At 52.2% G+C, this 69255-nt stretch overlaps 2 protein-coding genes and 1 long non-coding RNA gene across 6 annotated transcripts; 2 read left to right on the top strand and 1 right to left on the bottom strand.

Moving 5' to 3' along the window:
* The first annotated feature begins 20694 nt into the window (after positions 1–20694).
* Positions 20695–52663, top strand: LTF (lactotransferrin). Its single transcript, XM_045492646.1, has 17 exons — positions 20695–20802; positions 26665–26828; positions 28438–28546; positions 28857–29039; positions 29387–29534; positions 30439–30494; positions 33944–34122; positions 34588–34762; positions 35573–35727; positions 37225–37315; positions 38349–38396; positions 39531–39686; positions 41375–41516; positions 47188–47255; positions 49520–49704; positions 50871–51060; positions 52472–52663. The coding sequence occupies exons 1-17, from the start codon at positions 20760–20762 to the stop codon at positions 52504–52506; spliced, it is 2127 nt and encodes a 708-aa protein (XP_045348602.1). The 5' UTR covers positions 20695–20759; the 3' UTR covers positions 52507–52663.
* Positions 52664–54848: 2185 nt separating this feature from the next.
* CCRL2 (C-C motif chemokine receptor like 2) lies at positions 54849–56546 on the bottom strand. Of its 3 annotated transcripts, none has more exons than XM_045492642.1 (2): positions 56434–56546; positions 54849–56003 (listed from the first exon to the last, which is right to left on the bottom strand). In XM_045492642.1, the coding sequence occupies exon 2, from the start codon at positions 55942–55944 to the stop codon at positions 54895–54897; it is 1050 nt and encodes a 349-aa protein (XP_045348598.1). In that variant the 5' UTR covers positions 55945–56003; positions 56434–56546; the 3' UTR covers positions 54849–54894. The 3 variants fall into 3 exon arrangements, with proteins under 3 accessions (XP_045348598.1, XP_045348599.1, XP_045348600.1); XM_045492643.1 differs by lacking the exon at positions 56434–56546 and adding an exon at positions 56308–56425; XM_045492644.1 differs by lacking the exon at positions 56434–56546 and adding an exon at positions 56192–56297.
* A 4-nt stretch (positions 56547–56550) lies between these two features.
* Positions 56551–61409, top strand: LOC123605578. Of its 2 annotated transcripts, none has more exons than XR_006715816.1 (4): positions 56551–57618; positions 58856–59016; positions 59218–59348; positions 61066–61409. It is a non-coding gene; the product is annotated as an uncharacterized LOC123605578 (long non-coding RNA). The 2 variants fall into 2 exon arrangements; XR_006715817.1 differs by having other exon boundaries at positions 56551–56991; positions 61066–61408.
* The last annotated feature ends 7846 nt before the right edge of the window (positions 61410–69255 follow it).

Below are 69255 nucleotides of genomic sequence, written 5' to 3'. Positions count from 1 at the left end.
TGCCGTGTCCCTCCAGCGCCCTCTACCGAGAAAGCTTACTCGAAAGTGATCGTGCTCCCTCCAAAGGACGCTGAAGGGTGTGTTCAGAGGTGGGAGACCTTCCTTTAGGACTGACCCAAACTTTCTACACATGCGTGACAGAACCTCCCCGAAGCCCCTGGAGGAAAAGGTGCCCATCCAACTGAGTTTGGAAAGTAGGGTTTTGCCCGGGCATGGTCGGGCTCAAGCTGAAAGGGTCTGCAGGTATCGCATCGAATTGCTGAGTGTGGTTCCCCGAGGGGAGCATTCTGAAGTTGCTTCATAGGCGTGCGGGGTGGGGGTGGGGGTGGGGGCAACACACAAGTAAGTACACGGACGACAGAGGTGGGGGCCAGGTTGTTCGCACTGTAGGAGAGGGAGGCTGGAAGAAGGCTGGGATGAATCCTGACGGCTGGATTGGAACTGGAGACGGTCCCAGGGAGCTCAGTGTGTGCACAGATGGGTAGATGCAGAAACAGGGGACGTATGTCTGTGTCCAGACTTGCGTTTGTTACCCATGCACGCAACCACCCAGCCCGGTCTGCGGAAGGTTCTGGAAGCAGCAAGCACACCCAGTGCTCACAACTTGGTTTTTAATACCATTGTCTAGTAAAAGAATGGCGGCTCCTTGGTGAGATGGTGGGAAATGCATAATACAAGATGAGCCCGGAGGATCGTGTAGTGCCCGAAAGTAAGGAAGGGCTTAAAAACCAGAAAGATGATGCACGGTGGGGACCAACCTGACTGAGCTCCCGAAGGCCAAAGCTGGGACGATCTGAGCCACAAAGTAGCATAGTATTGGATGATAACCCAAAGTATAACATAAACATACATGAATTCACACTGATAGAAATAGATGATTGGGCGGATTAAAAATACGAGCCAAAGACCAATCTTTACAGAAGAATTCCCAGGAACATATGTGAGAGATTCCCACCCCCCTCCAGGAGGTGAGATTTGGTTTGGTCCCTCCACCCCTCTTCTCGGTTGGCTGGATTTACTTCCAGGGAATAGAGCCTCAGCCCTTCTAGGGACAGAGCCCCAAGTTGTGAGTGAGGACAACGGGCATCCCCCCTGCTGCAACGCCTCGGGCTGTGTGCCCCAGGATGTGCCACACCCCGCTGGTGGAGAGAGATGCTGAGTGAGCATGCTACGGCCCCCTGCAGGAAACCCCGTGGCAGCATTGAGACCGTGGGGGCCACTAGCCTGAGGTGACTCCAGTGCTAGGGCATCCCTTATACCAGCAATCCAAAGTCTGAGCCTGTGAAGTCCTCAAGGTTTTGAAGTCAAAATGATAAGGAACGGGCGCCTGGGGGGCTCAGTCAGTTGAGTGTCTGACTCTTGAGTTTGGCTCAGGTCGTGATCCTGGGTCATGGGATCGAGCCCCGCGTCAGGCTCTGCGCTGCTGGCCGAGCCTGCTTGGGATTCTCTCTCTCTCTCTCTCTCTCTCTCTCTCTCTCTCTCTCTCTCTCTCTCCTTCTGCTCCTCCTCTGCTTGCACGCGCTCTCTCTAAAATAAAACAAACAAACAAACAACGAAATGATAAGGACCACCCATTGCAAACAGCCAACCAGACTTTCAACTACAACCACTCAAGAATTTCCTTTCTTTGCTTGCTGCTCCTGTCGCTGGAGCATTCCTAACCCCTTCTGGCTTGGCTCTGCCCGCTTGGTGAGGATTTGTGCTCGGATAAACTCTTAAATTTTTTAGTATGCCTCAGTTTATCTTTTTTTTTTAATGTTTACTTATTTTTGAGAGAGAGAGAAAGAGAGAGAGGGAGGGAGATTATGTGAGCTGGGGCGGGGCAGAGACAGAGGGAGACAGAGGATCCCAAGCAGGCTCTGCGCTGTGAGTGCAGAGCCCCGGGCAGGGCTCGAACTCACCAACTGGGAGATCAGGACCTGAGCTGAAATCAAGAGTCAGATGCTTCACCGACTGAGCCCCCCCCCCCCCCCCCCGCAGGCACCCCAGCCTTAGTTTATCTTTCAAGAGTTCCGGTCATGTTTCTGCCCTAGGATGTTGATGTCATCTGCCTTTCCCCACTTCACTGGGCCCGGAATGTCTGATAGAGGGAAGGGACTTTGGTTGTGTTCGAACTGGTAGGTCCTCCGCCTAGCCCAGTACTTGCTAAATGCCACTTGAGTGAGTGGATGGCAGGAGTCCCCCCCACTGTGTCCTAGCCCCAGGGAAGGAGAGCAGGTGGCCAGCTGCCCTGCTCCTCCCCTCTACCTTCAGGGAACTAGCTGAGCTGGAGAGGCCTTTCAGATTTCCATTTTTTGCTGTTAAAACCTTCCTGAATCCTGGCTGCCTGAGCCTCCAGCCCCTCTGCTGAGGGCATCGGGAATAGGACTTCGGCTTGTCCTTCTAGACACAAGTTGTGGCCGCCCTTCCTGCGGGGGTCCAGGCTTCTGGGGCCTACAGCTCTCTGCCTTCTGGGAGGGGTGTCTGATCTATTTGAGAGAGAAGGGGAGAGTGGGAGGACAAGGGAGGAGGGGGAGGCCGGGGAGGAGGAGAGGGAGAAAGAGAGACGTAGCACAGTTACAGAACACTTCCGCAAAGCCGACCAGACCCCGTCCAGACCTAGTCCCTCGAGTCCTCGTCCCTCTGGGGTACCAGTGGGGCCACAACAGAGGCGAAGAAACATTTATTGAGGCTTTGAGAACTTTAAGCACTTTTGTGCTTATGGGTGATGCAGCCTGGCTCTTGCTGGGAACCTCCCCCACCCCCTGGAAAGTTCAGCAAAGTTTGCAGGCCTTTGACAGGCCCTCCGGCTGAGGTGTGACAGGGGGAGGGCTCAGGGTGGGGAACAGCCCTGGCCCTGGAGCCCTGGCTCAGCCTGGAACTCCCAGGGAGGCTCTGAGGAATTTGGAAGTGGAATCTGTATTGTTGGCATTCCTAGTGTCTACCCTCCTCCCTTTCTTCCTTGTTCCCTTTCCTTCCTGCCTCCTTTCACTCATTCATTCACTCATTCGCTCATCCATCCATCCATTCATTCACTCACTCATTCATGGATTCATTGATTCATTCATTCATTCATCACTTACTGACTGGTTGATTCATTCATTCACTGACGCATTCATCACTCGTTCATTCATTCGTTCATTGATTGATTGATTCATTCTTATACCCAGTGGTTGTGAAACCCTAGCAGCATATAGCTTGGGTGCCCGGCAGACGGGACAAAAAGGAAGACTGGAACCAACATTTCCTCAGTGCACCAGACACCATGTTAAGCTTCTTGTAAGTTGTCCAATCCTCACCACCACCATGGAGATTACTGTTCCCATTTTAGAGGTGAGAAAACTGAGGTCCCAACTGGCAAACTGGAAATGCCACTCCTGTAGGACCGGATGCACCAATGGAAGCTGAAGGCAGCTATTCACCTTGTGGCTGGTTTACATCAATCAGGCTCTGGGTGGCTGCCCCGCCTGAGATCATCCCTCCCCACCCTTGGCAACATTTCTGCCTTGGGCCTTCCTCCCGCGTAGCCCACGAGGGCACTGCTGCGGGCCAGGAGGCAGGAATCCCTGGAGCTTCCTTGTTCCTGCCAGGGGACCGGGGTCTGTAGTGTGGCCTGCGGGAGAGAGGGTTTCTGAGCACAGATGTGCTGTTCCTTCTTGAAACCGCAGCCTCCTTTCACTGAAGGAACGAACACACATGTGCTCTGTCCCGTCACTCCTGTCCTTTCTGTCTTTCCTCTCCCAGGGCTGCAGGTGCCCTCCGAAGCTTCCCGACGGTTCTCTGGGACACCTGCTCTACTGAGCTCCTTCCTGACCCTTTGCATAGAGGGTGGCGGTCCCGGTGTGCGTCACGCCCAGGGCCTCCCAGCTTCCTCCTCCTCCGAGAAGTGAGCCCGCAGTGTAGACCTGACACGCAGTCCCAAGGGAAGTCTTCACCGGTGGCCACAGCACGCACCCTGACCCCGGCCCCGGCAACGGCGGGTCGACAGCCACCTGACCGGGCCTTTGTTTCTACTCCTAGCCAATAGTGGCCACAGTTAATGCACCATAAATTCCCAACGTTACTGCAACGAACTCTGACCTTTTGAGGAAGATGTTTAAATAACCGCTTTACGGGTGTGACTGCCAACACCCTTGGGCATAAAGGAGGCAGCCAGCAGGAGTGGGTTCTGTAAAATCAGAGGAAGGGAGAGGCCGGAGGGCCTTCTAGGCGGTGGATACCTCCTCTGCCCTCTTCTCTAGAAGGCCCCATGACTCTCCCTAGGAGCTGTGTTGGGTCCTCGGAAGCCTCCCCCACCCCCGCCAGCCTTGTCTGTGACCTCAGTGTCTCTGTGATTGACAGGAAGCGGGCAACGGTCCTCCACAGCCACCGGCGGCTGTCACGGGAACTGTGGGTGGACATCTTGCGCCGGAGAAGCCCCTCTTTCCCACCAGGCCTCCCTCCTTGCCCCAGCACCCCATTCCTGCTCATGCCTCCTCCCCAGCAGGGAGCCCAGTGGACGGTGGGTCTGTCGGGGGCCCAGAGCACAGCTGGAACCTGGAACCTGGGAGAAAAAAGCCTGCAGTCCAGCCAGCCCGACTTGTCATCACTTTCTGGGCCATCTGCCTCGGGCTCAACCCGCCTGTACCCCTGACCTTCCTCCTTTCCTGCTCCCTGAAACTCCAACTGGGGCCTGGACTGAGATCCGACCCGACTCAGAATCGAATCAACAAAGAAAGGAAGAAGGCACGCTCCTCCCGGAGTTGGTTGGGCTCCTCCCGGAGTTGGCTGGGCTCGGGAGAGCTGGAGGCTGGCCTGGGAGGAAGCATGGCCCCAGGGGACAGACCCATAGGTCATGGTGACTCTTTCCAGTCTGGAGCCCACTCAGCAGCCCCCAAGTGTGTGGAAGTCTTGTCCTCTCTGCCCTAAGGCGCAGGCTCTCGCCCTGCCCCAGGAGGTGGGCCGGGGTGGGGGTGTGGGGGTGTGAGATGGGACAGCGCCTTTGCCTTCGGGGATCAGCCCTGGCTGGGAGCAGGTGTCAGCACCTGCTGGGAACATTTGACTCTGATTTTTCTTTCGTTTGTTTCCTTATTCCTCCTGGGTGCTCCTTTGAAGTCCCTGCTTCATCGACCACAGTTAATCTTGATCAACAATATCCTGGGGGCCCCAGATTTTCAGGGCTCAGTGCGAGTGTGGGAGGAGTGTGGACATTGGCAGAACATTCTGGGGCAGAACATTTCGGGCCCTTCTTGGCACTGACTTCCCAGCAGGGATGTGCAGTTTTCTAGGGGAGTAGGGGGAGGGTATGGGACCTGCGGTTGTCTGGGGGGACGTTTCAGCCTTCCCTCATTCCCAAGCCTCAACCTCCTCGTCTGTGAGATGGGCAGAATGATGGCAGTATCTACCGCACAGGGGTGGCCGAGGACCCAACGAGTAGTGGAACCAGTGTCCAAAACAGTGCCTGGTCCTGTGCTCAGGGGCTCGCCAGGGTCTGCCAAACATCTTTGTTCTTCTCCCTCTCCCTCCCTCCCTCCCTTCCTTCCTTCCTTCCTTCCTTCCTTCCTTCCTTCCCTCTTTCCCTCCCTCCCTCCCTTCCTGCCTCCTTCCCTCCTTCCCTCCCCACCTTCCTTCCTCCTTCCCTCCCTCCCTCTCTTCCTTCCTTCCTTCTTCCTTCCCTCCCTTCCTTCTTTCCTCCCTTCCCCAGAGCCCATGCCCCAGCTCAAGCACCCATCCCACTGTGACTTGGGCAACCGTAACTTGTGTCCATCTACAAATATTCATCCCCACTCTCTCCCACCCATCCCTTCTCTCTTCAGGAACGGGCAAGGGTTGACATTTGAGGGAGGAGGTGGTTTTTCAGGAAAAGCTTTGCTTGCAATTCCCAGAGGGCTCCTGGAGGAGCATTTCTGACACATCCTGAACATGGGCAGCACCTGTGGGGGACCAAGGAGGCCGAGGCCAGGCTTGCAGCCATGCGTATGCCTTCACGCTGGTGGCTTTTAAAAATAAGCTTTTATTGATGTATAACAAATGTCTAGAAAAGCGCATTGTTAATATTTGTACGGCTGGATGAGTTATCACGACATGAATCCCTTCATGTGATCACCACCCAAGTACCTCATGTTACCAGTACCCCAAAGCCCCACTCCTGCCCCCGTCAATCACTTTCCTGCTCTCCTACTCCCCAAAGTTACCACTCTTCTTTTTTTTAATGTTGGTTTATTTTTGAGAGAGAGAAACAGAGTGCAAGCAGGGGAGGGGCAGAGAGAGAGGGGGAGATACAGAATCCGAAGCAGGCTCCAGGCTGTGAACTGTCAGCACAGAGCCTGACGTGGGGCTCGAACCCATGAACCACGAGATCGTGTCCTGAGCTGAAGTGGGACGCTTACCCAACTGAGCCACCCAGGCTCCCCAAAACCTTCTTCTAAAACAAAGCTAAATGAGGGGCGCCTGGGTGGCTCAGTTGGTTAAGCATCTATCTGACTGCAGCTCAGGTCATGATCTCACGGTTCGTGGAGCCTGCTTCGGATTCTGTGTCTCCCCCTCTCTCTGCCCCTTCCTCACTCACCCTCTTTCTGTCTCTCAAAAATAAACATGAAAAAAATTAAAAAATAAAATAAACTAAAGCTGAATGAAAAGATGATCCAGAGAGATTTCAAATGTTTGATATACTATAATCAAGGGCTATGAAAATCAGCACTCACACTTGAAATATTCCCTGGAAAGCTACCTGACATGTGAAGGTCAATTTGTTTAGAGAAATCCAACTTGTTTAGTTTTTCTAGTAACTGCTACCAAATGTGTGTAATGTGCTGACCCATACCCCCCATATCCAGCACATATGTCTTCTGAATAACAGAATATCTTAGTCTCATGTCTCCGACAGAGTCTAAAGATCATCTTCGGTTGTTTGATGGTCGATACAACAGACAGGTCTTACTCTAAGTTTTTTTTTTTTTTTTACATTTATTTTATTTTTGAGAGACAGAGAGAGACAGAGCACAAGCGGAGGAGGGGCAGAGAGAGAGGGAGACACAGAATCCGAAGCAGGCTCCAGGCTCCGAGCCGTCGGCACAGAGCCTGACGCGGGGCTCGAACCCACAAACTGCGAGATCATGACCTGAGCCGAAGCCAGACGCTTAACCGACGGAGCCCCCCAGGCTCCCCTCCCACTCTTGTATCTTGTGACATCACAGGCTGATTTGACCTGCCCTTGAGCTTTGTAGACGCAGGAAGGTGACAGTGCTCCTTTCTGTCCCCTCTCTCTTGCTCAGCTCTGTATTTGTGAGATTCAGCCATACCGTAGCAGGTAGCAGCAAGGGCCTCGTGCTCCTGGCTTAGTTTATAGGTTTATTATTTACTTTGCTGATTTTCTTTATCATTTATGTCTTTTCAAGCCTATCACTCACAGACGTTTCGGATGGTTGGGGGAAAGCTCTGATGCACCCTCCTGTTGCGTTTTGGGTGCTCTTGCGTGCTCACGTCTGTCGGGCGGAGTTCTGCGACAGGAGCTGTGCTGGGCTGGGCCCGGCCCCTCCTGGCTCGTGAGAGCCTGCTGTTAGACTGTCAAGAATTTGCAAGATTTTGCCCCATTCTCACCTTCCTTCCCTTGCCCTCCTGGGGCTCCTGAGGTTGCTTATGCCTATTGTATCTATGCCATATAAGGTGATATTACTTCTCTCTTTCCAGCCCCCTCTTTGGAGACAACCATCCACGTCGGTGGCGTGAAACCAGCCACGGGGGAGGTTTTACACCGCGGCACTCGGCAAATGTTACCGGTCAAGGCTTAACAGATGCCTCGTTTGGTGGATGGTCTAGGGTCAGACTAAGGGAAGGGCGATAGCGCAAATGTGGATAATGCCGATTAAGCTCCGGAGGGGGCTACCTCCACAGTGGTGACATTGTGACTGGCGCAGCAAGGCAGGATACGGCTCTCCAGTTTCGGGAAACCGTGACCTGAGTCTGGAGAGAAGTCAGTTGCTCACATCGGTGACGAATGAGTGACGTTCCAGGCTGTCTCTCTTTCGCGTTACATTGTAACACAAACAAAACTATGAGCCCCCCAGTGGTTTTGTTGGAGCCGCACTCCCAGAAGCAGCCATGATCAAGCGCCCATCTGCCTGGCGCTGAGCAGAGGGCGCGTTCCGCCGGGCCTGCCAAACCCTTCTCCGAAACACGGTTCTGCCCGTGTCTGTGTCTGCTGGTGGGTTTTTAACAACAAAACTCAGCTGTACTTTGTCCCCCCACCTCAGGACCAGCAGTTCCCTAGAAACTAAGGCGACGGCTGAGCAAACAAGCCGACGTGGGCTGGTTGGTGATTATTGGCAACAGATTCCATGAGCAAATACCGCTTCCGTCAGGGCCACTGTTGGAAGTTGGGGTGCAGGCGTGGCCACTCGGCTTCCTGGAGGGGACCGCCCTCTGATGGCCCTGAGGGTTCGAATGGGCAGGGGAGGGGGGCTGTCCCTGGGGCAGAAGCCTGGTTTGAGGAAGCTGTTTCCTTCTCAAGCCTTCTCTTGCACGTTCACTCCTCATGTCTTGCGCATCACCGCTCAGTTCCAACCTCAAAACGTTCTTTTGTGCACTGACATCCTCGGGCAACAGCGAGTGGCCCGTACCTAATGAGTAAACATTGTCCCCAAATGCACACAAGCCCCTGAGGCTTGTGAATGTGCCCGTTGTTCTTGCGGCCGGGGTGGACATTTCCTGCTCTTTCTCTCATGCGGAGGCTACGGTGGGGTCAATAATCAATCATGAACGAGTTTTAGACGTGAAACCGGAAGAGACAGTCTCTGCGTTCGACAAGGGCCGTACGGAGAAAACTTCGGCCTCCTCCGGAGCTCCTGTGCAAGGAAAGAACCAACGTCCGTGACCAGTGAGATGAGCCAGAGGCCGGAACGGGAGCTTGTCTGTGCCCCACGGCCACGGGCACGGGAGGGACGGGGGGCACGGAGAGTGGGGCTTGAAGGAGTGGTCGGGAGAGCCGCGGAGCCCCAGACTCCCAGCCCGTGACCACGACCCACGGACAGGATGCGGAGTGTTTCGTGAGCCCTGGAGCCAAAAATGGTATTTTGCGTCGCTAGACAGCAGCATTGTCCTGGGGGAGAAAATGGACCCATGCTCCAAAATAAATTTTAAGTCAAGTGCCAGACTTCTATCTTTGACTCCTGTGGTGCCAGAGCCACTCTGGGTGGGAGTGGGTCAGGGGGCTTCTCCCATCACCCCCCGTCCAGAGGCCTGAAGGTCCGTCTTACTGACAGCGTGCAAAACGGAACTTCTGGTCTACCACTCCCCATCTGCAGTCTTCCCATTCTCAGCAATGCAAATCCGTTCTTGTAGCTCCTCCGGCCGCCCCCACAATAGTCTCTCTGCTCCCCTCCTGCCCCTCCCTCTTAGTCTCTTCCCAGCCCCCAAAGGCCCCTCTCTCCCCCAGAGTGAATGCAAAAGTTCTTCCGGTTGCTCTCAAGGACCCCCAATTCCTGGTCCCTGTAACCTCTCCCTCGCTCACTTGCTTCTAACCAGGCTCACCTTGTGGAGGTTGCTGGAAGATGCCAGGGTGGGGGAGTGTGAGGGCTTTCCAGCCCCTTCCGGAGCTGCCCCAGTACCACTCTTGTCTGTCATCCTTGGGGGCAGGGATCAAGTCTGATGCGTGTTGATGACCTACAACACTTGACAAGGGCCTGGCCCAGAGCAAATGCCCTGTGAGGACGTCTCTGGCTGAAGGGAACCCTGCCTCTCCCCACTCTCCTCTCTCCACCTCGTGCAAGAGGTCAGGAGGCCAGAGTCCACCTCGCCCTACCCAGGCAGGTCTAGGGAGGCCACAAGCCCCTTCCGTGCACAGAGGCTCCATTTTTAAAATGGTGTCAGGGGAACCATGCACCTCTGAAAGGGTCTGATTTTTTGGTCGGCTTATTTCATGGGTGCAATGTCAAGCCAAAATATTTCCAAATATCCTGGAAATTGCTCACTTCCCTGGCTCTTTCCTCCATTTCCAAAGAGCCAGCAGGTTCTGCTTCGTCTACCAGGTCCCCGTCTACTTTGCCCACCACTTCCTCGTTCTATAAGTCATCTGCCTTTATGTCCTCACAGTGGCCCTCTGGCATCTGTGTTGTATCCTGCCACTGCTTTCCCATCAAGGTGTCACTTCCCTGGTGACCAGGGAACGGTGGTTGAGAACCAGCTGGGCCTGGACTCACATGGACTCACTTGGACCCAGTCCCTGGCGCTATCCATGGCCCCTGCCATCGCCTGCTGATGGGCAAAGCACGTCACCTGTCCTTAGTCACCAATACAGTGACCTTCAACTCTTGGGGAAGAGACCAAGTGGCCTCAAGGGCTCCAGGAAAGCTTCCCCAGTAGCCCGGGGAAGCTTGCAAGTGGGAAGGAGAAGGCATCATAGAGCAGAGGCAGGACCTGAGAGCCGAGAGGCAGCAGGTTGGGAGATAGACCGGGGAGAGTGACTGGGGCTGTGGGGCTGAAGGAAGGGGGCAGGGGTGATGTGAGACAGACAGATGTAGTGAGAGGACAAGGCAGAGAGAAATCTGAAGATGGAGAAAGAGCTAGAAGTGATACCAGAGAGAGAATGCAGGAACAACAGAGAGTTACAGACAGATAACAGGATGGGACCAGGGATCAGAAAGACAGGTGTCCTGGGTCAAGCATGGAGGACACGCTGCTTGGTTCAGCTTCGAGAGGGAGATGGTGGGAAAGCAGCTCCCACTCTGTCCCTGGTCCTACCTGCGCCCCTCCCCCTCCCCGGCCCCTCCCTCCCCCCCTTGAGTGCTTAGTCTCTAAGGGTTTGGAGATTTTCTTCTTTTTGTTACTGATTTCTAGCTCGATTTGATTTTGATCAGAGACCATATTTTGGATGATTTCGATTTCTTTATATTTGTTGAAGTTTGTTTTACGTGTCCCGGGACACGCGCAGTCTTGGTGAACGTGCCGTGGAGAAGAACTGTGTTCTGCTGCTGTTGGGCCGAGTGCTTCATAAATGTCGCCTACGTCCTGTTGGTTGATGGTGATGTCGGGTTCTTCTGCACCCTTGCTGATCTGCTGTCCCTTTGTTCTCTCAGTTGTTGGGAGAGGGGTTCGATGTCTCCCATTATAATTGTGGATTTGTCTATTTCTTCTTTCGGTTCTATTGGTTTTTACTCCGTGTATTTTGCAGCCCTGTTTTTTGGTGCATGCACGTTTAAGATTGCTATGATCTCTTGGTATATTGACCCTTTTATCCTTATGCAATGTCCCTCCGTCCCCCAACAGTCTTCTTTGCTCTGAATTTAACTTTATCTGGTATCAATACAGCCACTGCTACTTTCTTTTTATTAATATTTACATGATATATATTTTTTCTATCCTTTTACTTTCAACCTAGCTAGGTTGTTATATTTTCTAGTGAGTTTCTTATAGACAGCTGACAGCTGGGTTATGTCTTTTTTATTTTATTTATTTATTTATTTATTTATTTATTTATTTATTTTTTAATGTTTTATTCATTTTTGAGACAGAGAGAGACAGAGCATGAATGGGGGAGGGGCAGAGAGAGAGGGAGACACAGAATTGGAAGCAGGCTCCAGGCTCTGAGCCATCAGCCCAGAGCCCAACGCGGGGCTCGAACTCACGGACTGCGAGATCGTGACCTGGCTGAAGTCGGACGCTTAACCGACTGCGCCACCCAGGCGCCCCAAGGTTATGTCTTTTTTAAAACTACTCTGCCAATCGTAGTCTTTTAATTGGAGTGTTTATTTACATCTGATATAACTATTGATATACTAGGGTTACCTCTGCGATTTTATTTTTTTGTTTCCTTTGTTTTTACGTTTTCATTGTTTTCTTTTCCTACCGTCCTGTGGGTGACTTAAACATTTTTCACAATTCCATTTTGATTTATCTGTAGTGTTTTTGAGTGTATCTCCTTGTATAGTTTACTTAGTGGTCGCTCTAGGAATTACTTTGCATACACGATTTATCATAATCCAGTGGCTTGTTGGGCTGAGTAATGGTCCCCAAAGATGTCCATGTCCTAATTCCCAGAACCTACAAATATGTTACCTTATGTGGCAAAAGGGACTTTGCAGGTATGATTAAATTAAAGATCTTGAGCTGGGGAGAGTATTCTGGATTATCCAAATGGACCCAATGGGATCACAGTGCTTTTATAAGGAGGCAGGGGAGTCAGAGACAGAGGTGTCACGATGGGAACAGAATTAGGAGTAATGTGAGGCCAAGACCCAAGGAACTCAGTCAACCTCTAGAGGCTGGAAATGGCAAGGGAATGGATTCCCCCGAGAATCTCCAGAAGGAACACAGCTATGCGTTCTTTAGCTCACTGAGGGTGATCTGAACTTCTACCTTTAGAACTTTAGGATGATAAATTTGTGTTGTTTTGAGCCACAATAGCTATCCTCCCCAGGGGTTTTTGGCTGTACTTGGGGCGGGGTGGGGGTGGGGGGAGTAGGGAGAGATGTGTCTGCTTCATCTTGATCCAGAACTGGAAGGCGGACATGCTGGTTTGAGGTGCTGCTGGGACCCCCAGGCTGAGCTGCCCAGCTCATGGTTGAGCACACCTCCATCAGGGGAGACGAGAGCTCTGGGTGGGCAATGCAGTCCTGGGAGCGTTCAGCACAGAGAGGGTAGTTCAATCCAAAGGAGAAGGGGGAATGAGCTTCCTCTGGGACAGAGCCTAGGGAGAAGAGAGGAGGGGCAAGGAAAGAAACCTTGGAACTGCTGTCAGGTCTGTGGTTTCCAGAGAGTTCCTTGGGGTCGAGAGAGGCGGGAGGGTGTCAAGAGCTGAGGCAGGAGCCCAGGACCATCTCCTGACCACAGAATGGAAAGGGACGCATGGGCACGAGAGGCAGGATGCAGGAAGGCTGGGTGCATTTGGGCAGGAGATGGCACCGAGCGAGTGAAGGAGAGGGGGAATCCGAAAACACACACAAGTATTGATCTAGAGAGATTGGGAGCCAGGCCCAGGCCTGCCAGACTGGAGGGAAGAGAAAGCTATAAGGGGGCAGGAGTGCACGGAGAAGGGGCAGGAAGGACCAGCAGAGAGAAGCTCTTTGACTGCTGAGTTTCCTTTATGAATGAGGCAACATTGGGCAACAATGTTATTGGTCAGAGCCTTGCTCCCCGTACCCTGCCCCCCCCGCCCCCCCCACCAGCTTCCCCCAAGCCTCCCTCAAACACCACACACGCCAGGGTGGGGGGTTGGTTTCAGCTCTCTCTTCAAGAGGGCCAAGCAGGTGGCTGAGCTTTGTCTTTTCCCAGATGGATTTCTCTGGAAGTTGTTAGTATTTTATGGAGGAAGATTTTGCTTGGGATCAAGACCCATTTGGTGGATCCGGAAAAGGGGGCATCTTGCTCCCGACCTCTGCCCCTCCTTTCACTCCACGTGAGCACACAGGAGGTTAAGGAGGAGCAGACAGGGTGACCCAGAGAGAACCTGGCTAGTGCTCTCTGCACCCTTGGCAGAGTGCAAGTTCAGTGATAACATCCATTTGTAGGATTGAATATCACACCTCATGTGCAGGCACCCCCTATAGGGACCTGGGTTAGTGCAAGCTTTACCTCTGGTATTAGCTGAACCAAAGTAGGTGGGGGGTGGTGGGGTGGGGAGGAAGGGGACTGACTCTGGAGCTGGGAGGGAGAGGTGGGGGGACGGGAAGGGTGGGTGTCCCTGGAGAAAAGAGAGCACCGAGAAGGAGCTAGAAGGAGAGGTCATGCCAATAGGCCTCTGGCTGCAAACCAATTCCCTAAAATAAGAGTATCTCTGGCCTGGAAAGGGGGGTGCATTAGAGCTGGGGGGGGTCTGGCCCCTCTGCCTCCGCAGTCCTTTCAGCTCATGTCTGCTATTTCCCCAGTGCTCTCCTGGTGCTCCCCCTGCCTCGTCTGATTCAGTCTGTAGGGGAGGGAAGAGGGCTTTCAGTAGAAGGGGGTCTTAGCCTTCCTGTAGGAGAGGGGGCCGGGGGCTGGGCATGATGGAGGAATCTCTCCCCCAGCTTTTCCCATCACCCCTCTTCCCCTCACTCCCCCCCCCCCCCCAGCTGCTGTCCTCATACTGAGGTTGCTCAGATGCTGTACAAGCCAGGCCAGGGGCAGGACTAGAATGCCCCACCTGCTGGGACGTTTCTGCAGGGCACAGACTGGGGAGAAGGAAAGATGGGGTGGCCGCCCCCACACCTGCCGCGCTGGAGCTCAGCGCCCCAGTCACCCTCACAGGCCAGCCTTCTTACCTCGTGAGGATGAGAAGGGTGCTGTCAGACTTGTAATCGAAGGATTTGGGGGTGGGGATTTTGGCCTCTCCACCTGCCTCTCTTCACACTCACCCACTGAACGGTCCCCCCCCCCCCCACCACGAGGCTCTCCTCTGAGCCAGGCCATGAGTGGACCTTTGTCCTTGAGGATCCAGAGATGGGTCCGCTGCAGCCCTTTCCTCCCAGAGCTCGGCATCCGGGGGCAGGTACAGGCAGGTGGGTCAGTGCTACCAAGCACCGCGACAGAAGGAGGCTCAGCCGGGGTCGTCAGGGAGGAGAGGGGAAGAGGCCGGGATCAGACAGGGGTGCGGAGAAGAAGCTGGAGAGGAGGGCGGGGTAAGACCCACACTGGAGAAAATGCGGGCAGCTGAGGGCAGCCACGTGCTCTGTCAGAAGGAGGGGCATGTAGGAAAAATAACTCTGCCCTGGTCTCCGCTCCGGGGGCCACCTCCCTCTGCCCGCCTGCTCCCCCCGGATGCCCGTGCCCAGCCAAAGCCCACTCATCGGGGGCTCGTGAGTGTCTGCTGAGCATCTCGTAAGCATCTCAAGCACCAGATTTTAACTCTGCCCACTTCATGAGGTGGGTATCATGTTTATGCCTCTTTGACCCGTGGGGAAACTGAGGCTTAGACAGGTTACGAGACTAGCACGGGTCCAGGTGGCTATTTAGAGTGGAGCTGGTTCTCCCATGATTCTAATCATGTGTCCCTGTGCCCGCTGGCCCGAGAGGCCGCCCGGTGAGGCAGTGAATGGGGGGGGGGGGGTGCGGAAGAGACGTCTACTTGGAACAGCTGGGGCTGGCCACCCCCGGCCTCGGGGAGCTGGGGAGGAGCAGCGCCGGCCTTGCCCAGCAGGATGGAGACCCACAGTGGCTCCTGGCTCCTCCGGGAGCCCGCTCAAGCTCCTTCTCCTTCCCGCCAGAATGCGGCTCCCTGGGACAGGCGGCTGCGGTGGCCTCAGGCTCAGGTGCTTCCTTCCCCGGGGCTTTCTCTGGGAGGGACCTCATTCCTGCTGGGAAGAAATTTGCATGGTTGACGCTGGGCCAGCCCCTGCCACCTTCCAGGCTGCCCTTGGCTGGCACTTTCCAGGAAGACTTTCCCTGGGCCTGGCCTGCTGCTCATTCTCATTTCCGTGGATACGGTGATTAGGTGTTCGTGGAGTTGGGATTTCTGCCAGGGACATGGGGTTCTATTCTGGCCGGGAGAATGGAAATCTGCAAGTGGAAAAGCCAATTTCCACTGCCCCTTGGGCCATCGGGCAGAACGGTGCAGTGGCACTCAGGAGGTCTGTGGGGTGCTGGCCCTGTGAAGGGAGGGTCCAGAGGGGCAGGGAGGGTCCCAGGAAGGGAGGGTCCTGATTACGAGGGGAGGTAGGTGAGGAGGAGAAGGAGGAAGAGTGCTGTCCAAGGAGACAGAAGCTCTTTGTCTCTGTGGGTTCTCTGTAAATTAGGCAAGGTTTGGCAACAAGACATATTAGTTAATAAAGCCACCATTTTCCTGCCCGCCACCCTTCAGCTCAGCTTCTCTCCCCATAGCAGCCCCCACCGGCGCACCGACACACCTGAAGACTCTCCAGGGCCTTCGGCTACATGCAGGGGGCCGCCTTGGGGCCGAACGTTTGGGCCTTGTTCTGGAAATCATGACCATCACACTGGCCAACGAGCAGGGGGTTCTCTGTCCACCTCATCCTCAGTTTTGCTCACTTTCTGCTCTCCCTTCAGGGGGGTCAGCAAAGGAAGGGTCGATAGCAATAGAGGGTCACTGGATAAGGGTCAGGGGTCCGTGGCGGATTTCTAGATCTGACCAACTGGGTGACCGTGAGCGAGTTGCCTTGCCTGATTCCGCCCCGTTTGGAAAGCAGGCCTAATGAGGCAGGTCACGGTGCTTCGATGAGGACCGAAAGCCCCGGCCGATGTGCAGAAGCATCTGGATAGCGCCTCTGCTCCACAGAAGGGGCTCAGGACCTGTGGGTTTTCCTTCTTGCCGAGATCAAGAGCTAGGGGTATCCCCGGATCTCGGCTTCTGCATCCTGAGCTCTCAGGGAGTTCTGGGCCCTTGGGGGTGACGGATTGGTTGTGGGCCTCAGGGGAGACTCAGGGTTTGGGTTATCATCTTGTCTCTCTCCTGGGATGGCACCCCAGCCCCAGATACCCACGCTAACGTGGGCACTGCATGCCTCCAAACAGGGACAGACCCAGGCAGTGATGTGCTGTGAACTGGCTCTCCAGGAGGGAAAAAGGCCCTGATGCATAGCGTTTGCTAGTTTCCGTGGTGTAAATCCTCCCACCATGAATGATTTCAAGCTGCCGATGGTCCAACAACCCGCCACGAAATTCCTAAATATTTAACAGGTGGCTCTCTGCGCAGCCGGTAACCTCACACATCGGCAGGGGCAGGATCCCTGGTCTGGGGTCTCTCCTGTTGGCCAGGCTGGAGCCCCCGGGTGAGTAGCTATCTCAAGAACTCCTTTTCTCTCGTCTATTCTATCTAGAGTGGGTTCTGCCCAGATCGGGGGTTCTTTCCAGAGCTCCTCTTGGGTTTGAAGCTAGAGGACTCCATAGAGGGCAAGGTGTGGGGCTTACGGCCTGCCTGTGGGGAAGGGCTTACCTTGTGCCAGTCCTTGTCCTGGCCAAGGGTCCCCGTGTGAATTTCAGGGGTGGAGAGGAAGCCAGGATGCGGGAGAAGTTAGCTGACTTCCCTCGCCTGCCTGCCAAACACCAGCTCCTGCCACCGCCCAGCGGTTTGTACCATAGCCACCTGGCTTCGCACTCCTTATATTCACGCCATGCCACCGTCTCAGCATTGGGAAACCCGTCCCCTGCTTCCCTGCAGGCTGTGCATGATCTGGCCCCGCTCTTCAACGCCGGGCAAACAGGCAAATTAATGACTCCATGCACACTGGCTCTGGGGAGGCCCTGGCATAGCCAGCTCTGGGCCTCGCTGTCTTTCAGACTCGACACATTGCCAACAGGATCCTTCACCCACTTCCTGGCCTTCCTCCCCATTCATTCACTCATTCATTCAACCAGTATTGATCATCAGCTGCCCATCACACATACAGGGCTAGCTCGTCAGAGGATTTGAGGACCACTCTGAGGCTCTCTGTTTGGAGGGCTTGGTGGAGGGTGGTAGGAAATCCGAGAGAAGACACCGGGCTGGAGGGGGTGGATGAGTTTCGTTTCAGACGCACTGAATTTCGGTACCTACAGGTCCTGTGAGAGGAGTGGTTCAGAGGCAGACAAACACGTGGTGTGGCGCTCAGGATAGAGGAGGTGACTTTGTTAATCCTTCTTGCGAGAAGAGTTCCCGGCCAGAAAGCCCCGAGTATTTTTCCGTTGTTCCTCACGCTCAGCTAATTGGTCACGGCGTGCCCACGCTCCCGAGCCTTTACTCGGCTGTTTCCTCCACCTGAATATTCTCCTTACAGAAATGCTGTCCTTTCTCCAGGTACCCGGGTCAAATGTTCTTCCTTGAACTCTTCTGGAACCCTCGTGACGGGAACTGGTCGGTCATTTTTCCTGCCATCCTCACCTTTTTTTTTTTTTTTTAAGATTAAAAAAAAATGCTTATTTATTTTAGAGAGACAGAGTGCGAGCGAGGGGGGGGGGGGGCGGGGCAGAGGGAGAGGGAAACACAGAATCCAAAGCAGGTTCCGGGCTCCGAGCTGTCAGCACAGAGCCTGATGGGGGGCTTGAACTCATGAACCACGAGATCATGACCTGAGCCGGGGTCGGACGCTCAACCCGCTGAGCCACCCAGGTGGTCCCCACCCTCACTTTGTTTATGCTGCCTGGCCTTTTCCCAGGTGCCTGTGCCTGGCCCCCGCTCCTTGACTGTGCTGTGGGCTCCTGAGGGCAAGGACAGCCCCCTCTTCTCCGTGTCCCTCCTGGAACTCACCAGTTCTGACATGCATGAATGAATGCTGATAATACATCAGTTGAACCTCGTCGTCTTTTGGGCAGATCCCTCCCTTATACCAGCTTCCTCTGTGGATGGAGCCCTGCTCTGCGTGTGTGCAGCTGAGCACATGCCTGGCCTGGGGCTGGGCCATTCCCTGCAGGCACAGCATCAAACAGTCTGCCCTGTGGCCTAATGGATCCCAGTCCTGCCTCGAGGGCATCCCTGAAACTCAGCCTGCTGGTCGTGGCTGCAGGTTCTCTGTGTCCCTGCCAATGCTGTAGCAGACATAAGAGGGTCTAGGGGCCCCTCATCTCACAATCCACCTTTTTTTAGCATTTGCACTCAGGGACAGACACGTGGGATGTGACATTTCTTCATTCTTCTATAATCATGGAAAGGCAGAGCCGAGTTGTTGACTGAGGCACAAAGATGCTTCGGCACTCTCGAGAATTAGTCAATTGCGTGTTTCTTCACCAATTTTGAAATGGCTTATTGCAATTATTGATGAAAGCAACTTTCAAGGTTGTGACACTATGTTTCCAAACCATAGGAGATCCTGGATCTGTCACCCCCAAACCCAGGTGTTGCTTCTAGGGCTGAACCCCAGTCCCCACTCTCGTGTCCGGGCAGCAGGGTGCCCGATCAGACCTTACTCTGTGCCTGGCCAGGCTCCACACCTGGGGCAGAGGGGGCCCGCGGGTTCCTTGAGGGTCTCACGGATTCGGGCCAGGTCTGCTCCTTCGTGGCCGAGAACCTGCTGTACCCCCACCCTACACAGTGCTGCCTCCCTAGCTACTGCCCGGCGGCTCCAGGAAATCCTTGGTGCACCACGGAAGCAAACAGCCCAAAGCAACTTCCCCGGATGAGCAGATTCCAGACTAATGTATCGGCAAGATGGACCTGGCAAGAGCCAATGTCCGGGTGCCTCTGATCTCCCTCCCTCCTGCTGCCTTCTTCACTTCATATCTCTGGGCGCCGAGTTCACATGAATACGTACAGGATGGCCCGAACTTTCTGAGGCTGCAGGCGTGTCCCACGGCGTGCGTGGCACCCACACTTGGTGACACCCCCCCCCCCCCCCCCCCCCCCCCGCCAGGCACGGACGTTTAATTCTCTTCCATTTGGCTAATGACACACAGTGCTGCCCTGGAGACCCTTGTATGTGAGCCGCTGTGCATCATGGGGGTGTATTTTTCCAAGATACATTCTCAGCAGAATCCTAGCTTTAGACTTTAAAAACATCTTCCTGAAATACGGTCCGCTGGTGTATGAGGACAAAAAGGGGGATTTATCAAAACGAGGTTCCCACAATAGCCAACTATGGAAAGGGCCCAAATGTCCATCGACGGATGAATGGATAAAGATGCGGTATCCATATGTGATAGAATACTACTCAGCGATCCAAAAGAATGAAATCCTGCCATTTGCAACAACGTGGACGGAACTAGATTGTATTATGCTAAGGGAAATAAGTCAGTCAGAGAAAGACAAATGCATGATTTCACTCATCCGTCGAATTTAAGAAACAAAGCAGGTGAACATAGGAGAAGGGAAGGAAGAATAAGATGAAAACAGAGAGGGAGGCAAACCATAAGAGACTCTTAAATGCAGAGAACAAACTCAGGGTTGCTGGAGAAGGGGTGGGTGGGGAATGGGTGAAATGGGTGATGGGTATTAAGGAGGGTACTTGTGATGGACACTGGGTGTTGTATGTAAGTGATGAATCACTAAATTCTACTCCTGAAACCATTACTGCCTTATATGTTAACTAACTTGGATTTAAGCGAAAAAAATAAAAATAAAAATAAAATAAAAAATGAGGTGCCCATCTCCCACCTCATGCTGCCACAAAACAAAACAAAAATAAAACAAGAGTTAGGACAGCCTTCTCACTGGCAAATGAGGGGCCAAGGGGACAGCCGGTGGGCAGTGGGTGGCGGTCACTTCCTCTGAGACCGTTGGCTCTGGTTTCTGGGAGCTGTACTGTGTTTTCCGTGGGGCCAGGAGAGACCCGGTGGGCAGCTGGGGTCGGACTCTGGGCAGCGTCTGTCACCTCGGCTAGCTGTCCCAGGCCGCTGACCCCAGGCAGCTGGGTCCTCTGCAGAGTTGTGGGCTGGCTGCTGGCCGGGGTGCCGGGGAGGGGGGCGGGGTCCCCCTGCCTTGACCGGCTCCCCCGGCGCTTTAGACCCATCTGCTAAAGGCAAGGCGAGTCCCACAGTTCTGATCACAGATGATCACAGATATTCCCCTTAGGATCCCGGTTCCGTGTCCAACCGTCTAGGAGGCGCTGAGACCAGAGGAAGGACCAGACTCAGGGGCCGCGACTCCCCAGGGGCTTGCAGATTGACAGAGGGAAAGACCACCCCAGTAAGCGGGCGGGACCAGCGGCGCAGGGGCTGTAGGCTGGGTTTTCTGAGCGGCTTGGCACTCACTGGTCCTTCTCCCCACCCGCCACTGTTCCCCCTCACCGCCCCCCCCCCCCAACTTGGCCTTGAGGAACTAGTTGGGGGTTGAGCGGGGGAGGGCAGGGGGTGCCGATTGGGCCACAGGGCGGGCCACACCCCGTGAAGTCACCCAGCCCTGGATAAAGGGGTGCAGAGACTGCTCAGGTGGCAGAGCCTTCGTTCGCTGGTCGCCTCCCGAACCCAGAATGAAGCTAGTCTTTCCTGCGCTGCTGTTCCTTGGGGCCCTTGGTGAGTGCAGGGACTTTGGGGGTGCGCCCGCCGGGTGGGCGCCGCGGTCGCCATAACCCGCGAGATGGGCGCCCGTGTCCCCGCGCCCCGCGGGGTTGGGCGCCCGTGTCCCCGCGCCCCGCGGGGTTGGGCGCCCGTGTCCCCGCGCCCCGCGGGGTTGGGCGCCCGAGTCCCCGCATCGCACGAGATGGGCTCCTGTGTCCCTGCACCCCGCGGGATCGGTGCCCCTCTGTCCCTGCGCCCCGCCGGGTGGGCGCCCAGAGCCTGCGGGCGTGGGAAGCTGCGGGGGTGTGGGGGTGCTGGGGGGTCTTGGGGCCGGGCCCCGCCCACCTGCCTGGGGAGGAGCCAGAGCCGAGCTCCTCCAGGCGGATCCGGGAGTTCCCAGAGCTGCGCAAAGCGTCCCAAAGAGCCTTCTGGGACCCTGTTCCATTGCGTCCCAGCAGGACCTCTGGTAGCCATAGGACTGTTGCAGGCTTTTTGCATGGGAGGAAAATGAGACCCAGAGAGCATGAGCGACTTGCCCAAGACACACAGGAGACGGGAGTCAGAAGCCAGCGCCGGCAGGGCTGTGCGACATGGGCAAGACAGAGCCCCAGTTTTTTTCAGTTAAAAAAACGAGTCCGGCCACCTGCCCACACAGTTGTGAGGTGGAGGCCGGCTGCCCGCTGCTCAACGGTGGGCCAAGGTGCACAGGCTTCCCACCCCGGAAGGGCAGCGCTGGTGGCACAGACTGTCAGAGGGTCTGAGAGAAAGATGATTGATTTCTGTTCTCTTTTTAAAGCTTATTTATTTATTTATTTTGAAAGAGAAAGAGTGAGCGCACGAGAGGGGGAGGGGCAGAGAAGAGAGAGAGGCAGAGAGAGAGAGAGAGAGAGAGGGAGAGGGAATCCCAAGGAGGCTCCGCACTGCCAGCATGGGTCCTGACGGAGGGCTCGAACTCACAAAACGTGAGATCATCACCTGAGCCGAAATCAAGAGTCTGATGCTTAACTGACTGAGCCACCCAGGGGCACCCCCCTCGCCCTGATTTCTGGTTTTCAATGTGCCCAGACTAGAATTATTTGAAACAATTTCTGGGGGTGTACAGAGGGCACTCACCAGTCGTAGACATTAGTGATGTAAATGTGTGAGGGCGGGGCTTCCGGCAGTGGAGGGGCGGGGCTGTGAGGGGCATGAGTGCCTGGGCAGTAAGTGGAGGGTCAGGGGCGAAGGACAGGTGTCTCCCAATTCCCAGGCCCCTGCCAGCCCAGGTCAGCCTCCTCTGAGCTGGGCGCTCCCTGGGTGGAAAAGACTAATAGAGCGCACAGTGACCTTATGCCCCCAAACCTAGGGACTGTGAAGCCATCTCTGTCCCACCTCTGGTCCCCTTCTCCAAGTTCCTTCCTATGGTATTGTCATCCCTGTCTTCTCTGAGGCAGGATCGGGTCTGCCAAGGCCAACTTCCCTTCTGCCCCCTGACCTGGGGCTTGCTGGGTAGCACAGCACAGGGTTGGGGCTGCTTGGGAGAGATCGAGAAGCAGGAAACCTTGCTTTCCTGGATGTGGTCACAGGTCGCAGCCACAGATCCTGGCTCAGAGTTGCACCCTTGGGTTCCACTTTCACTTGAATCTTTGGTTGCCTCGCCCCCTCCCTTCACCCCCTCCCCCCTGCTGAATCTGCAGTTTAAGTCCTACAGTCAATAGAATGGTGGCTAGCATCCTAAAGTGTCACTGAAACCCTGTCACCTGCCCTGGGGGATTCCTGCCCTGCCCCCATGGCTGTGCTGGCTGGCAGAGGCTGGCTGGGCCGAGAAGGGTAGCTCCATCCCAGCCCCTGCCCTTTGAGGTCAGAACACCGCATGTCTGCATGGAAGCAATCACAGGATGCCTACTTTCAAGAAGTTTCCATCCAGGCTCATGGGGGCAGCGTCTGAGGGGCAGATAGTTCAGATGCTAGGTTGGGGATACAGGAGGGGCCAGCCCTACACCTGCTTTGGGGAACATATCATCTTGAGGGGGGGATCTGTGGCTTCAGAGCCGGCTGGTGAGAGCTCTTGCGGGGGGGGGGATGAGCTTGTGGTGCAGTTGGGGCCCCTGGTGTTTGGGGGGCTGGGACTGTGGATCTTGGAAAACCCCTCGGTGGTCCTTTAGTCTTCTAGTTCAGCCAAGGGAGAAATGAGCTCTACCCGTGGGTTCCCCATTCCTGCTGCTGTTCGTGCCCTCCCCCCACCTTGAAGCATGCCCTTCTGTTTGGCTCTCCCTCTTCACCCCCAGATCCCATCCATCACCGAGCTAATTTGTGACACCAGCTCCCTATTCCTGCCCCTTCTCCATTCCCAGTGCTTTTCTGCTTGGTTCCCGGCTTTCAGTCCACTCCCTCCCCCATTCTAGGCAGAGCCCTTATCTCTACTCTCTTCATGAGCGAGCTCTACTCCCTCTGGAACCAGACCTCCTCTGACCAGCTTGGAGGGCTTTCCACGCTCTGGCCCCAAGTCCTTTACTAGCCCCATCTCCACTGCAGCCCGCTTCTAACCTAGCCAGCCTAAATAGACTGGCTAGCCTTGTGGTAAGAACAGGGGGGGTTTTGTCTGACTGCGTAGATTCAAATCCTAGACCCAGTGCTTATTAGCTGTGGGACCTCGGGCAAGCCACGTAACTAGCTAAAGACACGATTTTCTCACCTGGAAATGATATTAGCAGAACTCAGAGAGTTGGGAGATCCGATGTCCAGAGAAGATGTGAAATGCTTGCAGCATTAGCTGTGCACATGGATCCATGGTTCTCGCCTCCAGGAACGCCACCACCGTCATTCCTGGTCCCCAGGAGCTCACTTCTGGTCTGGCATTTGTCTCTTCTAGAGCATTCATCATCCTTAGCTTCCTCTTTTTTGACTTTTTTTTCCTCTCCAGATGGGAGGGGAGATCTTGTCCCATCTGCTTACATGAGACACAGTGCTGTGTATACAGACTTCCAGGAAATGCTACTGGGTCACGAGTGGCCGGATAGGACCAGGTTAATATTTTTATGGCAGGACAGTTCCCTGAGGGCCTCGGGATCGATTACATCCTTTGGGATTTCCTGGGACGACGGTCAGTGGGGAAGGAGTGTGGCAGCATATGCCCCTGAGCCCCCGCTGACTCAGCCTGGGAGCCGCTGCCCTCCTCCCCTCACCCTCCCAGGGAGCCTCAAATACCTTGGCGGGTCTGACTGCGCAGGGGATGGTTCATGAACAGGAGGTAGCAGAGGGCTGAATGTTCCACTCTAAACCATATCCAAGTGGGAAAGGGGCTTTTGCAATCACGTGTGTGCATGTGTGTGTGTGTGAGAGAGAGAGAGAGGGAGAGAGAGAGAGATAGCTTTATCGAGCTATATTTTACATATCATAAGATTCACCTACTTCGAGTGTACAATTCAATGATTTTTAGGAATTTTACCAAGAGGCACAACCATCACTGTGAAATCTTTTTAGTACATTTCCGCCCCGCTGATAAGATTCTTCATGTCCATTTAGAGTTACTCTCCGTTCCCGCCCCAGCATCCGGCCAACCGCTAGTTACGTTCTGTTTCATCAGTCTGCCTTTTAGGACCTTTCACATACAAGCGGAGTCATACAGCAGGTGGTGTCGTGTGTCTGGTTTCTTCCATTTAGTGTGAATGAGGCTCATTCATGTTGTAGTGCATACTGCTAGTTCTTTCCTTTTTACTGCCAAATCATACTCTGTTTGTTGTGTGCATGCACCGCACTTTGTCTAGCCATTCACCCATGGCTGGACTTTCAGGCTGTTTCCCCTTTTTGGCTTTCCTGAATAATGCTGCTGTGAATATTCATACATGAGTCTTTATGCAGACATATGCTTTTATTTCTTTTGGGTACATATCTAGAAGTGGAATTCCTGGGTCAAAATGTTTAACATTTTGAGAAGCTGCCAATTTGTTTCCCAAAGTGGCTTCAACTGACTGAGCCCCGCCCCAGGCACCTCTGTGTTTGTATTTTCTTAACTGACTTTTGAAGCACAGAAGTTTTGGATTTTGAGAGGTCACTTTATCAAGTTTTTTCATTTATGGACTGCGCTGTTGGTGTCATGGCTGATTAAACTTTGCCCATCCCAAGCTTGCAAAGTTTTTCCCTGTGTTTCCTTCTAAAAGTTTAATTGTTTTATCTCTTATACTAAATTCTATGATCCACTTTGAGTTAATTTCTGTGTATGGTGTGAGGTAGGGCTCTAAGTTAATCGTTTTTGTATGTGGATATGTGTTCTGCTAGGACCCTTTGTTAACAGACTGCCCTTCTGCCAATGAATTGCCTTAGTGCCTTTGTCTAAAATCAACTGAATGTACATATAAGCATTCTATTTCATTGATCTATATGTCTGTCTTTATGCTAATATCACGCCCTTTTGATAACTTTGGCTTTATAGTATGTTTTGAAATTAGGAAGTAAAATTTCTCAAGGTTTGTTCTTTTTCAAAATTGTTTGACTATTATATATAAATTATACAAAAATAAATTATAAATATAAATTATACAGAATTATTTTGGCTATTTTGCATCAATTTATTTATCTTATGTAAATTATAGAATCTGCTTGTCAACTTTTGCAAACCTCCCCCTCCTCCCAGCCTGCTGGGATTGTGATAGGGTTTGTGTTGATTCTCTATCTCAGTTTAAGGAGAATTACCATCCTAACAATATTGAATTCATAAAGCGTGCACATAAATGTTTCTCCATTTATTTAGATCTTTAATTTCTCTCAGCAAAGTTTTAATTTTCAGCGTAAGTTTTGTATTTTTTGGTTAAATATTTCCCTAAGTATTTAACTCTTTTTGATGTTATTGCGAATAGAATTATTTTCTTAATTTTATTTTTGGAGCATCCAAGTCTTATCTGCAAAAATATAATTGCTCTTTGTATATTGATCTTGAATCCTGTGACCTTGTTATATTTATGTATTCGTTCTGTGCACTCCTTAGGATTTTCTAGAGGATCGCGTCATCTGCAAATAAAGACAGTTTTACTCCTTCCTTTCTGGTCTGGATGACTTCTATTGCATTTTCTTATTATTGTGGCTAGAATCTCCAGTATTTTGTTGAACAGGAAACCTGACAGTGGAGACCTGATCTTCCGGGGGCAAGCCTTCAGTCTTTCACCATTTTAATTTAATGGTGAAAAACTGTAAGTTTTTCATAGATGCCATTTATCAGGCAACCATGTGTTGGTTAAGAGCTGTGAGCAAATCTGGTCCAGGCTCCTTCCTACTTGCATCGATCCTATCAGCAAGGTAGGAGAGCCAGTCTTTCTGATACAGAGGCGAATGGTGGTAACTCGGGCACATTGACCCATTTGGTACACCACTCGGTATAGCTACTGACAAGGAGTCGGGTGCGGTTAAGTTGCCTCGGCATCAGCGGGGGGCGGTTCTTGCAGTTACAACCGTCTAGGGACACCTGGATTCTTGGCTAGATTTTGCCACTGTTGAGCCGTCAGTCCCTCAGCCTCCTCAAAAGCCAGATTCCACATTAACAAAACAGGAGCAAGAATCCCTTTCCTGCCTACCTCCCAGCTTCAAGCGGGACAAAGCTCCACCAACTGAGGCAAAGGAGCATCACCAGTTCTTAGAGGTAGGAAATGTGTCAGTTACAGGAAGGAAGATAACCCAGAGTCTCTGACTGTCTCCTTGAATTTGCGGAGAATCAGAGCCCTCTGGCGGGCAGAGAAGGCTTGTTAGACAGTCAAGACACTTCCACTTGAGGAGACCGGCCTGACTTAGTGGCCGAATGGGGCAGAAGGAGGAGGAGCAGAGAGATGAAGGAGTCTGGATAAGTCTGGCAGGGGGTGAGGTGGCCTCTCCCATGGGCAGTGGTTGAGCCCTTACTCTTTCTCCCAGGACTGTGTCTGGGCACCCCTGGGAGAAGTGTTCGGTGGTGCACCATATCACAAGCAGAGGAAGCAAAATGCACCAAATTCCAACAGAATATGAGAGAAGTGGGTGGCCCCAATGTCCTCTGCACAAGGAAAAACTCTCGCCAAGAATGTATCCAGGCCATCAAGGTAAGTCAGTACCATGTGTTGGTTGGAACCAAATTGAATGGAAGGGAAGGGAAGGGAATAAAGTAAAAAATGTATTTCCCCCTTCTTCTGCTTTTCTTCCCGGGCACCGATGGGTTGCGAGTGCTCCTTCCTCATAAGACACAAGACTATTTGGAAAGCAGATACTAACATTCTAAAGCGGAGACACCGCATGTGGGGAAACTGTGGTTGCAACACAATTTTTTTTCTTTTTTTTATTGTTTACTTATTTATTTTGAGAGACAGAGGCAGAGAGGAGCACGAGCAGGGAAGGGGCAGAGGGGGAGAGAGAGAGAGAGAGAGAGAGAGAGAGAGAATCCCAAGCAGGCTCCACGCTGCCAGCTGCAGAGCCCAACATGGGACTCAAACACCTGAACTGTGAAATCATGACCTGAGCCGAAACTGAGTTGAACGCTTAACGGACTCAGCCACCCAGGCGCCCCGGAACTTGCATTTTCTAAAGTAATGGCAGTAAAACGAATCCTACCTTGCTGGTGATTTTATAAATAAAACGAAAGCCTACCTTGCTGGTGATTTTATAGTGAAACTGGTCTTCGTGGTTGGTGGCCTTCCAAATTGGCATTACAAATCTTCTGGAAAGTAGAATAACAAGAACAGCCAGGGCCACGAAGATAAACAAGGTCACTGTCTGAGTGAGTCCATGCTTAGTTGCCTACCCCAAGGTGACAGGCCATCGGAAGGAAAAAATTCTACGAGGACAAAGCTACCCATGAGAGCATAGATTTCATAGCAAAAAGAAAGTGCTGAACATCTGAGGGGTTATTTGACAAACTATGGAACAACCACATTATGATAAAATATTATGAAGTCAATAAAGGCCCTGCAGAAGTATGAAAATGCATGCCATTTTAGAAGAAGAAAGCAGCCCACAACATATTATCTGTACCAGATTGCAAATATAAGACATATGGAAACATATGAGAAGTAATACGCTAAAAAGGATGAACATGATTTATTATGATAATTTTAAGATAGCGGAATAGTTTTATTTTCTATTCAATAAAAAAGAACTTAAATCAATATAGGGCTTTCTAGAGAAAGCATCTAGAATAAACAACTTCATTTATTATTACTTGTATTTATTTATGTGAGAGAGAGAGAGAGAGAGAGAGAGAGAGAGCATGAGCAAGGGAGAGGGGCGGAGAGGAGAGGAGAGAGAGAGAATCCCAAGCAGTCTCCACGTTCAGCTTGGAGCCTGATATGGGGCTCGATCCCATGACTCTGATCATGACCTGAGCCAAAATCAAGAGTTGGACACTCAACCGACTGGGCCACCCTGGTGCCCCTAGAATAAACAACTGTAACTATAAATGACTGTGAAGGGCAGGAAGGATGAGACGATACAGGCGGGGACGCTTATAAGAAAGAGACAATATGCCAACGTCTGTAGTTAAAGCTATTGCCCTCAAAAGAGGGAACTTTGACTCGTGCCACCAAGCGAACATGAGTGAGTATGCCCCAAAGGAGACCCTTTTGAAGATCCTTCTAGATCTTTCTGACCTCCTGAAATCCAGTTGCCTGGGTTGGGGTGGGCTCTCTCCTGAAGCTGGCCTGGCTTCTTTGCTTTCAGGCGAATGAGGCAGATGCTGTGACCCTTGATGGTGGTCTGGTGTTCGAGGCAGGCCTGGACCCCAATAAACTGCGACCTGTAGCGGCTGAGGTCTATGGGACCCAAGCGGGTGAGTTCTCCCTGGAGACCCGGAAGCTGGGGTGGCCTTGGCCTTGGCCCCGGGCTCTGTGCAGAGTGGATGAGATCTAGAGGTGGGCTCACGGACGGCATCCCACTTGCAGGGAACTGAGTCCCTGGGCTCTTTGGACCCGATGCTGACCCGCTGGGGGAGGATGCGTGTGTGCTTCCTGGGGAAACAGAGCAGGTCCCAGGAAAAGCTAGCATATGGCTTCCTTTTCCACCAGGGCAAGGTCACGTTGGGCTGTTTTTCTCCCTCTGGTCTGGGCTAAGAGCTTTCAATTCTCTCTGTCCCTTTGCAGAGCCACAAACCCACTATTATGCTGTGGCCATAGCAAAGAATGGAACCAACTTCCAGCTGAACCAGCTACAAGGCAGGAAGTCCTGCCACACAGGCCTTGGCAGGTCCGCCGGATGGAACATCCCTATGGGGTTGCTTCGTCCATTCTTAAACTGGCCAGGGCCGCCCGAGCCCCTTGAGAAGGGTAAGATGACTGGAGGACTGTGGGCAGTCTCTGGGCGGGGGGAGGGGGTCTCCACGCTGGTTGCACGCGCAGGCCACTTTGTAAACGTGGGATGAACCCCAGTGGGCCCACCGCACCAGCGGCCCTTTGGGAGGCGGCAGCTGAGTCTGCTGTCGGCCAAGGTGCGGCTCTGAGCGCCCAGCCTCACGTAAGAGGCTGTCCCGCAGGGGTGGAGGAAGGGGCTCTGTCTCCACCCGCTTCCCCCCGCCCCCCGCCCCTCCCCAGTTCGTGCCAGCGTCCCTGGGAGATGTGATGAGCTGCGGCCGGACTGGCTCACACCCTGTGGCCTATTTCTCTGTGTTCAACAGCTGCGGCCAACTTCTTCTCTGCCAGCTGTGTGCCCTGCGCGGATGGGAAAAAGTACCCCAACCTGTGTAGCCTGTGTGCGGGGACAGGGGAGAACAAATGTGCCTGCTCCTCCCAGGAACCATACTTTGGCTACGCCGGTGCCTTCAAGTGAGTGAGAAGGCCCTCTTCTCCCCAGTGGCCTGAGCACCCTGTGTCCTCAGGCCGAGAGGCCTTTTCTCTGGCCCCAGTCACAGCTCAGCCTGCCGGCAGGGACCGCAGACCAGGTGTCGTTCTCCTGAGGTCAAAGAGGGCACTGGCTTTGCCCAGTGCACGTGCCCCTCCAGCCCCCTCCCCCCCAGATCCCCCTCTATGGGCCCCTTACCTCACCCCAGCCTCGTGAGCCGTCACCCCGACAGGGGTCATTCCTTGTCCCCACAGACGAGGCTGTGGCTTTGTTTGCGCTGGGATGTCCTGTGTTTCCCTGCTGACTTCCGCCCTCTCCCTAGCCACAGAGGGACTGAAGGAGTCTTGTCGTGAGACAACCAGTCCCTCGCTCCCAGAAGGACAGCTGGAGCGTCCAGGCTGATGTGGTCTGCCCCGCGCGGGCTTCTCCTCCTCCAGCCGGGAGAGAGCGAGCTCTGCCCAACTGCCCCCTGCACCCCCTGCCCCCCCATGCCCCGTGCTGAGGCTGATGCTGCTTCTCTCCCCACATCTGCCTCCTGAGCTCAGGCATTTTTGCAGACGGAGGCCTCCCCGCTTGGCCGCAGCACATTTCCCCACTCGGTGCTGGGAGAAAGGACCACATACTCAGGCATATAGAGGCTTCAGATCCTTTTATATAGAAAGACCCGTTTTGCCCTTTCAGGCCCTAACGCAGGAGGTGGGGGGCTCTGGCCAGCCCCTAAGCCGTCTTTCCTCACAATCTATCTGGAGGTGGCCGCCTTCCCAGACAGGTGTGCTCCAAAGCCTCAGAGGAGGGGAGCCCGGGGCCCTGCTCCCCTGGGAGGCCTGAGGAAGAAGCTGGGGACAGCCGGCTCTGTGCTGACCCTTCTGCGACTTTCTCATTTCACAGGTGTCTGCATGAAGGAGGTGGAGATGTGGCTTTTGTCAGGCACACTACAGTGTTTGGTAAGAAGTGGGAGGAGAGCTAGGGTACAGCCTCCTTTGGTTTTATTTTCCCATAATTCTGAGCATTGAGCAAATTGGACTCTTCACTTCTTGGCACGCTATTATCAAGGTTCTCTACGGGGCAGGCTTCTTGTTTGATATTATTTCCTTTTGATATGTTTTACTTTTATTTATTTATTTATTTATTTATTTATTGATATGTTTTACTTTTATTATTTCCTTTTGATATGTTTTACTTTTATTTACAAAAATGTTTTACCGTCTATTTGTTTTTGAGAGAGAGAGAGACAGAGCATGAGCGGGGGAGGGGCAGAGAGAGAGAGAGGGAGACACAGAATCCCAAGCAGGTTCCAGGGTCTGAGCGGTCAGCACAGAGCCTGACGAAGGGCTCGGACCCACAAACCATGAGATCATGACCCGAGCTAAAGTTGGACGCTAAACCAACTGAGCCACCCACGCGCCCTATTTTATCATTTTTTAAAAAGTTTATTTATTTATTTTGAGAGATGGAGACAGCATGGGGGGGGGGCAGAGAGAGGGAGAGAGAGAGAATCCCAAGCAGGCTCCACGATGCCAGAGCAGAGCCCGAAGTGGGGCTCGAACCTACGAAACCTAGATCATCACCTGAACCGAAACCAAGAGTCCGATGCTTAACCGACTGAGCCCCCCAGGTGCCCCTTATTTCCCGTTTTAAGCCATCAGTTTTCTCTAAATCCCCCAATACCCACTACGTTTCTTTTCCTCAGAGACACCCCCGCCTCTGTCCCCGACACAGGTTTTTGGGTTCTGAGACCACAAAAGTTTCGGCATTAGAAGCCATGCTGCTGCCAGGATTTTCCATCCGGCGTCTTGTTTTGGAGATTTATCTGTGTTGTATGTCTAGTTCAGTGTTTCTGACAGCTGAGGAATGCTCATCGGGTTCTACTTATCTGTCACCCTAGGTCACCTTGCCTTTCCCTCTACCACAAACAGCTCCATGACTCACGTTCTCCTGTGTGTCCTCTTACTGTTGTGCAGAAGATTCCTGAAATACCACATGCTGATGCACCCTGCTGGGTGTGCACGGGCTGAACACATGCTTACCAGGACCACCAGAGACAGACCCACCCCGCTGACCCGAGACCTCCGGAGATAGGCTTACATTGATCATCTCAATATATTTGCTAGTCATTTTCTAATCTTGACTAGTTTCCTATTGAGTTTAATGCCTGTTTCTTCATGATGTTGACTCAAGGAGAGGCCTTCTTTCTTTAGTTTATTTATTTTGAAAGAGACAGAGAGAGTGCTCGCTTCGGCAGCACATATACTAAAATTGAAAGAGACAGAGAGCGAGCAGGGGAGGGGCAGAAAGAGAGGGAGAGAATCCCAAGCAGGCTCTGCGATGGGAGTGCAGAGCCCAACGTGGGTTGGTGGAGAGAGATCCCACCCTACACTTGGCTGTTCGTTTTCAAATCTCGTTCAACGAAAAGTGTAGAATTCTTTTGCTGGCTTTCTAAAAACGTCATCCTTTAATTTTAATTAGAATTGTTTTGAGTTTAAATTGGTCCGTGGGGAACTATACTTAAGGTTAAGTTGTCCAATCCCTGATCACGATGAATCTTCCTCCTTTGATCACACCTCTTCTATGTCCTTTAACGGAACTTACAAAGTTTCTCTTTGTTGGTCTTACTGTGCGAGGTTAGTTACTAGCTCTTTCATGGTTTGGATGGCCATTACAGTCTGATATTCTATTAGCTTCTGCTTGGTTGTTGCTAATGAGGATAATACTTGGTTTTGGAAGTTCTACCCTGCTGGATACCGTTATTGGTTTTATTCCTTCTTCCTTGGTTTTGTTGGCTTTTCTATGTAGATGACCACATCATCTTTATTTTTTTATTTTTACTTTTTGAGGCGGGGGGGGGGGGAGGGCACAGGGGGAGCGAGAGAGAGAATCCCAAGCAGCCTCCACACCCAGCGGAGAGCTCAGTCTCACAACCATTGAGATCATGACCTGAGCGGAAGTCAAGAGTCAGACGCTCGACAGATGGAGCCACCCAGGCACCCCCGTGGATCACATCATCTTTTTTTTTTTTTAATTTTTTTTTCAGCGTTTATTTATTTTTGGGACAGAGAGAGACAGAGCATGAATGGGGGAGGGGCAGAGAGAGAGAGAGACACAGAATCGGAAACAGGCTCCAGGCTCTGAGCCATCAGCCCAGAGCCCGACGCAGGGCTCGAACTCACGGACCACGAGATCCCGCGAGATCGTGACCTGGCTGAAGTCGGACACTTAACCGACTGCGCCACCCAGGCGCCCCAATCACATCATCTTTAAATAGAGTTTGCCTTCTTCCTTCCGGTGGTTGGTTCCATCTCGTTTCTTTTGTCAGTTGCGTCCGGCACTGTGTTGGCAATATGACAGCTGACATTTTTGCTTTGTTCCTGATTTTGAAGCGAATGCTTACATTTTCTCCTGTTAGTATGATTTTGCTGCAGCCATTTTGATGAAAGGCATTTCTCAAGTTCAAGAACTTTACCAAATTCTCCATATTACTAGTTTCCTGAAACAAACAAACAAAAAACCCAACCACAACTAGATGTTGAACACACACCTGCTTTTTCTGCATCTGTTAAGATTATCTCATGGTGCTTATTAATGACGTGGAGTATTCTGGCTTTTTAGATGATTGACCGTTCTTTGTTAATGAAATAAGCTGATAAACCTTAACCCTGATCTATTTTTAAAATACTCTGTTAGGTTGAGTTAGCTAATGTATATGAGATTTTTGCACGTATGCTCATAAGGAAAATAGGCCTGTAATTCTTCTCTCCTGTACTGCTCTCTCTGATTTTGAGCTCAAGGTTGTACTAATCTCCCAAAAGGACTTGGGCAGGTTCCTGTCACTTTACATATTGTCACTATACATGCTCATATATGAGCTACATTGGCAGTTCCAAATTGGGCCGAACTCACTCATAAAAACAGACTTTCCCCTTCTTTTGGTAACACCTCATGTTGGGAAGTGATTCAACTGTACATCCTGCCTTAAAAATGTTTGTAACTTTTTATTCTTTCTAGAGAGGTGGGTACGGCAGCGCCCCCTGGCTGGTGCGCTGGGATTGCCTCTACCCTGGGACCCTTTTCCAGGAGGGGTTGCCATGGAAACAGATGGGGTCTGGTTCAGCCTCCTTGGCTGGCCAGGCAGAAGGTGCAACAATCCCAGAGCAGCCTGTATGATCCAGAGGAACACTGGGCTAGCCCCCAAGGTTTTCTGGTTACTATCTTTACTTTTTTTGAGTGTTCCGGAGCAATCCACTGCCTTTCTGACCCCCCCACCCCTCGCCCAGTTTTGTAGAGTACCTATGATGTCTCCTCTAGCTCACGATGTGGGAGAAAAGGAGCTCCAGCTCACGGTTAATGCCTACAGTGGGCTCATCCGGGCTCCCCTCCACCTCCACCTTTCCTCCAGAGAGCCTGCCAGACAAGGCCGACCAGGACAAGTACGAGCTGCTCTGCTTAAACAACACTCGGAAGCCAGTGGACGCGTTCAAGGAGTGTCACCTGGCCCGGATCCCTTCTCACGCTGTTGTGGCCCGAAGTGTGGACGGCCAGGAGGACTTGATCTGGGAGCTTCTCAACAAGGCGCAGGTGTCCACCTCCTCCACCCCTCTCCCACCCCCCACCCCCCCTCCGCTCCCGAGGCCCTCCCCACCTGCCTGGATTTGCCGTGGGGAGCTTCCTTCCCGAATGTCCTGCCGCTCCACAAGTCTTTCTGCAGGCTCTCTGCACAAAGGCTAACAGATTCAATGGAATCTGGACAGCAGAAACAATAGAGGTCTCTCCAGCATTACTGATGAACGGTGTCTCAGGGGCTGGAGCAACAACAGGGGGACGATGAGGCAGTATTCTCAGGACTCTAAGGTGCCTGGGCCCTCGCGACTTTTGAAGCCACAGCTGAATGAGCCACGGGGCCAGTCCCTCCACACGAGGAAGTGAACCAAGGTCCCCAACGCTCAGAATCATCCCCAAGCTCCGGGCGCCGTGGTTCAACATTGTGCTTTTCTTTCCTGTCTATTTCCCACTGACGCTGTAATTCCATTTTTCCTTAATTAGAAAAAGTTTGGAAAAGGCAAGTCACCTGCGTTCCAGCTCTTTGGCTCCCCTAAGGATGAGAAGGACCTGCTGTTCAAAGACTCTGCCCTTGGGTTTTTGAGGGTCCCCTCGAAGGTCGATTCTGGGCTGTACCTTGGCTTCAACTACGTCACTGCCATCCAGGGCCTGAGGGAAAGTGAGTGAGGCCCGGGCAGGCCCTGCGGGCAGGCTGGTGGGGGGTGCTAAGCCAAGGGGCAGGCCTTCCAGAAAGTACTCTCCCTTCTCCGGCAGCAGAGCTCTGCTCTGGAGCGGCCCTTGTCCATTCGAGGCAGATGCCAGTGTGCTGTGAAGCAAGCCAGGGCATTTTAACAGGCGGGAGAGTCTCCGGACTAATGTGACAGACACCCAGTTAATGTGGTTGTATGTCCCCGGCTCCCCGGCCCGGACAGAACAATCAACTTGCCTCCCTATGAAGTAAGAACCACGCACATGAACCGAGAGAGCCAGGGCCCCTCCTGGGATGAATCTGGAGGCCTGGTGAACGCAGCTCTGGACTGGGGCCCTGGACTTGGCCGGGGTACCACAGGGGGCCAGCTCAGCCATGGCTCCTCCTCTCCTGGGGGGCTGAGATGGAGTCAGCCTGAGCGAGGACACTGCGATGCAGTTAATGGTGGTGCCTGACTGAGGGGAGGTCAGTCCCCTAGGCCATCTCTTGGGGCTGCCGCTGTCTGTGTCCTGGAGCTTTAATCCCGTGGGACCCCGATACTAGGCAAGTCACCGCACTAAGGCTTGAAGGGTGGGTTAGAAGCCAGGGAAGCCTCCAAAGGAACCGAAATAGGAGGCCCGGGGTTACGCGCCTGGCAAAGGGGTTGGGCCCCTGAGAGTGGAGGGGGAGAGCGGCAGGGGGCAGCGAGCGCAGGGCTTCCGGGCGGTGGGCGGCGCCTGGGTGTCCCCGCCAGGCTCCGGGCCCCACGACCGCTGGGTCCCTGCGTGTCTCTGTGCGCAGCGGCTGCAAAAGTGGCGGAGAGGCGCGTGCGCGTCGCTTGGTGCGCGGTGGGCAGAGAGGAGGAGCGCAAGTGCCAGCAGTGGAGTCGCGCGAGCCTCGGGAACGTGACCTGTGTCTCAGCGCCCACCGGAGAGGACTGCATCGCCCTGGTCCTGGTAGGGGCGCGGGCTCCGCCGGGGGTGGGGGGCGATCGGGACCGGGAGACACCGCACAGGCCCAGAATGCTTGTGGCCTTTCCACTCCCCTGCTTCGAGGAACAGTCGTGATTGTTGCAGGGCGCTGGGAGGACATAGAAAGGTAGCTCGTAGAAAAACAAACAGCAGAGATACACCACGGCTAAAGTCTTGATAATTTCCTAGCCCCGGATTTCTCCGGACACGTGTGCGCGTGCCCGCAACCGTCCTGGATCGTGCCAGTTCGGTTGGTTTCGAGTCCTTGCCACTTAACGGTACATCGTGGCCATTCTCCCACGTGAATATCTATTCCCTAAAAACACTGAAAAATGATTTGAGGATGTCTTTCCCGTGGCTGTGGCTGTTCAGCCATGAACCTATTCTGCTTTGGCCCATTATTTTGTTATTACCATCAGACCCCCTACCCTGCCCCCCGTGCTGCATCCCTGAATAGAAATTTTCATCCATATCTTAATATCTCCAGTTTTTAAAACATTTTTTAAAGTTTATTTATTTTGAGAGAGAGAGAGAGAGTGTGTGTGTGTGTGTGTGTGTGTGTGTGTGCGCAAGTGGGGGAGGGGCAGAGAAAGAGGGAGAGAGAATCCCAAGCAGGCTCCACACTGTCAGCACAGAGCCTGATGTGGGGCTCGAACGCTCAAACTGGTGAAATCATCATGACTTGAGCCGAGATCAAGAGTCAGAGGCTTCACCGGCTGAGCCACCCAGGTGCCCCTCCAGTTTCTTTCTAAAAATTTTTAACGTTTATTTATTTTTGAGAGAGAGAGAGTGGGGAAGGCTCAGAGAAAGAGGGAGACATAGAAGCCAAAGCAGGCTCTGAGCTGGCAGCACAGAGCCCGATGTGGGGCTCGAACTCACAAACTCATGTGGGATCGTGACCTGAGGTGAAGTCGGACGCTTAACTGACTGAACCACCCAGGCGCCCCTCCAGCTTTTTTTTTTTTTTTAAATAGAGTTGTAAGAAAATTATTACTGAGCCGAAGAGCGAGTTTGCAGTCTTGATGAATCCATCCTCGAATGTTGGGGTGTGGGTGCGTTCATTCCCCTGGCAAGGCAGCTCAGTCGTTTCTGCTCATTTGTTGAACAACTTCTGTGTCGAACTTGAGCGTAACGCCAAGGGGCTGAGACCAGACAAGGCGGCTTGTTGGATCCGTCTCCTCACTGAGTGAGGCTGGTCCAGGAGGGCGTCCCAAGAGCGTTTGGGGGACAGAGGGTCAATGCAACCTGTGCCTGATCTGTCCATTGGGAGCTACCGCACGAAGGGTGCGCGGGGCTGATAATCGAGAGTGTGCCAAGTGTTTCCTTGGGTGCTCAGTTCAAACAGGCCCCGTCTCTTTCTGCTACCTCGTCGGGGCACCTGACATTCTCTGACCTAAAGCCATTCTCTCAGACAGCCTAGAAATAGGCGAGACGGGGCAGCGCCTCTCTGTATGGTGCCGACGATTTGCTTTGGTTTTACAGAAAGGAGAAGCCGACGCCCTGAGCCTGGATGGAGGACTGATCTATGTCGCGGGCAAGTGTGGTTTGGTGCCTGTCCTGGCAGAGAACCAAAGTAAGTCGGTGTTGGGGGGGGGGGGGGGGGGTGTCCTCTCTGGTTTCTTCCGTCTGGCCCATGGGAGCAGTAACCCCACTTGGTGGGTCCAGGGGCAGAGGCTGAGATGGACGGACGCATTCAAACAGGAGAATCGGGGAGGGGGAGCAAGAATGGATGAAAAGGGCCTTTACCCACACGGCCTGTGTGTTGAGAAGTGACAAAGCACAGATTGGTTTCCTCCTCTTCATATAAAACGGGATTTTAGTCAAGTACAATATACATACAGAAAAGTGCAACTCAGTGACGTGTCACAAACTGGTGGGTCCCCATGCCTTAGTGCCCCGATCACGGCAAGTTCCAGATGGCCCCCGGCGCCCTCCTGCCACCAGCCGCCTTACTCAAGCGAGGGCAGTAACCCCTGACTTCAAATGGCACAGATCAATTCTGCCTGTTTAAAAAAAATTTTTTTTTTAATTTTTATTCATTTTTTGAGAGAGAGATGGAGACAGAGCGTGAACAGGGGAGGGGCAGAGAGAGAGGGAGACACAGAATCCGAAGCAGGTTCCAGGGTCTGGGCTGTCAGCACAGAGCCCGTCGCGGGGCTTGAACTCACGAGCTGTGAGATCATGACCTGAGCCGAAGTCGGACGCTTAACCGACTGAGCCGCCCAGGCGCCCCAATATCTGCCTGTTTTTAAACGTTCCGTGCGAGACACGTGCTTTGTACGTCTGTTGCTCAGTGTTATGTCCGTGAGATTCATCCAAAGAGTATTGAATCTCGCTGCTGTATGGTATTCTGTAGTTATTCGTCCACCTATGGGGGAGAGGCGTTCGGGTCATTTCCAGTTGGTGGCTGTTGTTTGGGTCATTTCCAATTGGTGGCATCTGCGTCTGTGTCTTTTGCAGAACGCACGCATCTGTGCCTTTCTGCTGCATGGGATTGCTGGACGGTCTCTTCGGATTTGATCCCGCATCGCTGAGATTTAAGAGTTTGTGGCTTCTCAGTAAAGCTGAGTGTTTAATGACATTTTGCTTGTTTTTGCTCCTTTCAGAATCACAGATCCCTAATAATGAACGATGTGAGGATAGACGAGTGGAAGGTGAGTTGGAATCTGCTAATTTCAGGGTCATGGGTAAGTTCTCATTGCTGGAGGAGGAGGAGGAGGAGGCGGCCGGGAACTTAAAAGAAAAACAAAAAACCTCACAGAAAGAGATACAGCCACAGAAGCCGTAAGCTCTTTTGAAGAGGCAAATAATTCATAGACGAGTAATTGTAATTAATGTTATATTGACCTTCACACTTGGCAGAGAACTCTCAGAGTTCTTCACTGTTCTCACAGCCATGGACGGTACTGCGGCAGATCCTGGCCTTGAACCGGGTGTCCCGGGCTAGATCCCGTGCTCTGAGCGTTACCCCCACCCTCCCGCTGGAGCCTGGGCTTGCTCAGCGCCAGAGGAGCTCTGCACTTGTCTACGGCTGGAATCCGTCAGTGACGCACCGTCAGGAGAGGGATTGCCACCATGTGGACCCTCTCACGGTGCAGGGCTGGTTTGGACTCGGCACGGGGGGGGTCCTTGCAGACACACTCCCCGCACCTACACAGCACTTAGTCTGGTGGCCATCGTGGCTGTGGCCCAGTGTCTGTTGCAGCTGGTGATTTATGCACTATTGGGGTCACACTTGTTCAGTGGTTTGTTTTTTTTTTTTTTTTTTTTTTTTTTTTTTTTGCCTTAGTGGCTCACGTCTAATTTAGTAGCTCACAATGTGTGCCTGGCCAAGGACAGTCCCTAGCAATCACTTAAAGGATCCGCTTTTCCTGGGGCGCCTGGGTGGGTCAGTCGGTTAAGTGTCCGACTTTGGCTGAGGTCACGATCTCCCAAGTTTGTGGGTTCGAGCCCTGCCTTGGGCTCTGTGCTGACGGCTCAGAGCCTGGAGCCCGCTTCGGATTCTGTGTCTCCCTCTCTACCCCTCCCCTGTTCACGCTTTGTCTCTTTCTCTCTCAAAAATAAATCAACATGAAGGATCAGCTTTTCTTATTATTTCGGTTCATAGCCTAGATCGTTCTCACCTTCCCATAGAACAGCAGCCGAAGCTTCAGGCGGTGGCCGGATATCTGGGGGCATCATCGCCTGGCGATGCTTCTTGACTTATTTTGGCTTGGGTTGCAGACGGATGCGCTAGAGTCCCATGCCAGGCACCCTGGAGGTTAAGTCCTGCTCTTCTGTTGCTCAAGGGTACCTTGCCGTGGCAGTTGTCAGGAAATCAGATGCGGATATCACCTGGAATTCTCTGAGAGGCAGGAAGTCTTGCCACACCGCCGTGGACAGGACTGCCGGCTGGAACATCCCCATGGGCCTGCTGTTCAGCCAGACAGGCTCCTGCAAATTTGGTGAGGCCTGAGGGGGTCGTGGGTGGGCCACCCTGGGCGGTAGGCACATCGAGCTGTGGAACCGCAGGGAAGGGCAGGGGCGGGGATGTGCAGGCTGACTGCGGCCCGCGGGCCGCTTTTGGGGTGAGCGTGTTCTCTGTGTGGCTGCCTCCTACAGTCACAGGAGAACTGAGTGGGTCTCTAGCCAACACGTCCCATGCCCCAGCCACCCCAGCCCAAGATAAAAATTCTGGAGTATCAGTCTGTTTCTCTGCACCCTAAGAACGGAGGCAGGTTCTGAGAAGTACGGATGTTAGTATTATTATTATTTTTAATCTCTCGGAGCTCTGGATCCGAATTTCTCTTAGGCGCTGGCTTCCTAACTTGGGGAAAGGCACCTGCCTGCCTCATGAAGCTGACTCCTTGCTCCACATGGCAAGGAAACCAAATTAGACCTCCAGGGTTCTGGCTCACCTGCTTCCGGGGCCTTCTGTCCCGGCCATACCCCAGGCTCACACCCCGTGCCCTACCTGCTGTGGGCCTGGTGCCGTGGAAGTATGTGGCATGTTCCCGCCGGGGCTCATCTCTCGTGCAGGGGTCTCCTCGAGTGGGGCCCTCCTGCATTTTGGATGGGTTAGGGACCCTGGTTCGGGCAGGTTTCCACGTGGTTCTGCTCCTCACCGCGAGCGCTCGCTGTGGTTGCTCTGCACAACCCCCCGCGGCCTCCTCCGAGCTGGGGGGAAGCCGCCAGGACCTTAGCGGGGTGCTCCCCAGCCTCCTCTGGAGGTTGGCACGCGGGGTGGCTCTTCCGGGGGCGGGGGCTGCACACGTCTCAAAACGGGCTCTCGCTGCTCATCGAGGCGGGGCTTTCTTGTCCGCATCGTGTTCTGTCTCCTCAACCCACATTAATCCATGTTGGCTCCCTAACTCGGGTTCAATCACACGATGGGCTAGTGCAGATTACGGTTAAGCTGCTGGGAGAGAAAACCCTGACCGGCAGAGGCTTATTTCCCTCTCGTGCAAGTGCAATCCAGAGGCGGATTGTCCACAGCTACTGGGACAGCAGCACAGTGTCAGCAACCCGGGCTCTGATAATGTGGCTTCCATGCTCAAGGTCACCTCATGGCCCGTGGAGGTCTAGTTCCCGCTTCTGCTTTCCATGTGCAGAATGAAGGAGGGGAAGGAGAAGAAGAGGCAAAAGGCGGGTGCCAACTGTCTTTTAAGGGTGTTTCCAGGATGCTGGCACACAGCATTCCTGCTTGATGCTCCCTGGCGCGTCCCTAGCCACATGGCTCTACTGGGCACGGGGTGGCGGGGGAGGCCGGTCTTTATTCTAAGGGACCAGGAGCCCGGGTCAAAAGCTGGCTTTCTATTTCGGAGGCAAAGGAAAATCAGGTCTTGCAGGGTGCCACCAAGTTCCTCAGCCGAGTCCCCAGCTCGAGGCTGTCATCATGGGACCCTCTGTCCAGTGACAGACTCTTTTCTCCGGCCGCAGTCAGGATTCCCGCCGGTGCCTACAGGGAGAAGCTTCTCCGATTTCTGGCGGGCCTTTGGTGGGTGGGTCCGTGTTGCCGTTCGCGACGGTGAGCGTGTTCTGTCTGTCCTGGGCCGTGTAATGAACCCAGACCCAGTGGCATCGCCTGCTGGGCAAAGGCCTCTCACGTCGACTCGGGCAGGAAGAGCTGACACCTGGTGTTCCTTCCCCGCAGGTGAATTCTTTAGTGAGAGCTGTGCCCCCGGGTCCGACCCGAACTCCAATCTCTGTGCGCTGTGCATTGGCGACTTAAGGGGTGAGAACAAGTGTGTGCCCAACAGCAGTGAGAGATACTTTGGCTACACTGGGGCTTTCAGGTGAGTGCCGTGGCCGAGCCTCCCCAGGACAGGGACTTGTCCTTCGTCCGTCATCCTCTGGCATCTTGGCCGTGCATTTCTAAGGGGTCAGATATGGCCTGTCACGGCAGAGGCAGGGAGCAGCCTGGAGGTCCACTGATGGACTGTTCCTCTCCCACATAAGCCACTGCAGACAGTGGAGGCTGACAGGGTGCCATCTGACCTCAGCTCAGCCGGGCGCCTCCCTGTGGCCTGGGGCCAAGGTCGGCCTCAGTGGGCCTCAGGGTCCTCATCCTCAGAATCAAATGGGGAGAGTACGAGGCCCCTTAAGTCCCGTCTATAATTCAATTTTAGGGGGAAGACTTCTCTCTCCTGTAGCCGCCACCCTCTAGGCCAACACCAAGAGTCGGCCACTTAACCGACTGAGCCAGCCAGGTGTCCCTGAGCTTTTCAGTATATAAAATTCAGTAGCCAGGGGCGCCTGGGTGGCTCAGTCGGTTAAGCGTCCGACTTCAGCTCAGGTCACTATCTCGCGGTCCGTGAGTTCGAGCCCAGCGTCGGGCTCTGGGCTGATGGCTCGGAGCCTGGAGCCTGCTTCCGATTCTGTGTCTCCCTCTCTCTCTGCCCCTCCCCCGTTCATGCTCTGTCTCTCTCTGTCTCAAAAATAAATAAAACGTTAAAAAAATAAATAAATAAAATAAAATTCAGTAGCCTTTTCTCCAGTGATGGGAGGATACAGAAGTAGCTTTTACTCTCGTCTCAGTGGCCCATGAAAGTATTTTGCAGACGGACAAGAATATCTTTAAGCGTTTGCAAATGGAAGAGTTGTGATGTGATTCCGCTCAGAAACATTGAGTAGACACGTTTCCGATAAAAACCCAAAGGAATCATGTGGTTTTCTCTCTTAAACCTGTGGGAAGGTATTATTTCACTGGAAACACTTACACCTTGGTATTCCTGTTTATACTGGAAGGAAATGGTTTGTCTTTTGTTCCCACGGAGAGCTGGGACCAGAAGTCCTGTTACCACTGTATTTCTAACCAACGTCCTTATATTGCTGGTTCTTAATTTTCAACCATCAGCTATTTTCCGCGGACTTTCTATTCTGGAAGAAGAGGTCCTAGCCTCTCCTGTGCCTGTTCCGCTCACATCCACAAACTTCACCTGCTTTTAGCCTCCCACAAATTTATGTCATGTTCAGTGCTTACCTGACCATGGATATGTAAATATTATTCTCCTATTAAATATGTGGTATAATAAGGTTGTACTTCCCTTATTGTACAAAGTTTCTGTTTACTCTAGAGTTAACCAGTGTCTCATTTTTTGTTTGCTTAACTTTCTGTGCTTAAAAAGAAAAATCACTAATTCATCTCAAAACCCCTAGCCAGGAGCGTAAACCTCCTAACAATACATACCCAGAGTGAGTGCTGGCCGGGGCTCATCAGGTGATGGGGAATATTGCTCCTGCCCAGTCTGGACTGGTTTTCTCTAGGCCCCCTGGATTTCTGTGGTCCTGGGATTCCCCTTGATGATCCTTCTGGGATTTCCTTTTGTTGTACTTCGTGTTAAATTGCCCACTTCCCGGATCCCGTATCTTTCGCTTTCTTGGTTTTGTTGGCACAGAACACATCTTTTTGAGAAGGGGTGGCTTGGATTTGCTGTGTTTTGAGTATTACATGTCTGGAAACGTCTTTCTTCTATCTTTGAAATGATTTCTAGTTTGGCTGGATAACTAAGTGGAGGTTGAAAAACATTCTCCCTCGGGATTTTGACAGGCTTTCCATGTCTGGGAAATGGCAGTGTTAGCTATTTTGACTGATTCTCTCACTAAAAACAAGCAAAAATGCTGGATTAGTACACACGTGCACACACACACACACACACACACACACACGTTCTTTTTTTTTTTTTTTTTTTTAATTTTTTTTTTTTTCAACGTTTATTTATTTTTGGGACAGAGAGAGACAGAGCATGAACGGGGGAGGGGCAGAGAGAGAGGGAGACACAGAATCGGAAGCAGGCTCCAGGCTCTGAGCCATCAGCCCAGAGCCCGACGCGGGGCTCGAACTCCCGGACCGCGAGATCGTGACCTGGCTGAAGTCGGACGCTTAACCGACTGCGCCACCCAGGCGCCCCCACACGTTCTTTTTTAAAAAACATTTTTAAGAAATATTTTTATTTATTTTTGAGAGCGAGAAAGACAGAGCACCAGCAGGGGAGGGACAGACACACACACACACACACACACACACACACAGAATCCGAAGCAGGCTCCAGGCTCTGAGCTGTCAGCACAGAGCCTGACACGGGGTTTGAACCCACAAACGGTGAGATCATGACCTGAGCTGAAGTTGGACACTTCACTGACTGAGCCACCCAGCTGTACCCTCACACACGTGTTCTTAAGAGTATTGAATAACTGGGGCGCCTGGGTGGCGCAGTCGGTTAAGCGTCCGACTTCAACCAGGTCACGATCTCGCGGTCCGTGAGTTCGAGCCCCGCGTCAGGCTCTGGGCTGATGGCTTGGAGCCTGTTTCTGATTCTGTGTCTCCCTCTCTCTCTGCCCCTCCCCCGTTCATGCTCTGTCTCTCTCTGTCCCAAAAATAAATAAACGTTGAAAAAAAAAAGAGTATTGAATAACTGACAAAGTAGTAAAGGATTATTAGACTAAAATCTAAGGGAGACTAAGAATTCAGAGAGAGCTAAGTGCCCACTTTTTCCTCAGGACATTTACCTTCATGACAGACATGAACCTGGAGGTTACCTACACCTTTAAGGTAGGAATGAACCAGAAGTAACTTCCGCTCCTACAGGGCATCAAGTTGCTGGATGACGAGGAGAACAGGGAGGGAGAAGGCATACCACCCCCCTGAGAACCTGAAACCATGAGCCAGCTTCTGCGTGGATTTGTAGCTCAAACTTGTATCCCCTAGGATGGTCCAGAAATTCTCGACTCACAAATATCTTTAAAAATGACCCCAGGGCACCTGGTGGCTCAGTCGGTTAAGTGTCCAACTTTTGGCTCAGGTCACGATCTTGCGGTTTGCAAGTTTGAGCCCCGCGTCGGGCTTCGTGCCAACAGCTCAGAGCCAGGAGCCTGCTTCGGATTCTGTGTCCCCCTCTCTTTCTGCCCCTCCACCGCTCGTGCTCTGTCTCTCTCTCTCTGTCTCTCTCTCTTTCAAAAAATAAAAATAAACAAATACACATTAAAAAAGAAAAGATCCCAGCCTAGTGGTCCCTCTAGAAACATGCCTGGAAGACCGCACTTTCATGGTAGGCCTCCAAAGACTGCTCAGAAATCCTGTCTCAATAATGATGAGCAGTACACAATAAAAAATAATTATAATAATATTAACCAACACACAGCGGGAAAGCTACCAGAAGCAAAATCCAGCAGAAAAAACAAGGTAGTATTTCTTTTAATAGAAGAATAAACAGAACTTCTGGAAAGGGAAAAAACACAGCAGTTGAAACTAGCCATGCAATTGACCAGATTAACAGCATAGACACAGTAAAAGGAGAAGGAAGGAAGATTTGTGAAAAACCTATCCACAATTTAGCAGAAAGACAGAATATACAGCAAGCTCAAAAAATTAAATGCGTTGATCCATTGTCTTCTAAGTCTAGAGTTTCTGTTGAGAAATCGGATACCACTTTGGATTTCTGATTCTTTGTATATGACACTTTCTTCTTGAAGAAACTCTACTTTTGAATTTGGAATACTTTATGTATAATTTCCTGAGAGAATAAGCTTTAGAAGGCTTAGAAAGCATCCTGGACACACAAGTCTATGCAAAGGATATTTTGTGAAGAGTGAAGAAATCAGACACCTAACACATCTCTCTTATATGTGTATTTCTCTCTAAATGTACAGAGATTTAGCGGTAATGAAAAATACGTTTAGGAAAAATTCATCTGGGGTTTTATCCAATGTAACATGTTTCGAAAACGAGTTTCTTACAAAGTTTCTGAGTTTTTAAAAACATGATTTCTTTTAACCTCCAGTATTCTGAAACTTCACACTAATATTTCTGTACGTGGGTCTCCTTTTCATCCTTTGGGATTGGGCCATTGGTGGGCCCATTTCATCTGGAAGCTCAAGTTGTTCCGTTCTGGGAAATTTTACTTCATTATTTTTTGACGATTCCTATGCTGTTTTCTCTGGTTTCTCTTTAAACTTTGATTCGTAAATTACAGACTCCTGGGTTAGCATCTCATTTTCTTCTTATTTATTTTTTCATAATTGCTTTTCTTTAACTTCCAGTTTCTGGGATATTTGCTCAGCTTAACCTTCTAATTGTTCTATCGTTTTTAAGAATTTTTATGATGATGATTTTTTCTTTTTTTACTTTCTAAGAACTCTTTGTTCCGACTGCTCCTTTTTCAGACTTTGCATTCTTGTTTCATGAATGCTGCCCCTTCTCTCATCCCTTTAAAGACATTCATTGTCGTTTTTTTAAAAAAAGTGTTATTCTCTCTCCCATATTGTCTCTGTATTTTCTGAGTATTGCTTTGGTCTCCATTTATTTTTTCTGGTATTTCTTCAACTATCCAGCGGTTTCTGGCCCTTTGTCCCTATTTAAGAAGGAAATAATGGCACTGTCACAGTTCTGCATCAGTTACCACATCTTGGCAAGTAGGGGCCTCACCTGTGGTGCAGTTGGTTTGTGTCATTTCACTGTGGGGCATCAAATATCAGAATTGATAGGCGTTTTCCTTGGGTTGATCAGCTTCTCCAGAGAAAGAATCACCCTGTATGCTTCTCGGGAGGCTGAGTAGGGGCAAGGGGCTATGACTTAATCTTCCAGAATAGAGATTTTCAATCCCCTTTCTTTTCTTTTTTTTAAAAAATGTTTTATTTATTTTTTGAGAGCGAGAGACAGAGCGTGAGCAGGGGAGGGACAGAGAGAGAGGGAGACACAGAATTCGAAGCAGGCTCCAGGCTCTGAGCTGTCAGCACAGAGCCCGACAGGGGCTCGAACCCACGAACTGTGAGATCATGACCTGAGCTGAAGTCAGATGCTTAACCGACGAGGGCCGAAGGGCCACCCAGTAGCCCCTTTCAATCCCCTTTCTGATTTTAGTGTTGGGCCTCTGCCCTCTGCGGTGCTTGGCTGTCTGTCCGTAGTGTTGTTCAGGTTCAAGTTCCTGTGAACAAACCTTCAGTCTTCTGCTGGGTGGGGGGAGGGGGAGTGCTCTCCCAGGTGCATGGGATAGGAGGGTACCTGCCCAGTCCTCCTGTGTCAGCCACTCTCAGGGGTGCCTGGTCCTTCTAACTGATGAGTCTTTCTGGAGTTCTGCAGTGCACATCCGTTTTCTTCTGGGCTTCCTACATTTCCGGCTTATGGTACCGCTGTTCTCTGCTCTGCTGGGGAAATCACTGCTCATTGATTTGCTCTCCACCTTCCAAACATGGTCATATTATCTTCTCTCCCTCCTGCCCTCCTCTTGCTCATGGTTTATGACTTACAAAAAAAAAATCTCACTACTGTAAAAAAAAAAAATCTCACTAATGGTATTTTATTGGGATCTTAGAAGCAGGGAAGGTTCACATGTGTGTTCAAGCTACCATTTTAAATCCTAAGTTCCAGGAATATTTGTTTTCGTCTGTGCCACGCATATGACAAATATTTATGAAAACCCTAATAGTTTTTCTTCTCGGGCAATGTGTTTATTTTCTGGAACATTTTAGGTGCCTGGCTGAGAAGGCTGGAGACGTCGCCTTTGTGAAAGACTCCACTGTTCTGCAGAACACGAATGGTGGGTGAATACATCCCAGTATTCAGATGTGCAGTCGGGAAGCTATTAGAACCTTTTCCAGGCTTTGGATCAAGTTCATTCCAAAATCCTTTACCTCATATACAACAGGGTGTACCTGTGAGTGTCACGTTGACTTTGAAACCAAGTTCCCTCTGTCTCACTCTCTCTCGGACACGCACACATGCACACAAACACACACCAGCCGTGCTCAGTAACAAATGTCTCCCTGGCGTTGTCTAGTCACCCACGAAGCACACCGTCTGCCTGTTCCTACATGGACAACTGAGTGTGGATGCTACCAAAAAAAAAAAAAAAAAAAAAATGAAAGAAAGAAAAATTGATATGCGCAAATACAATGAATACAATTTCCTTTTTTTAAATGTTTATTTATTTTTGAGAGACGGAGACAGAGTGTGAGTGGGGGAGGGGCAGAGAAGGAGACACAGAATCCGAAGCAGGCTCCGGGCTCCGAGCTGTCAGCGCGGAGCCCGACGCGGGGCTCGAACTCTCCAGCTGCGAGATCTTGACCTGAGCCGAAGTCGGACGCTTCACCGACTGAACCCCCAGGTGCCCCAAACTTCCCTTTTTAAAAAAAGGAAGTCAGGGCCTTCATTGGGACCTCGTGGGAGCCCTCAGTCTGGAAACTCCTTGGGAGTCACTGGAGACAAAGTCACAGGCAGATAGAGATAATGGAAGATAAATGGTGATAATTGCCAACTTCCGCCGCCGTACATCCGGCTGCCTTCCGAACTGCGGCCCCACTCGGCCCCCACGGCCCCCAGCAGATAACTTGCCACTTCATCCCCTGAGGAAGAGCCACCTGGGACTTCCTGCCTCTGTCTTTCAAACATCGGCACTCACAGCCCCTCTCCCCTCCTCCTGCCCCTCTCCATGGAGATGGACTGAGGACAGCCATATAAATTTGGAATGATCTCAGTGTCAAATAGACAAAGCCAAGAGAATGGATGAAGTGTTTTTAAATTTTTTTTTTTAAATTAGAGAGAGAGAGAGAGAGCATGCAAGCTGGGGAGAGGGGCAGAGAGAGAAAGAGAGAGAGAGGGCCTCATAAGCAGGCTACATACTCAGCACGGAGACTGACGCAGGGCTCGATCCCATGACCCTGGGATCATGACCCGAGCCAAAATCAACAGTCCCATGCTCAACTGACTGAGTCACCCAGGCGCCCCTTTTTTTGAGGAGAGCGAGCGGAAAGAGAGACGCAGGGGTCTGAGCAACGAACCTGTATTTGCACACTCTCAGACATGCATACAATTACATTTTGGATTTGTGAACCGTCACTCCAAGTGATGTCCAAGGATCAGACTGATGTCAGCTTTTTTTTTTTTTTTTATACTGAAGGATAATTAACATCCAGTGTGATAACAGTTTCAGATACACAGTATAGGGATTCAACACTTCTGTATACTTCTCAAGTGCTCATCTCAATCAGGGGACTCTTGATCCCCTAGAGTGATGTCAGATTTAATTGTCTGTAAATTTCTTTGGGATTTCACAACTGCGTTTTATGGGAATTGACTGAACATATTTGAGAAATGTATAGAGGTTCCTCACCTTTTCCTAGTGACAGTAAGACCATTCGAACACGAAAGGAAGGAGAAAGCAATTTCTTCTTGGACATAAACCAGATGGTTCTTTTTCTGGAGCTCACTAGAAAATATGGCATAGATGGAAGGTTTTCTTTTTAAAAAAATCAACAGCTCTATTGAGAGATAATTCATGCCATGAAATCCGTCCGTTCAAAGTGTGCGATTCAGTGGTCTCCAGCACATTCATGGAGCTGTGTGACCCACCCACACAGTCCGATTCTAGAATACTCACGCAAGCCCATAAGGTGACCCTGTGCTCTCCCCCTCTCCTCCAGAGCTGGCAACCTTCAGCTCGCTTTCTGTCTCTGTAGATTGGCCTGCTCTGGACATTTCACACAAATGGAACCGTGTGGCCTTCTGAGACTGGCTTCTCTCACTTGGCATCGTGTTTTCAAGGCCCATCCACATTGTAGAACATGTCGATTCCCTCTCTTTGGTTGTGGACTCCTAACTCCCTTGAATGGAAGCAGCCCTAACGTTTGAGATGTTGGAAGTTCGTATCGTCGGTGCCGACAAAGCTTCCTTCCTTCTCTCTCGCGTCACTGAGACCCGCCTGTGCGCGTTTCAAGAGGCCGGTGGACTCGTCCAGCCCACCCAGGGCGGACCTTTGACTAAGCTGGACAGCCGTGGCTGATGCCGCCTCTTTTCTATCCCCAGGAGGGAGCTCTGAGGCATGGGCTAAGGATTTGAAGCTGGAGGACTTTGAGCTGCTGTGCCTGGACGGCACCCGGAAGTCTGTGAAGGAGGCGGAGAGGTGCCACCTGGCCAGGGCTCCGAACCACGGCGTGGTGTCTCGGGAAGATAAGGCTCAACACCTGGAGCAGGTGCTGCTCGAACAGCAGGTGCGGATCCCCAGGGCCTCCGGCCCTTTCTTAACTGGTTGGGTTCTTGGGGGGGCGGGGCGGTTGTAGGTAAAGCCGCCTACCCACGGCCCTTCTGTCTTGTCCCTCTGCCTGGCGCCCGTGGCTTCATGTGTTGGCTTCATGCTGAGGAGCTGCCCGGAGTCTCCGTGAGAACAGCAGAGGCATCTGCCTTTGTAATCTCGAAGGACAACAACAGACCCAGAACTCCCATAGATTGAAGGCTGTCTGTGGAAAGTGGTTTGAAGCAAACTGTGCAATTTCCTTAAAGTCTGGGATTCTCTTTTGTTTTTTAAAAATATTTTGTAACGTTTATTTATTTTGGAGAGAGAGAGAGACAGAGACAGAGCATGAGCGGGGAGGGGCAGAGAGAGAGGGAGATACAGAATCCAAAGCAGGCTCCGGGCTCCGAGCTGACGGCACAGAGCCCGACGCGGGGCTCGAACCCACGAACCGTGAGATCACGATCTGGGCCGAAGTCGGATGCTTAACCGACTGAGCCACCCAGGCGCCCCTGGGATTCTCTTCTAGAGCTTCTAGTTTTGTATTAAAACCCCATGCGTCTTAAGTGTGCTTTAAAGACAGTACCCCGGCCTGGTAATAAAAGGCGCAGTAATCTCACTGTTGGCACACTCACTGGGGCTGATAAGAGGTCTTTAATCATCGAGGTGTTTTGCTCTGACTCCTGGGCATAGAGGAGCATCTATGGCCACGGGAGGCTGAGCGGCCCGCCCAAGGCAATGACCTGCTCAGTGGCAGAGAAGATCTCCGATGCAGGCAGTTTCTCCAGGAGAGCTGGCCTGTGGGAATGCTGTAGGTGATCTCGGAAATCCTCAGCTGTCACCTGGCCACCCAGAGGTTCTAAGGGAAGAGACCACAGATTAACAAGGAGGGGACGTTGGTGGGAGGTGGGTCAGAGGTAGTGGGGGGGCCCAGGCCCTGCCTGGTGGGTCGGCCACCCGGGGCATGGGCTGCGGGATGACACGGGGGTGGCAGGAGGCTCAGCTGAGGCAGTGGAAGGACTCCAGAACTCAGCTCCAGAACTCAGGGCTGAGCCTGGCGGGAAGGAATGTCCTTGGCCTCTCCTGGTCCACACGTTCTCCTGTTTCCCTCGGTGACTCGCTTACTTGTCTGCCCTTTTGGTACAGACTCGGTTTGGAACAAACGGAGACAAATGCCCGAGTGAGTTTTGCCTGTTCCGGTCCGAAACCAAAAACCTCCTGTTCAATGACAACACCGAGTGCCTGGCCAAACTCCAAGGCAAAACGACGTACGAAGAATATTTGGGATCGGCATATGTCACGGCCGTTGGTAATCTGAGACAGTGCTCAACCTCCCGTAAGTAGGACGTCCTGGAGAAACCATCGCGCGTGAAGGGCAAGGTTGGAGGGCCAAACAGCATTCCAGGAGGGAAGATGGGGAAAAAAATGTGAAGGCAATGCGATATCCCCCGACCTCGGGAAGTTACAGCCTCACTGATGGGGTGGAAACACTCAGGAAAAGTAAAGCAGTAGATAATATGCTAAGTTTTTATAATCCTGATTGTAAGTGCCTGTCAGGGAGGTTTTAGACACTGAGAATTCATTGTATTCAGTAGAATGAAGCGTGTGTGTATCTATATGTAAGTATACACACCTGCATACATATATATGTATGTGTATACATGTATGTATTCAGAAAGGACAAACCCCGGTCTCTAGACAATTACCATATATGCCAACTGTCGAGACTACAAATTCTCGGAAAGTATCTTAGCCAGGAAAACATATTGACACATAACTTGGCCCTCCAAAAACATTTCTAAGACATCGCAGAGCATTGTAAGGCTCCAGGCGGTGATTCTAAAATTTCAACGGGCACTGCCTCCCCTGTGCCGGGGGGAGGCCGGGCGGGGAATCACCCAAAGTCTTATTTCTGGCACCTCGTCCAGACAGCTGGAGGCATCGGGTGGGGTGGTCCAGGGGTGGGGCGGGGCCAAGAATCTCTGTATCAGCTGTTCCCAACCAGGCACAGTTCCCCTGCCCCACACCGAGGGGACATCTGGCAACGCTTGGAGGTGTTTTTGATTCTTACAACTTAGGGGGGTGCTGCTGGTGTCTGGGGGGCAGAAGCCAGGGATACTACCAAACAAAGCACGGGACGGCCTTCTCGATGAAGAATTGCCTGGGCCCAAACGTCAATAGCGTCACTGTCCTTTACCACCCGGCGTCTCGGGATCGTGGTCGGGTGGTCCTAGCACCGACGACATTTTGAGAAAGAGGCTGTAGGGCTATTCTTGGGAGCAGCCAGCTCAGGATTGCACAGACTGCCTGCCCCTTGAGGGCAGGGCCTGTGTGTCCCTGCCGAGCCCCCAGCACTTAGCGCGGTGACTCACGCAAAGCAGGGCCCCGCGAGTATTTGTGAAGGGCTGGGTGAACACGAGTGGAGACAGATCTGCATAAAGACGAGGGCGTGGGTTGCCCACATTTCAGAAGTGAGAGGACCATCGTGTCACGTGAACTTGAGGGTGACAGTTGGTTCCGTTAGAGACAAACGGGGTGGGGGCTGTGTCGGTTGGGCCAGGGCGGGACATCACCCGGGTTAGCCAGGGCCCGAGTGGCTGGGCTGGCCTGAGGAGTAAGGCACAGGGAGACAAGTGAGCCGGCACCGCCGAAGGCAGGGGAGGGTCTGTTTCTTAGTGCCCTCCTTGATTGATCTATTGATTAAAAGAAATCAGTTACTGACTCTTCTGCTTTGGTGTGTCCCACAGCGCTTCTGGAAGCCTGCGCCTTCCTGAGGAGGTAAACCCACCCGCAGACTCCGTGGCCTCCCCTCCTGCGGCATCCCAGGCCCGCCCGGCTCTCAGCCCCGCCTGAGGCGCTGGGCTGTCCCCCTTCCCAGCCAGTCACCTGCTTTCGCGGCCCTCAGCGGTCATCCCGGCAATAAAGGAAATGAGAAAGGCTGTCGGTTTTCATTCCTTAGAAGGCATCCTTTCATCTTCTCTAGAATTTTATACTGAAATCCTGTGTCTGATCGAATATGAGCACAGCTGGGCCTGTCCTTGCTTGTGTTTTCCAGGTTCAGCGCCTGGAGTTTTGGGTTCGGGGCCTGCTGGTCTGGAGCCAAAAGACAGGCCCGGCAGCTGGCTTTCTCAGGGGCATCTGGCTGGTCGTTCACATGATCGGTGCCATGTGTGCGCATGTGCTCGTGTATGTGTGCGCGCATGTGTCTGTGTGTGCACTTGTACCCGTGTGTGGGTGTGCGTTTGCGTGTGCATGTGTTTCTAGGGCAGAGCGAGGGAATAGGGAGTAGGACTGGTGAGAAAAACCGGGTGTCACAAAGATTTTTGAGTACTTGGTATTTTAAATAAATTGCATCAGGTACAGTGAACGGACGACTACAAGGGTCATAGGGAAAGGTGAAAACCTTTAAGACATTTTAAAAAAATATTTATTTTTGAGAGAGGGAGAGCCCAAGCACGGGAGAGAGAGGGGGACAGAGGATCCAAAGCAGGCTGCAGGCTCTGAGCTGACGGCAGTGAGCCCGATGCAGGGCTCGAACTCGCAAACCTCGAGATCATGACCTGAGCCGAAAGCAAGAGTTGGGCACTCAACCAACTGAGCCACCCAGGTGCCCCTGTTTTGATTTTTAGATTCTACATATGAGTGAGGTCCTATAACATTTGTCTTGAGTCTGACTTATTTCACTTAGCATAACACTTTCTAGGTCCTCCTCTCTCTTTGACTTAACTTTGATTTCACATGGGACGTATGTAAAGTGTCTTGACGTTTCTTGTGATTCAAACATTAGTTGTCAAGTGACTTTACTACAGTGTATGCTTCATATGTAAGTGCTATTTTGCCTCGTAACGTCAGGTTGAGTTTATTAAGAAACATAGTGAATTTGGCAGAGAAATTTAGATTTCAAAGCCATTCCGTGTTCTATAAAGTAGATACGGACCATCCTTCTTGTTCAGAAAAATTTCCGTCGTGGCCCTGAATGCAATCTGCCACTGCTAAGCCACAAAACTGCTGTGTGGTAGGGTGAGTCACGATATGAAATTTTTATTTCTGAAAAAAAAAAAAAAAAAAAACCCACAGAATTAAGGATAGGTAAGCCCATGGCAGCCAATGAACCTCACTGTTGAGACTGCTGGTTTAATTCACATCGTAAATTCCAATTATTTCCCACAGAGTACGGGTAGCGAATGACCATTGACTTTACCATTTTTACAGATTTTGTAAATTTGGCCAACTGAGCCTTTTCCTGCTCAACACAGATTTGAACCCCCATCGCTTATAACACGTATTGCCAGATCGCACTTCGGATTGGACTGAATTAGTGTCCTCTCAACTTCCTTGAAAATATTCTTGCCTGTAGTTACTTTGTGCAGGCTATTCATGTAGCAAGAAAACCTAGTGAATTCCACAGACCAGGTCGCTTTTACCTCTTTACCCATAGCTTCAGCCGGCCAGTTCTTTTAATTACCTGCAAGAAAATGTGCCTGAACAATTGCTTTTATATGAACAGGTTGCTTCTAATTTGGAATGTGGTCTGGTTGTAAGAGCACATATTTATTTCACGTGTTTTCTTGCCCGGTGTTTGGAAGTTTGGGGTGCTGGACAAAGCATAGATTCTGCAATGAGTGGCAGTCATATTTGGGTCCCAGCCTTGCCACTTTCTAGCTGTGTGAGCCTAGACCAATTTCTGAGCCTTAGTTTCCTCCTTGGCGAAATGAGACAAATGCCGTCTACGCCCACGGACAAGCCCTGAGCCGCGGAGGAGCTCACGTTTGCCAAGGGCCTGCCTCGCACACCTAAGACAAATTCAGTGCTCCCCACTTGTCTTCTCATATCCTATTTTTAAAAATATTTTTAAGTTTATTTTTTATTTATTTTGAGAGACAGCGAGAGAGAGAGAGAGAGAGCACACGGGAGGGGCAGAGAGAGAAGGAGAGAGAGAGGATCCCAGGCAGGTCTGGCACTGGCAGGGCAGAGCCCGATGAGGGGCTCGAACCCACGAACCATGAGCTCATGCCCTGAGCTCAAGAATCTGACGCTTAACCGACTGAGCCACCCAGGCGCCCCTCTTCTCGTATCCTATTTTGGACACAGATGTGTAAAAATAAATACACACACGATGCAGCAATACAAAACCCGACGTTTATTTATCCCGCCGTTGACGGAAGCCTGTTTACACTCTGGTGGAATCGTCATGTTCTTCCACTGACGCATCTTGTGCGGAGCCCTCAGCGCCCCGAAGCGGACTGTCACCCCGCAGACAGCACAGGCGGCAGAGGTGTCTTCGGAACGTGGTGTCGAGGACCGCGTGGAGCACGGGGTTGACGCAGCAGTGGGTGGCGGCGATGATCCTCACGATCTGAACGCTTCTGTCCAGGTGGTAGGTGCTCTGACAGTCGTGCAGGGAGAAACGTTCTCTGAACGCGGACAGGAAAAGTGCGATATTGTAGGGGCCCCACATCAGAAGGAAAACAACCACTACGGCAAACACGAGCTTGTGAGCGTCATACCTCCTCCCCCTACAGCTCAGCGTTTTTCGCAAACGTGTGTAGCAAAACGTGAGAACGCACAGTGGGAAAAGAAGGCCCAAGATGTTCATCTTCAGGGTCAGAAAATGCTTCCCGAAAGTCTCATCAGCTGGCAAGAAGGGAGGGCTGCTAACAAAGCACTCGTATTTCTGGCTCTCCATGTGAGGTTTGTAAAACACGGATTCAGGCAAAATGACCAGCATGGCCAGGCCCCACGCCGGAACAGTCGAGGCGATGTTCCAGCGCACCGTCCTGGTCGGGGGAAACCTTCTCATGTTGCAAGACACCAGGTACCTTTGCACGGTCAGAAGGACGTTGAAAAAAGCCTCACTGTACAGGCCTATGGAGGAAAATACGATGAGAGTTTTACACACGGGGCTGCCCAGAACCCCCCCATGGGACGCGGTGTAGGCCCAGAGAGGCAAGGAGAGCAAGAAACATAAATTCGAAACTGCCAGGTTTAGGAAATAGACATTTTCCGTGCGCCTGAGTCCTTTGTGTTTCACCAGGATGAGCGCAGTCAAGATATTGCCCAGCAGTCCAGCCAGGAGCACGGGGATGAAGAGCCTGGGGACCACCCGGCTCAAGAGAACCTTGGCGTCGTATGGGTGGCACGTTTCTATTTCGTCGTCATTCAGGTCCCCCTCTATGAGGACGTCATAGTTATCCTCCGGGGCCAACGTGTAATTAGCCATCGTCAGCCTGCCCTGTGGAGAAGTGAAGGATTATCTTCCCTTCATACAGCTGGGTGGTCCTGCAGGGGGAAAAAAAAATTGGATTAGCATCCACGCAGCCATTCTTACCCTCTCCTGGTGCTTCCTTGTACCCATAGTAGGTCTACATCTCAGGAGACTGAAACCGGTGCTGACACCCCGGGGGCATAAAAGGAAGCCTTCCACGTCTTCAGAGAACTTCAGCTCTCCTGGTGGAAACAAGACTTGCCTGTCTGAAGACACCATCTGAGAAAACAGAGCTCTAAACAGAGCCGAGAACTGTGGTCTAGTTTCCTCGAAGTCAGTCCCGGTCCTAATTTCTACGTGTGCAAAAAGCCTGCTCACCGTGTGAAGGAGCTTCCTGTGACGGGCTGGCTGATGACTGAGTCCTTCTCTCCAAGGAGAGAAACAAAGGTTTGCAAAAGCGAAACCATCCCCAAGCACCAACAGGAACGTCACTGGATGACTTACCACTTGACCGAGTTCCAGGGGGGCAGGGCACAGCCTCTTGACCCACCATCCGAGCTGCTGTGGGAATGGCCTGGGGGCAGCTGAGAGACCGGCTTTCTTCTGAGCAGACGGTCCTGACCTTGAGGGGCAAGAGAAGCCACTTTTAGCCCTTGGTAGGTCTACGTCTACACCACAAGTGCCCGGTCTCAGGGAGTAACCCAAATAAAGCAGCTCGAAAGCTCCTCCAGACCCCTAGAGTGTTTCTCAAGCCTCTGAGCCAAACCAGGAAGTTGTTTTCTCCTCCCGGTTCCCCCCCGACCCCGCCTTTGATTTCCCTGTGGCCTTTAGACAGGCGTCCGGCTGGCTGCCCTAGATAAGGGAACTGAGTTGTCACTGCTCCCCAGTGATACTAGATGGGGTGGCAGGAGGGCTCTTCTGAGCAGGTAACAGCCAGCAGTGGAGGAGAAAGGGTCCTGTGGTAGCTCTATGTCCGGACCCCAGGGCCCGGCGCTCCCCTGCAGCGGCTCATCCACAGCAGCAGAAACCACCGGGCATCTAGAACGCTCGGGGAGAACCACAGTGAGTGGCATGTGCTTGGCTTCTCCTTGTCATTGTTGAGAGACACTGAGCTGTGGCTGAAGGGGGGGGGGGGTCCCGAGAGAGAACTTGGGGGACAAAGGAAGCCACGGAGGGGTGTCACTTGGGACAGGGAAGGGCGTTTCTGCCGAAATGCTCAGTACCAGTGGGTGTGGGGCCGCTGTGAGATTTGAGGAAAACTGACAGTGGGGAAAACCCAGAGTTAGGCAAGCCGTGAGGTGCTGACCCTGCTCTGAGATGATGCCAGGAAATTCCACAGAAGCAATGCCAAGTCTGGGCTACAGAGGCGGCGAGGGAACGTGCTACCCCCTGACTGAGGCAGGGGTGGGGTGAGAGGTCTGAGGCCAGAGAGGAAGGAGGCCGGGAAGATTCCAGATTTGGGAGAGTGGGAGGAATTAGCGGGCGGGGGGCTGCATGGGGGTGGCTTGGAAGAAAGGTGGATGGAGAGGAGGAACGTGAACCAGCTGGAAAGTCTGTATGAACTTCCTCCGGATCAAGTCCCTGTACCTGTGATTGACCTAATTTGGGGACCAGACCTACACCGTGGTTTAGCATTCACAGAGTTGGTTAAATGCCATCCTGTCAACGAATGCCAGAAACGTGTCCGAGGTGACCATTCACTACAGAGCGTGGACCTGTGGAGATGGAAATAGAAATGAGCATACTATTAAAAGAAAAGGAAAACAAAGATAAAAGAGCTCAGACGAACATGTGGTCGAGCATTAAATTTGCCTCGAAGATGATGTTCCTCTGCATGGAGGAGTTTGGTGTCATTGGGAACCCCGAACGTGAGCACTTCCCAAGCAAGGCTTGCCCCACTCACTCCCCCTCATCCCCCAGGCTTCTGTGAGTGAGTGGGAGTTACCCATCCCCGGAAGCCTTGCCTCCTGGGCACAGCTCTGGGACCAAGAGACATGCCTGGGCTATTTGGTGCCACCCCAGCCCTACGACCCCAGGACCTTGGTGCCTTACTGTCTGATGCTCACTGATCCATCCGGGGTGAGGCAGCGAGTAGTCAAGTCAACTCTGAAACCTAAAAAAGCCCCGTGGATGCACACACACACACACACACACACACACACTACATGATTATTTAATGATTATTTCCTCTATTTAAATGAAAATAGCAGCCAGCAGGACCTCACGTATGTCACAGAATTACTTGAAATTTGAATTTCCCCAGGAAAAACACTAGAAATTCAGGCTCACCCTAACTTCCTGATAGTAGTACGGGCTTCACTTTCAGTATTATTTTATTTTGGCTTGACTCCCAACATTCTGCTTGTTCACACTCAGGCCAGGGAGCTCTTCCTTTTATTTTATTTTTTGTTTTGTTTTGTTTAATTGAGATAGAATCGACATATACCATCGTGTAAGTTGAGAGTGTACAGCGTATTGATTTGATGCGTTTATATTGCAAAAGGATTGCCGTCGCAAGGTTAGCCAACACCTCTGTTCCCATCACGCGACCATCATTTCTTCTACTAGGAGTGGGAACAATTCAGATCCACTCTGCCAGCAAGTTTGAGGTTTATTATACAATTTTGTCGCCTCTAATCACCGTACTGTGTGTTAGATCTCCCAGGCCATGGGATTCCAGAAACTTCTAAATTGGTAGGAAGGAATGGTTTGGAGGTCTGAAGCGGAGGCAAGAGGAGAGTTTCGTTACCATTCCACTGGCTGGAACCATAATAGGGTCTCTTCGCTATTTGTGAAACCTCACCACATTCTGTAGCTTTGGCATGTGGCTCACAAACCTTACTTGAGTTCTTTATCACTGTCATTTAACCCCGATTTCAGTCGAAGAGAGTAAGAAACTAGAACTCTTGTTTTCCTATACACACAGATCACTCATCTATTCCATTCGTCTTTTCCGCAAATATGTATATGGAGTGCCTGGCGTGTGCCCAGCGCCATCCTGGGTGAACAAGGTGAACATCAATGAACGAGGTAGGCAAACATCCTGAACTTCACGGAGCTCACGTGCTACAGACAAAAGCAGAATACGTAAGTAAATTGTAGGGTAGTGGCAGAGACGTGCTATAGGGAAAAAGCAGGAAAGAGGGTAGGAAGGGCCAGGGGGGTGCAAGAGTTCACATTTTACATAGGATGGTTCAGAGAAAGCTTGGCAACAGGTGTGCACAGGAGCGGCACATGATAGGGCCCGAGAGCTAATGCTCGCGATCTCATTTTTCCCTCGTTACTAAGGGACGTTGGAAAGCACACGATTCAGTGGGTTGCAGTCATACCATCTCGGATCTCAGCTCCGAATCTCAGCCTTGGGAGGGAAGGCACCTTCCAAGGGTGTTCCTTCTGGGAACTAAACTGAACTAAAACATGTAAGCAAGTTTCTTTACTACAGGACTTCTCAGAACTCTTAATACGCCAATAAGTATAGCGATCCTCCCTGAGGAAGAGAGGGTCTGCAGTGTTTCCCAAAGTGGTTTGATCGCGGAACCCCCTTTGATGTTCGCAAACAGGTCCTAATGGGCCAACGGTTCTGTAGAACACAATTTGAGAAGTGTTGCCTTTGACATACACACACTACTGTGTCGTGGGGAGGTCATGGGGACGGGCCTCCGCCACTCTGAAGGGAGTGTAACTGAGGGTCCCTGCTGCCTCACCCTGAAACACATCCTCGCGCGCCCTCCAAAGGCCACGCTTACCGGGGGCTGCTCTGGCCAGTGACCCTTTTAGGGACACCGGAGCAGGCCCAGTCCTGGGAGGTCGGCTCCTCTGACGGTGACTTTGGCTGGTGCTTCCCCTCACCCCCAAGCCTTGACCCTCCTTCTCTCCTTTACTTGGGGCTCAGATCTGCTTTGTGATCTGGGGCTTTCCCAGCTTCTTCCGGCTCCCTACGATCTCTCAGAGACATTTCCTCTAATGCATTTCTTCTATGCCACATCTCGAAGGAGCCAAGCTAACACAACCTCAGAAGGGCGGCATCCGTCTCTAGAGGCTTGAGCCCTTGGCTTGCTGGAGAAGAATGACGCTTTGCAACACTTCATCCCTCTCTGACCATCTTGCCCACCACCATCTACCTGTGGCCTGCCAGGCTCGAGCTCTCTGGAACTCACGAGACCAGGGATTGCCATCAGGGCCCATCCTGCTCAACTCCTCAGGTCATGTGCCTTCTCTGGTTCTCATCACCATCTCCCTCGTGCCCTCTTTGCCTCCAGCTCACTTCTCCGTGCTCCCTTCCCCCCCCCCCCCCCCCCCCACGCTCTTCCTCTGTGCCCTCTGGAATCTGAATTCCGTGATAGACACTCCTGCTGACCTCCTTAACGTATCCCAGAATATTCCTAACGTTTCTCATCCCTTGGCGGTACCCCTTCCCTCTCACACCTATCTTGGGGGTCAGGAGGTGACATCCCTGGCCCCGGCACAACTTGCCGACCCTTGTTCCCAGGTATGCTTCCGGTCCCCAGTCCTGCAACTGTATCACCCTCTGCTCCACTGCATCCCTGCCACCGCCTGCCTGCCTGCTCCCTCCCCCCACCCCACTTTTTAAAAATTAAAGCCATGGATAATGAACTTCGGTCCCTCCCGATTTCCTCCACGTCCCTGGCGACGTAACCACCTGTGTTGACCCTCGTCCTGTACCAGCTCGTGACTTCCATTAACTCACGAATTTGACTTCCCTGAGGTCCATTGACGCTGATTCACCACCGAAGCCTTGCAGTACATTTGCTTTCTGCTCCTGCCCATCCTCCTTCCTCGAGCCCCCCAGCCTCTGCCCGCGAGCCCCTCGGGTGGTCACATCCCTCCTGTCTCGCTGGGCTCCAAGTCTATCACTTAGCCACTGTCTCCGGTCAATACCTGGCCCTCCCTTGAAGCCCCGGCCTTAGATCGACACTCCCCACCTGCCTCTCCTTTTCACTCCTTCTCTGAGTGTGTGAGTCTGAGGATAGCTGGTTGAAACCACCTAAGCCACAAAGAGAAGACCTATCACTAATTTGTGGTCTCCCATCTCAGCTAGCTTCTAGAAATTCCTCTAGTCTCCCCAGTCACTCTTCTGAGCGTCCCAAATTGTCCCCTTCTCCTATTTTCCATCAGCTGTTCCAAGCACCCGAAACCTCTTCCTGTGCCTTCGAACGCCCACCGCCACCGTCCACACTTACGCTCAGGAGGCGAGCCCATCTCTGCTTTTGTCCACCCCCTGGGCTCTGGCTTCAAATGCGTGGTGGCATCTCCATTCTTCCCTCCTCCGTAGGAAGAGTTTTTCCTCTGATAGTAAAGGTTCATTTCTCCTCTTGCACTCTGATCGCCAGCAGCCAGAATCTATTAGATTCTTTGTGATATTGAAATGCTCTGGTGTCTCCTTTAAAGGTTTTTTTTAATGTTTATTTATTTTTGAGACACAGAGAGAGACAGAGCGTGAGCGGGGGAGGGGCAGGGAGAGAGAGAAAGACACAGAATCCGAAGAGGCTCCGGGCTCTGAGCTGTCAGCACAGAGCCCGACACGGGGCTCGAACTCACGGACCGTGAGATCACGACCTGAGCTGAAGTCAGACACTTAACTGACTGAGCCACCCAGGCGCCACTGGTGTCTCCCTTAAATAAAGACGGTAAACCCATCTTTCCCAATGTTTACAGCAGCTCTGTCAACAATAGCCAAATTATGGAAAGAGCCTAAATGTCCATTGGCTGATGAATGGATAAAGAAGATGTGGTTTATATCTACAATGGAATACTACTTGGCAATGAGAAAGATTTGCAGCAACTTGGATGGAACTGGAGGGTATTATGCTGAGTGAAATAAGTCAGTCAGAGAAAGACAGGTATCATGTTTTCACTCATATGTGGATCTTGAGAAACTTAAGAAGACCATGGAGGGAGGGAAGGGAAAAAAATAGTTATAATCAGAGAAGGAGGGAGGCAAACCATAAGAGACTCTTGAATACAGAGAACAAACTGAGGGTTGATGGGGAGGGAGGGGTAACTGGGTGATGGGCATCGAGGAGGGCACCTGTTGGGATGAGCACTGGGTGTTGTATGAAAGCGATGAATCATGGGAATCTACCCCCAAAACCAAGAGCACACTGTATATACTGTAGGTTAACCAACTTGATAATAAATTATATTAAAAAACAAAAATTTAAAATAAAAAAAACAGAAAAAACATAAACCCATCCTTAACCCCACAGTCCGCTCTAACGACATACCCTCCCTCTTCTTGGGGAGCCTTCATTCGTCATCCAAACCCACTCTTCCTACATTATCATCGTTCACTCCCCACTCAGTCCCCTCCAGCCTGGCGTCTGTCTCCACCATTCCCCTGAGATCGGCCTCCCCAGGGTCACCAACAGCCTCCCGTGGAGAAATGTCGTCCACTGCTCTGTGAGGCTGGGGCAGCTGACGCATCGCGTGCCGGTGAGTGGGAGGTGTCCACTCTCCCCCTACTCGCGATACGGTGGACAACACGTAGGCACCATTACCTCCTGGGCTGCCCCAGCTGAAGCCACGCTTGTAGTTTCTGAAACCCTCATGCAATCTAAAAAGACATTCGCACAGGCCTTTCCAGTAAAGGTGGCAGAGGGAAGCAGGGTCACGGCCTCTCCCTCCATCGGTACCTTATAAAATGACCACACGACAGCTTCACCAGCAAAAATTCTCAAAATCTGTCAGTAGCAACCGGACACGAAATAGGGTACAACCTTGTTTCAAAACTTTGAACGGTGGGCATTACAGTTATGCCTAAACCTAATCCTAATACAGGCACAGCATTGAAGAAAGAGGGAAAATCAGTGAATCCTGAGAGTTATCCTAATCCTAACACTCTCCCGTTGGGAGACAAGTGGGTAGAAGGGGAGTGTGTATCCCTAGGAAAAGACAGGAAAAACACCTACTGAGTAAAAGCCCTCCTGTTCCAGAAGGGTTTCTTGGGCTTCTTACATTCTGGGGCAGTGTGTTGAGGGAGGGCCAGAGGACACATTGCACAAGAGTCACATACACCCTTGTACACACTGAGTGGCTCCTGGTAATGATACTCTGGTTTGTTTTTGTTTTTAGGATCTGGATTCCTTATAAAAATGTTTTTGGGGGTGGGGGGCTCCTGGGAAACTCGGTCGGTTGAGCGTTTGATTCTTGGTTTTGGCTCGGGCCACGATCTCATGGTTTCTGGGGTTTGAGCCCCACGTTGAGCTCTGCGTTGGCAGCGTGGAGCCTGCTTGGGATTCTTTCTCCCTCTGTCTCGGCCCCCTCCCCGCTCACGCTGTCTCTGTCTCTCTCAAATAAATAAATACACTTAGGGGAAAAAAAGGTTTAAAAATACTTAAAAACACTTTTTATTTTATTTTATTTTATTTTATTTTTTCAACGTTTATTTATTTTTGGGACAGAGAGAGACAGAGCATGAACGGGGGAGGGGCAGAGAGAGAGGGAGACACAGAATCGGAAACAGGCTCCAGGCTCCGAGCCATCAGCCCAGAGCCCGACGCGGGGCTCGAACTCACGGACCGTGAGATCGTGACCTGGCTGAAGTCGGACGCCTAACCGACTGCGCCACCCAGGCGCCCCTTAAAAACACTTTTTAATGTTTATTTATTTTCGAGAGACAGAGCATGAGTAGGGGAGGGGCAGAGAGAGAGAGAGAGAGAGAGAGAGAGAGAAGGAGACACAGAATCTGAGGCAAGCTCCAGGCTCCGAGCTGTCAGCACAGAGCCCGATGCGGGGCTCAAACTCACAAACCATGAGATCGTGACCTGTGCTGAAGTCAGACGCTCAACCGACTGAGCCACCCAGGTGCCCCTAAAAATACTTTTTTAAAAGTTTATTTATTTATTTATTTATTTATAAGAGACAGAAAGCACAAGTAGGGGAGGGGGAGAGAGAGAGCGAGAGAGAGAGAGAGAGAGAGAGAGAGAATCCCAAGCAGGCTCTGCACTGTCAGCTCGAAGCCCGATGTGGGGCTCAAACTCATGAACCGTGGGATCGTGACCTGAGCCAAAGCTGGACGTTCAACCAACGGAGCCACCCAGGCGCCCCTATAAAAATACCTTTAATCTACGAATGACTTATTGAAGACTTTCAGGGTTCTAATCCGAGGGGCCGTTAGGCCTGCCCACTCATGGTGACTCATCTTCTCGCGTGTTTTGTAGTGCCCGTGTGAGTTCCTATTTATTGGGGGTTTCCTGGCCCCGCAGCAACGGTCTGTGGCCCTGCAGTGGGTACAGTCCCCTCTGGAGCACTGTTGCCTTTGTTTCTTCTGGGAGCACGAGGGGGGCATCTGTGGCCTGAGCTGAATCTTAGTTTGGGGGTCTCCCATTTTGAGGGTATTATAAAATTGAACTTCATGTTTGCATGAGACACAGGTTTTGGGGTCTCAGAGATGGTCCCTCTACCATTTCGAGTCCAGGCAAAACCAGACGAGCCTCCTTATTGTCCCCGCCTGTGGGCGCATTTCCTCCAGCCCCTTCCTCCCCGGCTGCTAGCTTTCTGTGGGGACCTCTCGGCACCGGGTCCCCGTTACTCGTGGCCTGAGGCCTTGCTGTCTGCTCCCGTGTCAGGGTGAACGCTCCGTGGCCTTTTTTCAATGCGTGTGCTTTTTGTTTACATCAGACAGTGATCAAAATACTAAATACCCATGGAGTGAAGGCGCAGTGAGTTATTTGTTGAGAAGTGTTATTTGTTCAGTTCACAGACATTTCACGTCTGCTGTCTGGGAAATCGCTCCCCTTTGCCCTTCTGTATGGACTCTCCACCGCCTTCCGACCCGCTTTGGGTCCTGGAGGCTCATCTCCTTAACAGCAGGCTCCTGCTGGTGTGTCCCTTGACCTTGACCTAATGCAGCTCTTGTTACAGAGAGCCCCTCCCCGATCCTTGACTCCTTAATCTTAGCGGTGGGGATGGTGGCCTCTGCGTAGTCCCTGGGCAGGACTCTTTGTCCTCTGCCTTCCCGACATCGATGTCCTAACGGGAGCCGGTCAGGTACGTAAGTGATAATAATCCGGGGAGTCTCGTGCTGTCCCGGGGGAAGCACACGGGAGCTGGGGAGCCGTCAGCAAGGGTGCCTGGCCCGGTCCAGAGGGACCGGGGAAGGTGTCCGGCTGGAGGGGCCATCTAAGCAGAAAGCCTGGGTGGGAGTTAGCCAGGTAGGGTGGCCATGGCCTCTCCTTGCCTCCCTTCTCCTCCTAACGTCTTCTTTAGTCCCAACCTCAGAGATGGGGCAAGGGGGACACATTTTCTTACTTATCGGCATCTGGGGCTGAGCTTCTGTGGAAGAGGAAGTTGAAACCAGGAACCAGACGATTTTAGATGCATTTTTAAAGAAGTTTATTTATTTATTTTGAGAGAGAGCGAGCGAGAGTGAGTGAGCACACAGGTAGGGGAGGAACAGAGAGAGAGAGGGAAAGAGAGAATCCCAGGCAGGCTCTACACTGTCAGCACAGAGCCCCGATGTGGGGCTCGAACTCACGAAAAGTGAGATCATGACCTGAGCTGAAATCGGGAGTCAGGCTCTTCATTGACTAAGCCACCCAGACGCCACCTCCCTTTTTAAAAAAATGCATTAAAATTTTTTTGCTTATTTACTTTGAGAGAGAGAGACAGAGAGGGCAAGTGGGGGGAGGAACAGAGACAGACTATTTTAGATCTAATTCCCGGGAGTCCAGAGCTCAGCGGGACAGCTGCAGGGAGAGAGGCCTTGTTGGGGAGGGCTTCCGGGAGGCATCCCTGTCAGGGAGTAGGCGGGGCAGGACCGGACACAGGGTGAAGCGGACCCCGAAACCCCAGCTGACCCTGCGAGGGGCTCTGGGCCTGGGATGTCCCTGCAATGCTGTCCCACAAGGAAGGAAGGAGGCCGGGCCTTCCCAATCACACATCAGACAGCTGCTGGCCTCATTTGTCTCCGGGAGGGGAAGGTCCCAGTGGCTGAGGGTGGTCCCCGTCCCCAGCAGCCGGGAGGGTGAGTGCACTGACCCTGAAAAGGGACATCCGGGCAGAGCCCCACGGCACCCACTGCAGGGGCGGGGTGGGCAGGCCCTGGGTTTCCCACAGATTTCATTTACCCTGCATAACAAGAACCAGAAACTAAGATTTCTGAAACCTCCGTGTCATAAGACCACAAGCCCCCTGTGTGCACAGGAGGGGGAGTCACGTGCCCCACGAGGGCACAGGGCCCACTCACTCTGCGTGACCATCCTGGGGTAACTCACCCGTTGTTGTCTGAGAGTGATGAGTCAAAGAGGAACTTGACCTCGCCATCCCCTGCCCCTGGCCCCATCCTCCACCTTTTTCTTTCCTCTTTCTTCTTCCCCACCTACGTGGCCACACTCCTGTTTCCATAGGGTCAGGCGGGTTGGACAGTCGCTCGTCTGAGAGCAGCCATATTTAAAATAGATTTTTAAAAATCTCTTTTTGTGAATAGAAGCAAAAGGCAATAAACCAAGTGACATTCTCCTTTTATTTTATTTTTTAATATTTTATTTATTTTTGGGAAGGACTGCAAGCGAGGGAAGGGCAGAGAGAGAGAGAGAGAGAGAGAGGGAGACAGAGGATCTGAAGCGGGCTCCACACTGATGGCAGAGACCCTGATGTGGGGCTCGAACTCAAGAACCGTGAGGTCATGACCTGAGCTGAAGCTGGATGCTTAACCGACTGAGCCCCCCGGCGCCCCCCCCCTTTTAACAAAATTAAATCGTGACAGATTTTATGTGCATAGAACGGTGTTTTCCCTGGTGGTTGTGGGGGGACCCTTGTAGGGCCTAGGCCCCTGTGAGCCCCTGTGGTTGGACTGAAGGTCTGCCACCTCCCAGCCCAGGGCTCCCCCAGGGACGGGATGGCCCCTGGGGCTCCTATCTCTGCACCAGAGTTCAGAGCCCCCATCACCTTCCTGTCCCAAAGGATTCAGCCACACTCTCTGGAGAGGGTGGTTGAAAGGGACCCCTAACCAGCTGACCGGGACCTTCAAACCACATAGGCTGGTGCTGTCCCTTCCGGAGGGTCTAGAACTTGGGCACAAAGTGCGCGATTTTCCACGGGGAGAGAGGAAATACGATTCGGCGTTGTTGGCCGTAAGTCGGCGCAGGAAGAGACGAGGCAGGGGCCATCAAGTGATTCTGCCTTGCTGATTGCATCACAGAGTCAGTGGATGTTTTTTCCGCCCTCACCTTGCTTCATATCTCTGCAGCCCTTGCTGCTGCGGACACTTCCTGTCCCTCCCAAGGTGGCCTCCTCTCTGCACGGCCCTGCCTTTCCTGGCATCCCTTCTCCTCTTTGCTGCCCTTCCTCCTCTGGGTTCTGTCTGGAGCCATTTGTCCTCCCCCATGTCCGCTGCCTGTGACTGTGGGTCTCCTCCGCGCATGTGCTCTGCTGGGCCCAAGGCAGCTTCTCCTGACACTGCCCCGGGGTGTCCCCCGGGATTTCTAACTCAACCTGCCCTGAAAATTGCACCTGAAGCCGGTACTTCCCGTCTGCCTGGGCTGCGGCCCAGGCCCTGGCCTCCCCCCTCCCTTCCACCCTCAATCCAAGTCCTGATGAGTCCTTGTCCCTGGGAGCTTTTGGATCCATTCGCTTGTCTACACCCAGAGCTGTGTACCTTGGCGGGGGCCTCTGCTCTGTCCCAGAAGGAGCACAGCCAAACCTCTGCCTGGGGTCTCTGACTCCATATCCCTGCCTTCCTCTAGTACATTCTCTGCAAGGCGAGGCCAATCCGATGTCTTGAGTACCCTGGCTTCAAACCGCTCCCCCCACCCCCCACCCGGCCACGAGCCGCACTCCCCGGCACCCTGTGTGAGCCTCGGCCTCATTTGCCCTCCGCAGTCCTGTCTCTTCCCGCTTTCCTCTCTCCTTCTGCTCTCACAAACCCATTGACGGTTCCCCGAATTTCCTCTGTGTTTCTCACACACTGTTTCCACTGAAATTCCTCCCACGTAGACACACTTGTCCTTGTACTTCCTCCTTGTGTGACCACCCCCCACCCACACACACAAGCTGGATCACTGAGAAAAATGCCCGGCATGGCTATGTTCCAAGGGCACCTTGCCGGGGAGACAGGGGACACACGCTCACAAATGTGGGGTCAGAGGGCATTGTATGCTGCCCCCAGTGGGACTCAACGTGGGTGTGTGGGCTCAGAACAAGGAAAAGTTCGCGGGCGCCTGGGGGACTCAGTTGGTTAAAGCACCTGACTTTGGCTCAGGTCATGGTCTCGTGGTTCGTGGGTTGGAGCCACACATTGGGCTCTGGGCTGACGGCCCGGAGCCTGGACCCTGCTTCGGATTCTGTGTCTCCCTCTCTCTCTCTGCCCCTCCCCTGCTCCCATGCGTGCTCTTTCTCTCTCTCAAAAATAAATAAACATTAAAAAAAAAATTAAAAAAAAAAAGAACAAGGGAAAGTCGGTTGGGCTCTAGACTAGTTTCGTTTGTGCCTCTGTGTACGGGCCTGATGTAAATAACCCTGAGACATTGGGTGGCTCCTTTTTGTTCACAGGCTGCAGCCAGGAAGCCAGTTCTGATAGGGCAGCACTGGGTGGGGTGTGTGTGTGGGGGGGGAGGGGTAGAATGATGGGGGGGTGGAGGCAGGGTCAGGACAAAGACACCTCCTCGGCGGGGTAGGGGGGGTGCGGAGGGCGCCCCTCCCCCCCTCCCTCCCTCCCTCTCCCTGGGACTGTCGGCTGGCTCTCTGGCTCCTGGCTCTAGATGCCCTCATTCCTTGATCACAGGACTCAGCCCACGTTGTGCCCTAGCAGCATGGGCAGGCAGCTTCTCACTAAACATTAGGTAAATAACTGAATGATTTAAAATGCAAGTCCCGAATTCGTGACCCTTTCCACTGTCATCTGTGAGTTAACTCTGTGCCGGGTGAAGGGGGGAGAGGAGCAAAGACGAGGGGTACCGTGCGGGGTGGGGGCAGTACTTTGAGAGGGGTGAAAGGGCTCATCTTCCAAAAGCCATAGTCTAATGTAGTTAACATAAGGTCCCCTAAGAAAGCGATTTCCTAAAGGACGCACACCTCGTAGAAGAGAGAGCTGGTGTCGTAGCTCCGGCTGCCATATCAAATCCCACAGACCGGGGGGTCTGAAAGAACAGAAGTGCTCCTCACGCTTCTGGAGGCTGGAAGTCCAAGATCAAGTTGCCAGGCCATGCGATGTCTGGTGGGAGCCCACTTTCTGGTTTGCAGATGACTGTTGTTCTCACTTTATCCTCACAGGGGAAGGGCAGAGAGAGGGGCAGGCGCTCGTGTCCCTTCGTACAAGGGCACCGATCCCCTTTGTGAGGTTCCACCCTCACGACCGAATCGCCTCCC

The sequence above is a fragment of the Leopardus geoffroyi genome, chromosome A2, assembly GCF_018350155.1.
Source record: "Leopardus geoffroyi isolate Oge1 chromosome A2, O.geoffroyi_Oge1_pat1.0, whole genome shotgun sequence".
NCBI classification, from domain to species: Eukaryota; Metazoa; Chordata; class Mammalia; order Carnivora; family Felidae; genus Leopardus; species Leopardus geoffroyi.
This window is presented reverse-complemented; position numbering and strand designations above follow the sequence as displayed.

What these genes read in the sequence shown, in the direction of transcription:
- LTF (XM_045492646.1), top strand. Translation starts at nt 20,760, where the DNA reads ATGAAGCTAGTCTTTCCTGCGCTGCTGTTCCTTGGGGCCCTTG. An exon ending in AATGTATCCAGGCCATCAAG is followed by an intron (nt 26,829 to 28,437) that starts GTAAGTCAGTAC and finishes CTTTGCTTTCAG; the next exon opens with GCGAATGAGGCAGATGCTGT. An exon ending in CATCCAGGGCCTGAGGGAAA is followed by an intron (nt 34,763 to 35,572) that starts GTGAGTGAGGCC and finishes CTCTGTGCGCAG; the next exon opens with CGGCTGCAAAAGTGGCGGAG.
- CCRL2 (XM_045492642.1), bottom strand. Translation starts at nt 55,944, where the DNA reads ATGGCTAATTACACGTTGGCCCCGGAGGATAACTATGACGTCCTCATA.